The 59,195-nt window shown below is 43.6% G+C and overlaps 1 protein-coding gene across 2 annotated transcripts; it reads left to right on the plus strand.

The window, feature by feature from the left end:
- The first annotated feature begins 30,281 nt into the window (after nt 1-30,281).
- On the plus strand, nt 30,282-56,648 carry NDP (norrin cystine knot growth factor NDP). 2 transcript variants are annotated; one of them, XM_074858489.1, is made up of 4 exons: nt 30,282-30,328; nt 31,192-31,333; nt 42,748-43,094; nt 51,296-56,648. In XM_074858489.1, exons 3-4 carry the CDS (start codon nt 42,921-42,923, stop codon nt 51,521-51,523), a joined length of 402 nt encoding a protein of 133 aa, XP_074714590.1. In that variant the 5' UTR covers nt 30,282-30,328; nt 31,192-31,333; nt 42,748-42,920; the 3' UTR covers nt 51,524-56,648. The 2 variants fall into 2 exon arrangements, with proteins under 2 accessions (XP_074714590.1, XP_074714591.1); XM_074858490.1 differs by lacking the exons at nt 30,282-30,328; nt 31,192-31,333 and adding an exon at nt 32,113-32,407.
- The last annotated feature ends 2,547 nt before the right edge of the window (nt 56,649-59,195 follow it).

Raw genomic sequence — 59,195 nt, forward strand, 5'->3', positions numbered from 1 at the left:
CAGCCAGAAACTATGATGTTACCTGCTTCTAATTAGTACAAGTGATTCACTAATGACACGCAACTGTTAGGAAATTATCATGAACTCTCAGTCTTACAGCAAAACTCTAGTTTTTCATCCTTTTAGGGTAATATTGTACTGAAAAAGAGAAAGATGACATTGGTCTCTGCTACCTCTTTGGGGGAAGACTTTTCTCTGAAGCTTCAACTCTACATCCCATGCAGCTACATGAGTCGTGAATCTGTTAGGACTGCCTGGCATGAATAAGTTTGTAGATCCCAAGTGAGCAAGTTCTTGAATGTTTTAATCAACTAGCATTTTTAATGGTGGGAAATATTCCATCTCTCAGTGGGCTCTTACCTAAAATACATTATGCAAGACTTTTACAGACTTTTACCTTCCAATCCTGAGGTTATGCAGAAAGCTATTGAAAATGCATAATACATGTTATTGTACATAATAATGTTTTATGTGCAGCACATATTCTAAGTTATTTGCTCTGCAAAGACCTGTGGTAAAACATATGTTGACCTTCATAATATTTCCTTTTTTTTTTTTTTTTTTCATTTACAATATAGATGGTTGTTGAAGAGCCAGCACTTTTCTATCTGTGTCAGCCTTGTATTTGAGAGCCAATATGGGAACAGAAGACTCATATAATGGGGAATGAATATATCTGTCAACTTCATATTTCTTTCTGGCATATTAATGCACATCACAGGGTGAGATCCTCAGTTGCTGAATATTGGGCCCCTGTGTTTCCTCTGTATAGCATACTGTGAAGTCCCATGGTTGTAATGCAACAACAAAGCAAACCCACTAAGCCTGAAGCAACCACAGTGTTTCATAACCCAGAACAGGAACACAGTGGTGTTGCCAGGACTGTCAAAGCAGCTGTGCAGACTCCTGACCCCCGGCGAGTTTGACGTTACACCTCAATCAATGGAGATAAGGACTTTGTGAGAGTCAGCATTTGTGTTTAGCTAGAATAATTGAGATGCTTGTCTGTTTTTTCTTTTGATTCCTATCGTCCATGGATACGTATGCTCAAGCTGGAGAGTATTCCTTTGACTAGGAAGCCCACAGTGCTTTTTGTTTCTTGGTATTGTCCCACAGGACTAGCTCCCTGGACACAGTGGAGGAGGATTTTTCAGAGGGTTATTCAAAATCTTTTCTTGGCTGGAGATTGTGTACAGCCCCAGGAAACAAACACAGAGGAGGGCATGGAAAAGCAGCAGACATTAAAAGCACTATCACATGCTTCTCTTCCATTCTCAGAAACCCTGGTAGTAGTATACTGTGCTTGTTCTCTATGAGGAAGAAGTGGTAGGGGGGAGTGCAGGGGGGGACCATCTTTCAGTTCACTGAGGCAATGACTTCTCTCTGCCCTTCTGCACGTAGGAATGGGAACCCTCCAAGGGAATCCAAAGGGATGCACAGTCCCAGAAGGATGTGCTATGGGTAAAATACAATGCTTTGCACAACTTAAGAAATGTAGCAGACATGCATTAAATCATGTCCATTGATGCAAAAGATATTTCTACCCTGGGTAAGATCATGGTTCTGCAGATTTACTACTCAGCCGTGGGGGGCTCATGGAAAGTCATGAGTATTCTGGTATGAGCTATGTTGCAGAGGTGGGGAAGGTTCACACCTGCCTCAGGCTGGACCAGCGTCAGAGGGCAGTGTAACTCTCTGACATGATCCAATTCTGGACTATATAGGACAGCTACTCAGACAATGGGCCTGGAAACAGCAGGTTGATGAAAAATCCAGAAACTGATTAATATAAAAAAAGAAATAATCTTTTTTCAGTTCCAGAGAAGTCTAGGCTCCTGAGGGAGCTCAATTCCTGTTATTTATTTATATTGCGTTGCTGCCTGCAGGTCCTACTGAAATGCCAGCAGTCCAGTGTAGCTGGCACATTGGTGGTAGAACCAGTTTCAGTGACCTTCTGACCAGCAGTTGAGCAGAGGGTACAGAAAACAGATGCAGAAGGTACCACTGCCAGAGACATTTGCTAGCAGGGTAAGCTCTTGCTGTTTCACTATAATATACTACAGTATAAAATTGCTCAAGGTACAAATTTGTCATGTCATATTCCAGTCTTCACCCTCGCTGAGGAAGACTCTGCCTGACAATGTGACATGTGAAGATTAATTTTTTCTCCCATGGGTACCACTGTGCAAAGTGAGGACCTGAGCCTATCACCAGGACTTTGACGGTCCACACAGCCCTGGTGGGCTTCCTACAGCACTGCAATGGCTATGCTGGAGATCTCTGGGGGCTAGGGCCTCTCACTACTCAGGGTGGCTGGAGCCTTGATTTCTTTATCAAAAACCTTCTTCCACAAGAAGAATAAGGGAAAGAAATGTATGGGTGAGGGAAGACTGAAGGACAGTATAAAAGCTGACAAGGTGTAGTGTGCAATTAAGAAAATCACCCAGCCAAAATGTGATATCATGCACTTTTTATCATGAGCAACAAAGCAAACTTCATGGTTTCTTTGCAATTTTTCAGAAAAGACCCAGGCAGAGAGGCATGTTATGCGAAGCACAGAGAAAGTAAGTGGGCTTTTGGTTTTCCAAAGGCAAGCAAGCATGATTTTGGCAACGGCAAGACACATGTGATCTCCTCCTCACCATCCTACCCCAAAATAAGTGGTACTTGCCAGAGACAACCCCAGCCAGTGATTCTGGGGGGAAGGTACCTCATCCTCACCTTCCAGACAAGCATCTGTTCATAGGAAGAGAGTCCTGAACAGCAGCAGTAACCCCACACTCAACATTTCTTAGCTGACTGATTCACTCTTTTTATGGAGCTAACCCATCCGCAGATGTCCTTTGCTCCACAGCCAGAAAGGATTTGCAGTTGTCTTCTTTTTTTTTTTGCAGTAGAGTACGCTTACTCCATGCTGGCGCAGTGCCCCTAACTTGCTGTGTGGCAGACAGTCAGCTAGGTCCTGTCCTTCCCACCCTGTGTGCCCAAAGCCCATCATGGCACCTTCTGGGGCTCAGCATTGCCTAAGAAAGTCATACGTTGAAATGTAAGGCACAGGACTCTGTCCTCTTTGCTCCTTTCACCAGCAATGTCAGCTCAGAGCAGGGGTTTCATGGAAGCTGGTAGCTCTGGTGGGTTTGGATCTTGGTCAAGAAGAGGGTGGGACTGTGAAGCTGTAGACAGGGAGGGCAGGTGGGTGGCTGGAGAGATCAGTGGGACCATTCCCGGCTCTGAAGCAAGCCCAAGTGTATCCACATCGGCCCTGGCAGCTTGGTCATTTCCAAGCATTTTGGACCAGCTTCTCACTTCTGTGCCTGAAGTGTGTCAGAGATCCCCAGTGTAGCCACCCCATGCCAGCAAGTCCATGAATTTCAGCATTTAATATTGTTCTGAGTATTATTTACAGTGGAACGCTTTTTCTAGCCTAAATGAATTATTCCTTCATCTTTTCCTCATAAATCATGCATTTCAGTCCCTTGCAGCTTCTCTGGCTCCTCTTTCCTATCGGCTCCCATCCGCCTGCATCCTCTGCAGAGCCTGGTGCCAAGGTCTGGGTGCAGGGCTGCTGCTCAGGGCTCCTCAATGCAGAGCAGAGCAGAGTAATTGTTTACAGCGCTTGCTGGCATGTCCCAGAATGACATTTGCCTTTTTTCCAACAGTATCACATTGTCAATTTATGCTCACTCCCTACTTTGCTCTGATCCCCAGACCATTTTGTACAGCTGCCCAGTCCATCTCACCAGCTTGTCCTTCTGGGCACCCAAGTTTTCCTTCCTGAATGCCGCCCTCCACATCCATCTCGCTGAGTTTCACCCTGATGATTTCAGATCCATTTTATTTTATTTTATCCAGACTGCTTTGAATTCCAGTTTTGTCTGTGAAAGTGCTTCTCCAGCCTCACACTGCTGAAAATCTTATTGAAGCCAAGATATACCACATCTACAGCATACCCCTACCCACCAGCCTTGTGACCCTGACAGAGAAGGAAGTTTGGTTGGTTTCAGATAATTTGCTCTTCACAAATCAATATTGGCTCTTTCCCTTCCCCTTGTTATCCTCTGAGAGTAACAGACTGATCATCTAATAATTTGGCTTAGTATTTTTCAGGGTGTCAAACTTGGGCTGACTGCTCTATCATTCCCCAGGTGGTCTTTTTCTTCCTTTCTAAAGCCAGGTACCATGCTTTGCCCTCAGTTAGTGAAACCCACATCTCAAAATTCATTCAGACCTGGCTTATTGGAAGCACTCTCCCTGGGATTGCCAGGAGTGCCAGTAGTACACAATGAGTACATGGCCAGTCCAGTCCCATAGGTAGATCTACGCACGCTTACTGGCCAGCTTTCAATGATCCACGTGTTCCCAAAAAACAGTTTGCTGCTTTCTAATACACACCAAAAATTGTGCCATAAGAAGAAAGGCTGATGTAAATAAGTCAAGTCAAAATCTGCTGTGTAATTCTGGGAGCTGAATTTGTCCCATGAGAGGTAGGTCTCCGTACACAGGTCTGTGAGTAACACCCGAGGTGACCAACAGAACAGCTGTTTTTTGCTGTATTTTGGAAAGTGTCACAGGGAGTTAGGTCCTCCAAAATAATAATAAAAAAAGGCACAACATCCTTGCATTCACCTCTCCTAGAATGTCTTCTGGTGGAGTTCTCCCCTGTTCCCTTGAGATTTACTGCTGTATTTTCTGAATTTGGGAATGATGTAATTTCCTTGATCTTAGCCTGGTCCCCCAGCCACCTAATCCTGTGCTACTTGCACCTACCCACATGACTTAAATCCCTGTGCAATACATTTTACAGATGCCTTCTTTAAAGATAAACATATGTTATAATAATAGTAAAATAACACATTACTCTCACAGGCCTTCACACTTGTTAACACTCATCTGGATCTATGCAACCTCATTTTTATGTCTATAATTTCATTTCCATAAATTTTAAATCCATACCTAGACTGTGGGATTTAATCACAGGTAACTAATGCCTTTCTTTATGAATCTTACTGTTGGTGCGCTTAACTGTAGTGCAGAGTACAAAGTGCAAGAGAAAATTTCTTTCCTGGGGACCATATGTTAAAAGAATAAAGCTCTGACTTAATGCCGTAGCCTTGCAGAGTAGCACAGTCAACAAAGTACTATTAGATCATGGGATAAATATCGACAAGTTCCAGAGTATTGTTTAATCCCATTGCTATAGTAATTTGAAATTTTGTTCTATCAACTACTTAAAAAGGGGGATGAAATGACACGTTGCTATTTAATTATTCCCAAATTTGCTTCATTGGCATCACTCAAATCAGAGTCATCTGCTTTTAGAAGAAAAGTAGAGCATGGGCATCTCTAGGTCAAGTTACTCTGCATAGGCTTCCACCCTGGAAATTATTTTTTCATATTAATGGAGAAGCACAGTCTTTTCCCTGCTCACTCAGCCAATGCTTTAAGGTTCACAGCTCTCAACCAGATGACACTGCCTATTCTGGAGACATATAAGTTTATAATTTCACATGAAGGATAAGTGTTTTAATGGGCAGTTGCAGAAGGGCACAGGGTCATGTAGCGAGCTTTCCTGACTGGTGAACACTGAGACTCTTAAACACAGTGCAGGAAGGCATGTGTCATCCATAACGTATGGACTACTCCTGAGCAGACTTTCTGCAGTGTGAAAAGATGGTGTGAGTGCATCAGGGAACAGCAGAGATGAAGGTCAGGAACCTGGGCAAGCCTGAGGGGACTATGTTCATTGTAGGATGCAACAAGGGATCAAGCATTGACTCATGTCCCTTAGCAGGACCCAACAAACTGACCAGTAATTATTTTTCCTTGTTTCTTGTGCATTTCCTTCCATACCCTTAATAAACCTTCTGAGACTGCATCAGTACCCTTCTGCATGCACAAGTTGCTACAAAGTGTGTGTAACTTGATAAAAAGTTTCTTTTGCATTTTTTCTGAAGTAGGCAATATTTTTTTGCCCCTCTGCTTTTTACTGTTACCTTTATAACCAGTCAGAGGTGTCCTGCTAGGATTTTACAGTTAGTCTTTCTTAATAAAAAAGCTGTCGTTTTAGCATTTTGTAATACTAAGGTTCTGAAGGGAAAGTGCTTTTCAGTCTGTGGTGCACACATTGTGCTGGTCTGTAAGGCGGCAGACGGGTGGTCTGTGGATGGATAAAAGAAGTAAGAAAATCAAAGCACGCCCATACACATCTGAGAAACAAACAAACTGGGGGGGGGGGGGGGGGAAACAGACTTAAAAATTAACATTTGAAGTTTAGCATCAGTTGCATTTGGCTGCAGAGGAAAAGCAAATTGGCAGCACTACACAAGCTGGCTTTTGAATTTTTTTTCAGTATGATGCATAGCTTTTGGAATAAGGAATGTTAAAAAGCACTGTTGGGCAGTATTGCCCGCACTGTTGCATAAGAGTTATGGAGACTGCAACACCACCATGTGAAATCTGGTAAGTGCCTTTGTCCAAATGTCTGGGGATAGTACAATTGCTGTTGTGTCTTTGATTTGGCACCATACTGCAAATTTTTAAATAGATGGCTGTCTGCTATGAAGTTACTGTGTAAAGGCCTTTGATGGCAAAGACTGAGAAAAGTGAGCTTCATCAGCTCATTCAAGCCAGGATTTGTCACTCTGGTGAGTTTTGGTACCTGCCTGGGCACGCTCGCTGTTCCTGTAACTCTCTGCAAGAACAACCCTGGAAGGGTTAAATCTTTCCATCGCCAGTGACCAACTCATACCCCTGGGTCCAGCCTTTCTCTGAGGAGCAGCATTTCCCCCTTCTCAGTGCTCAGAAACCAGGCAGCTGGCACCCTGCCCATGGCTTGTTTGTCAGAAATTGGCATCCTTTCTTTTCCGAGTGTGTGGCCAAAGAGAAGCAGTGTGCCTGGCCCAGCCTGGCAATGTTCTGCAATGTCCCGGGGCTGAAAATATTTCTCACGGCTCTGGTGACATGTTGCTGGTGTGGTGACATCTCTCAAGATCCACTGGATGACATCCCTTTTTTTTTTATTTTATTTTATTTTATTTTTTCCCACCTTGCAGCCCTTGCAAGTACAAATCTTCTACTCACAGCACATTAAGTAAGCTTTTTTGCAAGGAGGGGTTGTGTCCTGATCTTGACATACATCACCCAGAAATGAAGACATCCTGGTGGAGGGAGTGCAAGGAAAGGGGAGCAAACACTCTGCTCTGACCCTGAGGACTGCTCGCCCTCTGCAACTGCCACAAGCTCCTCCAAGGGCTGCCCACCTTGCTGAATTTCATGCAAGGCAGGTAAAGAGAAATTTGAACAGGCTTATTTGCACCTGCAACTCATTTGGAAAGTACCATACTGCAGGTGCAGCTGAAAGGTTCAGGACCAGTTTTGTTAATAATCTACCCTGAAGCACGGTTGCTTGGGCTGCTGGCAAGATTACTAGCTGAGTGATGGGGCCAACAAATGCTTTTGCACACTCGCTAGGTCTCATATTTGCAAAGCTCCCCACATAGCTCTCATCTGGATCCTGACACACAGAGTTTATAAATATTCAAAAGGTGACAGTTATTTTTGCATGAGTAAGTTGTCTGGGCAGTAATGAACTGTAGATGCTACTCCAGCCTGGAAACTGAGGTAGTTTGCGTCTCCCTGCCTCCTTTTTCCATGGGAAACAATGGCAGACAATTTCATTCATCACCTACAACGTCCTCCCCCAGTCACTGTCAAACACCTCCTATGCAAAAAGCGTCTGGGGAGCTTTCTCACAGCTACACACTGTGATGTGCAAATTTGTCTACTTGCCTGCGTGATGCAGCCACCCTGAAGCTTTCAGTGACTGCAGAGGAGCTGCCTCTGAACCCTTCTCAGAAATGCCCAAGGTACGCAATGTATCCATAGCCATTTTTAAGAACTGCCTGTGATTTTTACAATAATGTGCACTTTTTGGGCCAAACTCTTTGTTGGCATAAACCAAGAGAGTGTCAAGGACCCAGTTAACCAAAACCACTTGTGGGGGTGGAAGGACCTGTACCACTGAGGACAGTTATGAGCTTGCTTTTGCCCAGCAAAAGTTGGACAAAATTTAATTCTACTTTGTTCTACTGGATGCTGCTGTACCCTTCAAGCTTAAAGAGTGTCTTTGCTCCTGGTTGTAAGGAGAAATCTGTTGCAGGTATCACCACCTGCTCAGGGTTTTCTGCTGACAAGACTGAAGAGGAAGATTGCTCATTTTAGACCCACAAGCCCCACGTGCTTCCCTTGCAGCATGCCAAAATGGGCTGGCAAGGAAGCCATGTTGCAGGTCCCCATCCCCCCAGGTGTGAGAGCTGGTCTCTTCCCTTAGGACCAACAGTAGTTTTCTTATATGAAGAAGTCCAGGAAATGTCATGGCTGCAAGTTTTGGGTGGAGGAAGAGGAAGAATATGGTCCACTAAAAATCAGCACTCTTGGGCTCACTAAAGATCACAGTTGAACTCTGGGGCAACACCTTTCTGTAGGTGCACTGGCAGCATCAGAGAGAATTAGCGAAAAATTTGGACCAGTTTCTGAAGTGGTAGCTTGGAAATGAAGCAAAAATGACTTGGAAAAGCAATATTTAATGAAGCTCTGCTATTATGACTGAGAGAAAATATGCTCAAAGAAAGTATGAATGAAATGGCTAAGAGGACAATTCACTTAAGTCCCACGGGAAAAATATTTGGTCACCCTTAGCTCACTAGCAGACCCAAGGAAGTCTTGCAGGAGTTATTATTCTTCAGATATGACCTTCTTTTTTTTAGCATTACTTCTTTGCAATGCAAGGATGGTGTCTGAAGTTCCTCTGCAGGGAACTGTAACTCTATATATGGTATCTGTGAGTCTAGGGAGGGTATGCAAGCAGGCAGACGTTGCCATCCTCTGAAGAAAAGGTTCTTGAAAGGTGACCCTGTAAAACTGAGATGCTCTCTAATAACTAGGAGCAGTTGGCAGGTCTAAGCACTGGACAGGACTAGAGGTGGATATGCATATGCAAACATGAAAAAAGATACGAAACCAGATAACATTTATTTTACTTAATCCTTGGTAGAGGCACATTCCTGAAAGTAATTAGAGCACTGCTTCTCGTGTGCATTTCAGGGAAGCTGTTCTGCAGCCAAGACCGTGCCAAGAGGGCACACAGCCTCGGCCGCCTGAGGTTGCCATGCTCCTGGTGCAAGCTCGGGGCCATGGCTGGCTCACTGAGCGGGCAGGGCTCAGCGCTGCATGAGAAGCATTGACACGGGGATGGGCACGGTGGGAAGACCAACCACCACCGTGGGTGCCACGAGGCACAGTCAGTGCAGCCAAGCCCCTGGAGAAGGGCAGAGCTTCCCTATGAACCAAGAGGTGGGAGCAGGGACTTTGCCCCAGCTCTCTGAGTCACAGTTTGCTTTCCATCCCGAATTTTTTTCGACAAGATGTCTAGCCACTTCTATCTGACTTATGCGTATTTTCCATTTCTCATTCAGTGCAGGCCTGTGGGTATGAGAAGCACCTAAGGTCTGTCCCCTGTGGCCCAATGAACCAGATCTGTGGCACACACATGGCACGTTCTTCCCAGAGCAGCCCTGGATATTCTGTTGCGGGGTGAAGGGCTCAAGTGCATGCATTGTTAGTGCAATAACATGTGATTCACCAGGCTTATGGTCAGACGTGATATCTTTCATTAGACTAGCTGATATTTGAAAAAAACCAGGGAAATTGGTGGACACACAGCTCTTTCCTCAGGACTGAAAAAGCAGCATCATCATCCTCCAGACAAAACACAGGTTAGAGACAATAACTCTTTGTTCAACTCAGTTGTGCTAGCTGACCAGTCAACTTGAGAGAAAGAGGGCAGTTACAGCCTGTGGGGTCAAGATAGGGTTTGAACAAGGGGAAGGTGATAACAAGTTTATTCCTTCAGAGCAAAGCAGGGGGAAACAGGCCAGCAGGCGGCCCATGTGGATGAGCATCATTCAGAAGGAAGGAAGATCAAAGTGTGCCTTAAATACTTTGTTGAGTCCATAACTGTTTTTTTTTTACTCCAGTAGAGTTAAGCATTTTCCTTTTCAGGGCTGTCTTTTGGAGCTGTATCAGAAGCCACGCTTCAGGATGACCCTCTGAGAGGTTAGAGGGAAGGAATGTTTAGTGAAAAATATTCTCTATATGGTAAGTGGATGCTATGGTCCTTTATTAATTGTCTAGCAGAGTTCACTCCAACACATATGTGTTGTCCAGCTGCATAGTTTCCACAAGTCCTGCAGTGCATGGGTGTAGTATGTGTCACGTTTCATGGTGAGCATGTGAAGGCTCCCTGGATTGCAGTGGGGCTGCTCGGAGGGCAGTCATGTCAATGGCTGCGGAGACGGGCTTACAGATTTTTCCCCTGCTTGTTGCTGTTCATTTGTCAAGGGTAGGTTCAGTTTGTTTTGCTTCTGATTATGAGTTTGTTGAGAGGGGGGGTTATTTAAAAGTTAGGAAGTTAGATGCTGGGGTAAATTTCTTTCAAAACATATGGTCTTCTAATGCTGGTTGTGGCTGCTTGCTGATTTTCCATGTGGATCCCATTAGGGTTTAGTATGTGAAAACCGAGGGGTAGAGTCAGTTGGTTGGTTCAGGTTTCTGCATTGAAGTAAGTTTCTGGTTCCTCATTCACTGTAAGGTTAAGAGTAGTTTCTCTGATAAGCAAAACCCAGTCTTACACCAATGAAGTAGGTGCCATCATTGCTTGCCTCCAAGTGACTAGTGGTCCTTGAGAGTCTGCTCTAAGGCACAGTAATGTAATATGTTTTGAATGGTTGCAAGCTCAGTGGAGGTACATGTGTTGATCTGCAGGCATGCTTGTGCATGGAAGATTTAGTGTGAGACTTCTCTAATGATAGTGCCCATGAAGCTGGTAGAGCTGTAAGAATATTTCAGAGACAGCTTGATGGCATTGCTGATTACTGAATTTGCGATGGGAACTGAAAACAAAGTACAAGCTTCCAATCCAGATGGTGAACATGTGATTTCTCAATGTTGGTTAAAGCATAGGCTTGGTGACATAGTTATTTAAAAAGAAAAATCTTCTGTGAAGTTATTATAAAGAAGTTGGTGTATTTGGGGGTAAACTGGGTGCTTATGACTTGAATTTATTGAAAAAAATAATTGGTGGTGTCAGGGATGAAGAGGATGAGTTTGGTGGTGTGTTTGGGTTGGAAATCTGTGACTACATTTTATTTTATAGGTTCTTAAGAGAGGCTGCAATGCTCTCACTGTGGATATTGTTGTGCAGGCGGTGCTTGGCTGTGGTAGCATGAATGGTGCTAATTTGGGGTGCTTTATTTTACCCAGCCCATGGAAAAAATCCTCAGCTTTCTATGTAAGGAGGGGCTGAGGATCATTTCTCTGCCTTGTGATAATTCTTTGGGAAAGTTGGAAGCAGTTGATCTGCCAAAGTTGGGGTTTTTTTGTGTGTTGTTGGCTCAGGAGAGCAAAAGCACTGAATTCAGAATTGTTGCCTCGGTGCAACCTTTGTGCGCTGCAGGGCTTCCCAAACTCTGCAGCCAGGCAGCTGACCACCCTCCGCCAGCGGCCAGGCTGCCAGCTGCCAGCGCTACGTGTGCACGCATGCAAAGAGCTCCCTGTGTTCTGCCTGCTGCCTGACCTCCCACATCTCCCCCTCTTTTTTGCTCAAATCCTCCCACGGAGGAAGAAGTTGCTGCACAGCTGAGGAGTTGCACAGTCAGGGAGCTGGGATGAATATACTGGGATTTTCAGTCATGTTGTCCTGACTTGGGAAGCTGTTTGTCCTCCTTCAGTATTCCAGGCAGCCAGCCTGAAAAGAAGTCATCCTGTGCTACAGGCCAGTCGTGCTCACAAAGGTCTCTTTGTTGCATTGTTCCTCTCCAACAAAACTCCTCTGCCAAAGCCCGGGTGTACTTGGCTCTGAAAGTGCCAGGCTGATAGTGCAAGGGGTGAATTCCTGCTTGTTCCTCCTGTCCTGCCTTCTGCATCCTTCTGCCCCATAGTTTTCCTCTCTCTCCTGCTAGAACGGGCGAGAGAATGCAGGCAAGATGTGGTGGTGCATCCTCCTCGCAGCCCATGTTTTTCACTGGTTTCACATTATCAGGTGGGCAAAAGTCCTGCTGTCCAGACAGGTTTGGATAGGTCTGCCTGGTGTCAGACTCAGCATCAGGTCTCTGAGCAGATGATGTTGAACGGGCCTGGCTGCTCAGCCTGTGGGGAGCTGAAGTGCTAAACTCCTCATCATACAGGAGGGTTTTTAGCACCTGTGTGGAGTACTCATTGGCATCTGTACAAACTACACTGCCAGGCACCTGGGAGCATTTGACAGCTTTTTAGTCTAATGCACCCATTTCTGCCTCCTGGGGCATGACACATAGTCAGGACAAGGGACTCTGCAATCCCAGCGCAGTCAAAGGCCTTACCTCGAGTTTTTGTTGCTGGAGGTTTCACCTGAATTGCTGTGCAATATTGCAATATTGTTAACGCTCACTGTTTTTTCTAGTCAACTTGCCATGTACTCTTGTGTGTATTCACTACTGCACTTTTCACTACCTTAGAGGAAAATCAGGATAGTTTTCCAGCCAGTATTTCTGTTCAAGTTGACTTGTATTTCGTAACAGGAGGCTTAATAGGGAGGTAACAGAGGTAGGGAACAGTAAAGACTCTCTCCCTTTCCTCCTCTCTGGCTCTGCATCTCAGTCCTGAAAGGTCCCTCTAAGGCATCCATCTACTCCTGGCAAACACAAGTCAAACACCTGTGAGCCAGATGTAAACAGCTGCATGGTAGGTGTCATTTGTGATCCAGCCTTAATACAAACCATGCTTAGGAATGGTTACAAATGGCTCCATAAAAAAGACACAACGCATAGCACAGGTAAGTAGCACCTCTTTTCTTATTTCATCTTTCCTTTAATCTTATTTGCTTTTATATCTGTGGTATGGAGGACACTCTTGTGTGTCGGGATGAATAGCAGTTGAATTTCATTAATCTGGCCTCAGCGTATTAAATTGCTTAAGTAAATGCTTAAGCCATGTGCTCAGTCTAAGCATTTATTTAACTGCTTACCCGAATAGGGATACTTCAGTGCCATTACTTACCTTCAATAACCCTAGTGGCTAGCCTGGCAGGCTGGCTAGTTGTGTCTTTGATATTTAACTTGGTGCATGTAAAATTACCTAATCTGAGAGTTTCTGATAGCAAACCCCTTTAAATACTGCAATCCTTAGGCAGCACAGACTTTGCAAGGGCATTGCCTTACAGCAAAGTACCTTCTGAAGACCCCTGGGTAAGGGTAATGTGTGTTTTGCGTTTGAGACATCAGTGTTACAGGCTGCAGTTGCATTTGTTCACCCTTCCAGCACTATTTGCTTCCCACTACATTTTCCATTTTTGAATACTTTGGATCGATATCAGAATCCCTTTTTTTTTGTTTATTTTCATTTTAAACTCGCAATTTCTTGCCTTGTCCAAAGGCCACTGTTAGCAACTGTAGGGAATGCACTGTTTTCCAATAGTCTGTGTGCCTTTGCTGACAACTTCAACAAATATATTGGATTTCAATCTGAATCGTGATATTTTATAATCTCACATTTTGTAATCTCACATTCCAGGCAGTTATAGTTTGATTCTCCTGTCACTGCAGCTATTTGTATTTTTAGCAGGCTGCTGAATAGTTCATGCTGTGTCAGATCACGCTGGTTTCTCTGTAGTAGTTGCATTATAAGCCCCCAAGGAAACATATTCTGTAAAACAGGTTTGGCTCACACTGGATGTTAAATCAAGGTTATAAAAAAGCTTGCACTTTCTTTTCTTCATTTTCTTTCTTTCCATTCCTCCCCTTCCTTCCTTCTCCTTCTTTCCTTCTCTTTCTTCCTTTCTTTCTGCCTTCTTCCTTGCTTCCTCCCTGCATCACTACCTCCCTCCCGTTCCTCCCTCCATCTATGTCTGTCATGTATCTGTTTTCATTTGCCATATAGAGTGGGAATCCTCAAGAAAAAGAAAGCCTTGAGATTTGTCTCACCTACCATCAAACAAAGTTGCTGAAATGAACTTTTAGCCACAAGAAGCAAGATCAAAAGGTAAATGATAAATAAAGGCAATGTCAATACGCTGCTTTTGCAAGCCAATCACAGATACATTTCAGAAACCTTTAGAAAGTGGAGTGCCTTTAAGTAGACTTTTAGTGTTTTTCTAATCACACCTCAACAAAGCACTACTGTGGACTTGATACTTACAGTCAATTGCTTCATGTTTACTCTATAAAACAAACAGCATCCGTTAACTGGTATCCTTAATTGTATCCCTACTAAAATTTTAGGGGGCAAATGAAATACAATCTAGAGATAACAAGCACATGTGTATCAGGCAAGTTTGCACATGCATGCAGACCTATAGCAACAGCTCAATATAGAAGGGAAGCAGGGCTGGAGATTATGTCTATGCTCCCTTAAATCAGGAGATTAATTAATAGCAGTGGTCTCCTGTATGGGCGCATATGCCCTGCCATCTCCACAATGCTGTTTCCATGGTATCACTTTGGCGACAAGTCCTGAAGAACTGGGGAGAGACTGGAGTCGAGTGTCTGCTGGTACTATCGCACGTAAACATGATTTACTTAATCTTCAAATGTCAAAAGAAAATGTAGAAATGTTGGGCTCGGCTGGCAATACCAGTTGTAGGTTGGACACTTGAAAGTTAGAAATTCAGTAAATACAAGCCTTTTTTTCTTTGTTTGCTCTTACTATCTCCCTGCCCTTTTCCCACCAAACACTTCACTCTACAATCCAGCAATAAGTTGGATCATTTTTGTTCCCGTTCCAGAAAGTTCGAACAACAAATTTCAAACTTTTAGAAAGCAAGAAATGGAGCAAAGGGAATACACCATCTTGGAATTTTTTTCTTGAGAGCAAATTTGCAGAAGAGTATTTGAACAACTTAATTTATAAGGGCATAACAGAAAATGGAAGATGACATTTAAACATGTTTAGTGTCTGGGCAAATTCTTAACATGAAAAAATTACTTTGGCTTTCTTTGAAATCCTTGCATTAAGTCTGGGGTTCACTATTGAGGGGAGGAAAAAAATGAGAAAAAAGCAATAGATAGGTTGGTTTTCCCCATCAAAAAAGGGACTGAAACATAGTCTTCATTTGGAAAGCAAACAAAGAAAAAAGTAGACTTTGCAGTGTTGAGTAACCCTTGCTAACAGTTACTGGCACTGTACTTGAATCTAAATGAGAGCTGTACATCGCATTGATCTGTGTGTACAGCCTCTGCAGTTACGCTGGAAAGAAGGAAAAAAAAAAAAAAGTTATGTCATCTCTGTATTTGATCTAAAGGCTCTAGCTTGTTTTGGGGAAAAGAGTGATATGGTAGTAGACCAAATTAAAAAAATATCACGCAATGATTCCCAAAAACTTCCAACCCTGCACCTACCTTTCCAGACCTATATATATAAATAACCTGCTGTTGCAAAATGGCAAGACCACATAGCCCCCGTGAGGCAGTCACTTTCTGCTCCCTGGCATTTGGTGCCTGGCAGCTGGCTGGGCAGTGCAGGCATCCCATGGACACGTTGGGAGGTGGCATAAGCCCTTTTCTCACCTCCCTTCCTGGGCTGTAGGTCAAGTGCCCTCCTGAGAAAGCCCCTTGCTGCCTAAGAGAAGTCAGAGCTGCTCCAACCACCTTATTGTGTTTTCCTTTCTCACACATGGTTTCAGTTCCCAGATGCCAAAATAGTCCCATTGCTTTGTGGGTGGCAGTGCACCACTGCCTGTCCCTGGGGAGGGCACTGGGCACAAAGGCTGGAACTGGGAGTTAAGTTTTGGGGGAGCAATGCTCCCAACTGACCCTGCCAAACTCCCTCTTCTTCATACAGGTGAAGCCTGATGTCAGACCGTACTTCAGCCAGACCTTCCCGCATGAGGGCTGAAGGGAGGCATTGTTCATTCCCCATCTTTGAGTGAGTTGAAGACAAGAACGAAAACTTTCAAATGAGATTCACAAGCCCCTGCTGTGTCTTACCTTTGAGATGGTGCCAAGTAGGGATTTATTGTTTATCAGGGATCTTCACCCCCCTAATCCCATATATATAGCCAAACAATTTGAGGGACACAGCAGGGATGACAAGGGAATACCCCAAGTCATTGAAATTATTATGTCTTTGGTCTGTGCCTGAAAAACACTGCCCTACAGAAGTACTATGTTTATAAAGGAGTGAAAGTGCAGAATCCTGATGCTCTGAGTACCATGAGGGTTGTACCTGGACCAACACAGCACAGTGGCTGCAAAGTGATGCTGGGACTGGCCCCATCCCTGCCACCACAGCCCCAAAACCCAAGCCCATTTCATGGGCTTTCTCTGACATCAGCTACCTTTTTTTTTCTCTGCCCCTTTTTTAAGATGGCCCCTGCCCATCTAGAAACTGCTAATGAACAGCAGGATTTTGGTTTGCTTTTGGCACCCACCACCAGTTGGATGGCAGCTCTGGAGGTATCAGAGGGACTTGGACATGGTGATATGTGTTAGCGAGCACTAGAGCTTGTCTCTCCAGATGATGCTCCTTCCTGTTCCTGTGCATCTGGGAGGGTCGTGAGGTATTGCTGCTGATGGAGTTCTACCAGCTGAAAACCTGCAAATAATTTAGCTGTTGACTAGTGGGTTTAGTTCTTATTTTTATATTTCTGGTCCTTTGCACACATCAGAATTACTAGACAGGTTTATCAGATCTTCTGGATCTTTGTATTTTTGATTTGGTATCATTATGTTGACTTTTTAATTATAGAAAATCTTTTAATTTAAGGACATATAAATGAAGTCACTGCACAGCTCCTCGGAGGAGTTGTTTATTTGGAAGAGAAACTATCTTATTAGCTCTCTGTCATAAATTAGACATATTTGTGTCTGCCACAAAAGTTACAAATGTTTTTGCTTCTTATTCTCTTCTGTGATGCTTCTATGTCAGATGGTAATGTACATAAATTAAATTTTATATAGTCTTTCAAACTTCATAGCAGGTGGTGCTTTGTCTTACTATACCATAGATGGAATACTTTGGGATCAAAGCATGTCTCCCTGCACAGGAGGATGCCAACAAACTCCCTCCTTCATGACAGGTGATAAATGATTTCAGCACTTTAGCAAGGTGGCTGCTTTCACCTGGAAAATCAGAATTGGCAATGGTAATTAAAGAAACTGCTTATTGTATAGAGACATCAATGCTTGAGTGTTACAAGCAGTCTGAGACTGCTGTGCTGAACAAAGATGTTCTTCAATCCATTACAAACTGGATAGATAGAGCTGGCCTCTTGAGCTTTGTAGACTAGGCCATTAAAATAAATGGATTTGATTTACTACAGAGAATCTGAATTGTAATTTTGCTATTATAAAGCTCCAAAGAGATAACTTCTGTTTTCTAACAGCATCATTTTCTCCAGAAAAGTACAGCATAAATGCAAATTAAATGTTCTGTGAAAATGTAACAATCTCACAAAAAACCCACAACCCAAATCCCCAGACAAACAAAATCAACAAACCATGATATTGCTTTTCTTTATCAGAAGGCTTGATTTTAATAATTTTGAGAAGTTCTGTTCTGAAGAAGCAAAACCATTTCATTTGGACTTCATAAATTGATTCACTTAATTCAGTACATTATCATGCCATGCCGTGTCACATATCTTACTACACCAATCATAGAACCCTAAGCATGGCTGTGCTGCACCAGGCAGAGGTCCACCCAGCCAGCACCCTGTCTCCAACAGTGGCCAGCAGTGGACACTGGTGGTGAGGAGCAGCCAAGCTTGTGGGGAGGACTGTTCCTGGGAGCAGTCTTGTGGTTTGGAGCCCTCCATAGCTGGGGTGGTGTCCAACTTGCCCTGCTCTGGTGGTAAAGCCCTCCTGCCCAAGGGCTCTGGCACTACAGCACTTTCTAAGTGGATTGTCACCATGACTTTTCATTCCTGTGGGAGATATGGAAGGTGCAACTTGCCCCCAGTGTCAACAGAGTAGAGACTTGGATGAAGAAAGGAGGATGGGTATTTCTCCTGCCATGTTATCTAACTGTGCTTTAAGCAGCTTTAGAAGACATAGTACCAAAAATGCAGATGTCTTGTCTACACTACAGCTCCTAGTCCTCCAGATAGTTGAATGGGCTTGACCTACTTCCAGTGTGGCCTTACAGCATCAACTGACGTCTCAGATACACCAGAAGGGTGAGTTTGCATGACTATTTGCAGATGACAAATCCAGGGTTGGGCAGCCTGGGCACACACAGGGAGTGCAGCAGTGGTAGCAGAGGCTGAGGTGCACTTACCCCATGTGCAGGTCACAGTGCCTTCATTGCATTAACACTCTGCTCTGTGGCTGCTGAATTGATATTAAATTGTGTTGTACAGTGTTCAGTATCACTAAAACGATCAGTCTTGCTGGTTATGAGTGTATCTCTCTTTTGATAACTAATTTTGAAGGCCAGAACAACAACAAAAGAACAAAATGGCAACAGTTCCTACAGACTGACCATCCCTTTTCTGTGTTGAACAACAGTACAATAAACTGCAAGTACCATGTCCCCAAACTCCAGAGGTTTTTTAGAAAGCCTAGAGCACAACCATGATTCCTTCCCACACTTACTATGAGAAATCAGCATCCTACAATAGTATGTTTTAAACATTGAAACAACACAACTTCACCATCCCATTTGTTGGATTTATTAGATCAATAAGTATCAAAAATACCAAATTAGATACTATCTCTGTGTAACTGGAAGGGTAAATTTAGTGCTGGTGTAAATTTAGGAGTCTCACTGACGGAATTAATGCAAGCCCTCATATTTTGCAAACTAGGGCTACAGCCTTGCCACTTTGCTTTCCAGAGTGGTTTTTTGAAATTGAAGGTGTGAGTTTAGCCGGACAAGACACTCCAGTTCCAAAGCATCTCTTACAGTCATTGCAAATGGATGCTACAGGCTGGTAGAATATTGCAACCCCAACCTAATCTTACAGAGATTGTAGCTACCCAGTGTCTCAATGCAGCCAAGGGAACTGTGAAGGCACAGTTGAGGAGAGGGTGAATAACCAGAGCCTTTACAATTTTTGGACCAGTTCTGATTAAGTCAGTCCACAGTGCAGACCTTTTGGCAGTCACAGCCAAGTCTGTGCAGCTCAGAAACCAGGGAACTTGACAAAGACCTGTGTAATTAATTTGTTCATTCATTCATTTATTTGTTCATACAGTGGCTGAGTTGTAAGTGATGGGCATAGCCCAGCAAGGAAATATGCAACTCAAAACCATAATTTCAGCTAGCTCTTAGAAGAGCATCTCAAGTTTCCTGTTTCTTTCCTACCAGGTTAAACAATAAACATAACAAGGAGGAATCAACAACACAAGTTAATGCTATATAGGCAATGTTCTAATTAGCGGTACTCGCTGAGCCGAGTGAAGATGCTGGCTTTACCTGAGATGTCTGCACCAGTGCTGTTAGGAAGCAGCAAACCCACTGGCTGTCCTGAGCTCTAGAGCTCAGACCCAGCCTGCTGCGATGGGAGAAACTGGGTAGGAGCTTACAAGGATGACTGGGTGCGTTTCCAAACCCATACCTCCGGGTCTGACTTGTCCCCATGAGGTTGTGCCCTTGTCAGATATTCTTACATCAGGTACAATGTCTGTGGCAAACCCAAAATCTTTCCACCTATTTTCCAAGGGTTTTCAGCTACTGTATCTGAGTTCCAGCTGCAAGTCCGTAGGCTCACAGCAACATCCATAAGTCCTATTTCCATCTCTGTGAGGTTTGTCTTGGCCGCAGTGTAAGGAACTGAAGGAAGAAATGCCTCAAACATTCATCGACACAGAAAACCTCAAGGACAAGCTGCGGCCTTTGGATTAGTCTAAGGAATGTCACCCAAGGAAGCAGGAGTGTATTGAAGGATGCACCCCCACTCCCTTGCAGTTGCATTGTCAAAATCCTTAGATAAACCTCAAAGGATGACTGGCTACATCGTGTAGCCATTTGTGACTCTATTGTGCAAGCCAGACACCATGCTTGCCTTGCCTAATGGCTTGCTAATGACTAATGGCCCTTTGCCATTGAAGTGGTAACAAAAATTGATAAGAGGTGATCATTTCTGGGATGATTGATAAGATCTCTGTGAACAGAGAAAAAAACAAAGCTGGGCAACGACCACCGACTCAGCTGGAACCCATGCTCCACCTTTTGCTCATCTCTCATGGAAATGAATTTGTGGAATACCTGCCCCTCCTCGTCTAGTATGCTAATCAGCTAATAAGATGAACTTAAAAGGGCAACAGAAACTTTGCTGTGTGTGCACCCACCACCCAGGATTACAGGACCTGAGACAAATCTGTATCCAGGGGTGGCGATCCGGATTTGACTCTCTTTCCCCCCCTCCCCCCTCCCCCCCCCCCACCCCCCCCCCCCCCCTCCCCCCCTCCCCCCCTCCCCCTCCCCCTCCCCTCCCCCTCCCCCTCCCCTCCACCTCCGCCTCCCTCCCCTCCCCTCCCCTCCCCTCCCCTCCCCTCCCCTCCCCTCCCCTCCCTCCCTTCCCTTCCCTTCCCTTCCCTTCCCTTCCCTTCCCTCCCTTCCCTTCCCTTCCCTTCCCTTCCCTTCCCTTCCCTTCCCTTCCCTTCCCTTCCCTTCCCTTCCCTTCCTTCCTTGTTCCCTTTCCTTTCCTTTCCTTTCCTTTCCTTTCCTTTCCTTTCCTTTCCTTTCCTTTCCTTTCCTTTCCTTTCCTTTCCTTTCCTTTCCTTTCCTTTCCTTTCCTTTCCTTTCCTTTCCTTTCCTTTCCTTTCCTTTCCTTTCCTTTCCTTTCCATTTGGTGGTGTTTCACCTTAATTTAACCTGAGGGGATCACAGAACCATTTCGATTCTCTGGGCTTCCAGTCTGGGTTGTGACAGGCAGCCAGCTAGGGTGGCCTAGAAGAGAGCCAAGGACCAGCAGAAAATGACACCTGAGGTTGCTATGTCACCCTCTTCTACTTAGCAACATGCCCAGACCCTTACTGCCCTTCCTGTGTCCTTCAACCTTCAAAGATTTCTTTGAGGACTGAAAATTTTCCCTTTAATGCTTACTAAATAGTGGGAAAACCTGGTCCCTTCATCTTGGCCAACAGCTTGAACTGTGGAGCGAGAGCGTGGACAGAGTCTTTGGCAATCACAGTCCATGCTCTATAAGATGGCATCCACGTTTGCCTTTTCCTTTGCTCTTGGGGCTGTGGACAGGCACCTTGTGCATGATGTACAAAATGTTGGTCTCCAGGCTGAGGACTCACTCATCCTCTGCTTGGAGCTGTCTGTGAGAAATTTAACTTTAAGCTTCCTCTCACAGTGGTGCAGGGTCAAAGATTCTTTAAAGGTCTCTTCCTCTTTCACAAAGTCTTTATTAAAATATACACACCATGAGCTCTGGCTAGAGCTGCCCACAAGCCTTGTCAGCTTGCTGGTGCTGCAGGTAGGTTCCCCATACAGGTCACCATCCCAAGGATACTTTGCATCCTTTTCTTGTCTGTTGGGATAGATGTATCTGTAATGATTTCAGCCCCACCAGAATCTGCCTGCAACCTCACTGTGCTCTTCCCCCTGCCAAGCATGGGATTTCTGTTGCACGGAGTTGGCAGTTGTTGCTAGCTTTGCTGCAGCCCTGGGAGGGTGGGCCATTTCTTGAGCTCAGGTCTGTAGATTTTCTTCCCTTTAGACAACAAGATTGTGTATGGAGACCAGGAGGCTTTATGCAGTCAAAAGGTGGATTTCTTGAGAGGCTTCTTTTCCTGAGAAACACCTCCATCTTGCCTCACCAGGCAGTGAGGCAGACATCTCTGAAATGAGGATGCCGAATGCACGCTGGTTCAGGACCAGCTCCTGCCCAAGAGCACTGCCTGGTGTGTCAGGTGCAGTGTGTGGTACCAACCATCTCCTAAAAGCCATACCTCTCTGGTAGGAGAGGAAAACATGCTCTATTAATGTACAGACTTAATTTTCCTTATTTGTTAAGGAAGCAACATTTCCTCCTGTGATGGATGTGGAGTCCCTCCAGGACTGAGTATCTCCCTGGACCACTGATTCCCAGAGCGGTGCGCTTGCAGCCCTCACCCTGAGCTGGGTTTGAAAGGCTCCAGCCACCCTCTGGGGCAGGGATGGGGAGGGTGAGTTGCTTTTGTGCTCTGTTCTGCAGTTTGCAGAGACCATCTCTACTCCCTGCAGTCCCTCAGCCTTTTCTGCTATTGTTTTGAGTCCAGTGCATTCACCCTGGGGGTGAGATCAAGGATGTGACATTTTAAAAATCCCTGACACTATTATGAACTCTCTCTTTCATTTGCACATGCCTTTATCTCCTTCAGTGGGGAATAGCCCTTCTGAGCCCTTTCTTTTCTTACCTTATGCCGCCTGTAGCTTTTCTTTCAGTGCTCGTAACCCTGTCAGACACCTTATCAGTTTGTGCAGCTCTGTCCAGCCGAAAATTGATTATTGCTATTTGCCTACAGGCTGGTTGTCCTTTTATCTTGTACCACAGCATTTTTCATGGCTCCTGTGAATAAGTCTCTTCCCTCTAATGGTGCTGTCACCATCCTGCTCACTCATGCTGTGCACCATAGGGTCATGTTGATTCTTTCTCAGACAATGTAATCTGTTGTGATTCTTGCATCTTTCCATAAATGCTGGGTGTAGCTGCAGCTTGCCAAGGCACGTGCATCGTATGTGGCCTTTTGGTGTCTCCCAGCGCAGTAGACTTAGCTTGCCCTTTCATCTTAGTGCTCTTTTCAGAGTGTCTGCCCATCCTTACATCAGCCTCAGTCTGTTCTGGTTGACTTCCTTCACCTGGCAAATCCTAATTCCTTTCTCCAGAGTTAATTCTGCTTCCTGCAGTAGACTCCAGGCTCTGCCCCAGGCAGCAACTGCAAGGGAAGCTCTTGCCAGGGTTCACTCCTGAAGCTGTAGCTTTGGTTCTGCCATGTGAGGGCAAACTTTCATTTTTGTACCTATTTGAAAACCTCCGATTTATCTTTTTAGCTTTTAGTTGAAGTACAGGACTCATACTTCTACAGTGGTTGTCCGGTAGAACTGAAGATTATTTGGAAACACCAAGGAATGGCTCTTTCTCCTGCCTCTCCTGCCTTTTGCTGGCAAACTCTCTTACCCTTGCTATGCTCACTCTCAGTACACCACAGTTTATACTCTTCTGATGTCCTCTCCAGCTCCAGCATGTTTCAGCTCTGTCAGGTCTTTTGACACCTCTGGTCTTACACAAAGGATGTTTTCTTAGTTTGTTTTGCTCCTGAGGCTGTCTGCTGCTGTCCTTGCTACCCAAGAAGTCCCTCTGTTGTCTTGCTCATCACAGCCCAAGCTGGGGCCAAGGAGGACTGTGAACCCCTTGGCTTTCTGTGACCTGTTACCCCTCTGTGCCCTGAGCATCTCCCTGCAGTCAGCAGGGCCCCAGGAACCTGAACAGCCGTGGAAAGTGGCTGGCTTTTCTTATGGGGTGCTTGGTTGCACACAGAATTGGGCTTGCAAAGCATCTCTCCTTGTAGAGAGGAATCCAAACCACTCCTTTCTAAAGATAGTAATGAGGCAGTGGTTTAAAGTACTTTTCTCAAGTTCAAAGGCACTTAAATTTGTAATTGTATGAGTCTTTACTCTCTTTCTGTACCTGAAGTCTGCCTCTGAGTTACACTTGCAGTTTGAGGCATATTCTAGATCAGAAATATGTTCCTACTTTTATTTGAAAAAAAAATAATAAAAAATTGCATAAGATGCCAAAACCTCACTCACATCAAAATCTGCAGCAAGTTCTATTTAATTCCTTATTCTAGGCTTATAATATGGTGGAATAATTTAGTTCATATGTTCATTTGGACTGAATAAACTGCAGTATTATAAGGAAGTTCAGTGAGCTTCACCTCTGCTGTGGAGACCAGAAGGCAAAGCATCCAGCTGTCAAGGACCGGGCAGTGGTGGTACCAAATTTGCGCCTAGTTCAAGGTCACAGGCTGCACCAAAAGCCACAGAGCATTACCAGCTCTCATTAGGTGAGGATCTGGCCCCTGGGCTGTCTCCTTCTACAGTCTGAATTGCAGCAAGCTGCCTTCTGCAATTTTGGCATCTTTCAGTATAGGCATATATTGCCTCTAAGCAGGGGTCCGCATGCAGCTGTGTGCGGACATGTCCTTGTAGCTCTGCTTCCACCAACTGCTGGGGCTGCAGGAGTTCATCTGAGTTCAAAGGGACTTGTGTGTGTGTAAAACTAGAGACTAGCATGGATTTTGGTGCAATTAGAAAGCTGCCCACAGGGAGTGCCAAAAAATAACTTGTTTCTGGCCCTGTTTGGTGGGTGGGAGTTTTGACTGGGGACGTTTGTGAAGCCAGGATTTCAGTGAAATGGCCAAAATGACCATATGTCTGAAGAGCTACCTGCAAAGAGTTATTAAAATGCACAGGTTTTGCAGCTGAGGGCACTGTCTGAGCATCTGACCATTCCACTGTAATGACTTTTGTCCTAATAATAACTTAAATGTTTTCCTAAACATTAACTTGAACTTGCTCAAGGGAATGGCCTTTCTTTGCTTATAATAATTTCACATGAAGTACAGCATGCACATTGGAGGGTAACTGGAGTTAATGTCAATTATGAATCACCAATTTCCTGCTCTAAATAGCATTTCTTCTCAGCAGCTTCACATACAAGCTGCCCTGCAGTTTTAACCCAAATTGTTTATCTGAGACTGACTTTCATTTAACGTTTCATTTTTAAATGTGAGATTTTGCACAGGGAGTGGCCACACGAACCTGGGTGGTAGACAGATTAATTGACTTTAATTTTTCAGAGTAAATAGCATAGAAAAATGTCTCCTCCACTTTGTTTATTGCATTTTTACTGCAAGAAAATCACATCATGTGGGTATTGGCAGGAGACTGCAACAAAATAAGGTTGCCATTATTAGTATCTGGCTGTATCTTGTCAGGTCAATTTTGCTGCTCTAAGTAAATTTATGGAAAGGTTTTTGTCTTTATGGAAATGTTCAAATCACAGTCTTAACCTGATATTATACTGAGGAAGGCAACAATGCCCTTCTCAATTAAGTGGATATATTCCTGCCACCTTAGTATTTTCTCTCTCTTGTGCAAACTGTCCTAGAAATGAAGCTACAGTTTGACCCTCAGCGATATGCAAACTACAAGGAAGCCCTCAGGATCTGACCCTTGCTGAGGGAAACCACTTTAAACTACATTTAAAAACATTAACCTGCAGTTTGTGCTCAGGCAAAACTGCCAGTTGAGCCACTAGATGCTGTTTAGGACTTTCTGACAAACTCTGACCTCTTGAGCAACATGGGGGACAGGAAACAGCAGAAATGCTATTGTTTGTGGCTTGGGATGGTGGGGTAGAGAGGCCAATTTTGGTGCCCAAGGTGCATCATACATCACCCCCATGTGGTGGTGGAGATGCAAATGCTGGCGAAGAAGGAGAAATTGCTAGAGACACCACATGTAAGCTGTATCCCAAGATCCCACATCAGAAACCTGGGGGCATGATTGTAACGCCTTCCCACAAGAAACTGGGGCTAACACAGCCTGCTTTTAGATGTGGTTTGAGGATCCTGTAGGACACATCATTACTGTTCTTTGATACTCGGATAAGCATTTGACAGACTACAAGTCTTCACAGAGAGTGTCTTTCTACCTCATTTGGATGGAAGAAACACATTACAAATTGCACACTGCATATCAAGTGTCATTATTCCACACTGACACAAAACTTTCCCTGCAACCTTGGCAAAAAAGCGAGATATTTAGTACTGACTTATGTACAACTATAGATATCTGGTATGTTATGTATCTCCCACATATGTTTATAAGATAATTTGAAACAACCTTAAAGGTGGAATTCATCTGCCCTGACCAAGACATCCAACAGCTGGATGACTGTATCTGAACTAGTCACTCTTGGCTCCCTTGGTTATTAATAGGGATAAATAGATACTGTCAAAAGGCAATTCCACCTCATGCTATCATCAGCAAATGAACAGCCCTTCAGGCGGTACCTATTTGTGGCTTCCATTGACAGCAAGAGGAGTCTAGCCGGGACTGAGATATGTGGCTTCAGGAAGGGCAGATAAATCCCACAAGTGTCTGCAGAACTGTTGATCCATATTGCTGAGATTCAGAGAGACACAGCAGCTTTCCTCTTTCTCCATTAGATATAAAGTAGCACCAGAAAGGTGCAGCCAGTGATGGGTGATGTGAATCATGGCGGCCACAGTCTCTTCTAGGAGAAAGAGACTCTACCTTCCAGAAGTCTGAGGGTAGAAAAAAGACTTCTTTACTCTGTGATTTTCTCATAAAATTGAGTTGCTTTTTTGTCTGTCTGTCCTGATGTTAGTCTCTCCCATTGGCTTTTCAACCAGCTGCCCAATTTCAATCAGTTTTAACAGCAAGGCAGAAGTCTCAGAGAAAACTAAGTTTCCAGATAATTTCTTGGAGATGTAAGGAGCTGTAGTGCTTAGGCAGGAGTGTTGCATCCTATTGCTGTCCTGCAGAAGGAAACTGAAGCACCCACAGTTTGGCAGTCTGAGGAGGCGAGGAGCCATGTGCTTGCTAGCCAGTGAGGGCACACTGCCCCTTGCTCAGGCAGCAGTCTCATAGGGACTTTAAAAGCAGTTGAAAATTTTGTGGGAGGGAGCAAAGTGCAAGGTGTGTCATTACACATCATCAAGAGATGCAGGATTTGGGGAGCTGAAGGTAACATAGAGGTAAAACCTGAGTGGGTAACCATGAGGGACGTAGGCTTAAAAATGTGTAGAAATCCAGACTTCTTCACTTACTCTATGCAGACTGTTTATCACATCTCTGTGGTGAGTGCAGGGGAGCCTGAGTGTGTCTAACAGCATGCAGCAACTTTCATTAGGAGGGCAGAGAAGCGACTTCGTGCACTCGGATCACTCATGCTAACCTTCCCCTGCTTGACTGTTGCCCACTTCTCTCCCACCAACACATTCAAGCCACTGTTCATCCAGGATCTCTCCTTGATATATTGTTTTCCTTCTCAGTCTCTTCAGCTTGTCTTTTTAAAGCACCAATGCTCCAACGTCATTTGTGTCTTGTAGGCAGCACACTGCAGGGAAGCCCTACCTGACCAACTGCTCCTTCTTGATGAAGGAGCCAGGGGGACACCAACTTCTATTCCTGCTGCAACCACATTTTCAAGTCAATCTAAAGTCTGAGTAAAATAAATAAGCAAATAGTTCAGACCCAATTTTCATAATCTTCTCCATTAGCAGCCTTATTTCCTAGATGAAAAGAGCCTTGTTGTAATAAAGGTGTATGTGTAAGTCACTGAATAAACATTTCCAGATACTGTATCTTAACAACACACATTCATGGATACATATAAACATTGAAAGAAGAGGCCCATTTAAGCTACAGAAGAATATATGTGGTTAGGTATTTAAATATCCTTGCAAAATGAATCTGAGATAATGCACAACAGGGAGAAAGAAGACATGAAAAACGTCGAGTGCCTAAACAGACCTGTGTGCCACCTGCTCCTGTATTGATGTATGTGGGTATATAATTTTATTTATTGTGAATATTATTTACCTAATACTTATTTTGATTATTAAAATGATAGAAAATACTTCCTGTAAGAAATCTGTGTACCTCTTCTCTGCGCATTATATAAGCATTACGTTGTTTGTTACTGTAGACTATCATTACAAGACTTTCAGTTCCATCTAGATTCCCAACTATGAAAAGAATACCAACAGCCAAGATCCAAATATAAAGCACCCTTTATCAGTCCAATAATGTAACAAAGCATCATCCTTCCTTGAAACCCATACCTATACATCCTACTCCCTCTAACTGCTTGCAGCAATAGTGCCAATGTTTATGTCTCTGTATGAGTATACACCTACACTTAAAAATTGTCCTTGCTTATATACTCTATTCATGGTCTTCCCAGACACAAGCAGCACAGATACCAACTAGTGACTGTTCTGACAGTGTGTTTGATGATACGGAGGTCTGTTACCCACCATCTCAGAATATAAAAATTGCCTGGGAAAGAAATGGCAGCATTGGAAATCCTTCAGGTGAAAACCAAAGATTGACTTTGCTGCAGAAGTCCGAATGCATTTCACAACATGCACATGATGGAGACGTGAAATCCTGCTCCTCTGAGGAAGCAACATGGTGCTTGATGATGCCAACAGGGCAAACAATTCAGTCCCACTGAATGGCAGGTAATGATAGTACAATGCTTTGCCAAGGACAAACATGAGTCTTGTAGGTCATACAGTGGTGTAATAAGGAATTCTGCAACTTAGTGTTGCAGGACTGCAATACATTTCATGGGGATGGAATCAGGGAGGTTGGTAGAACTCAATACAGAGGTATGGACCTCCATTTCTTCCAAATTACAGCCTGAGTCCTTGAGGGAGGGATTTATCTCACTTAGTTTTATCTATTTAAAATATGTATTTAGTCCAACTGAGTCAGCAGAATATCTTTGTTGTTCACAGAGAAAAACTGATCAGCCTGAACTGAAAGTAATTTGGGATGGAAACTCTTAATTTGCTGTTGGGAGAGCCTAAACTTAGTTTTCAGGCAACTACTGTTAAATGTTACTTAGTTTCCAGGCAACTACTGTTAAACTCTCTGAAGGGAACTCAGATCAGAATGGATGGGAGCAGGATACCTTAGATCTTCTGAAAATCTATCTGGGGTCATCTCAAATGTCTAATCATCTTTGTAAACTGCACTCTGAGCTCCCGTGCTTTCTGCTTTTATTTGTTTCTTTAAAATGACTGTTTTATGGGTGGGATTAAGTCACAGTGGTTGAGAGAAGCTGAAGATTTATGAACAGCTATGAAAAAGTTATGGGCCATAGTGTTCTTGAGGTGGGGGGAGGCTACATTGGATGCTTCTACTTTTGTGCTTGTGATCATGTGTAAGTTCATTCAGAATGCCACAAATGAGAGAGTCAATTTGTAAATCACCAGCCTGTGAGGTGAATTAACTGCCAATTGACTTCCACCTACTGCCAAACATGGTCTTGAAGCTGAAGATAAAAAAATTGAAAGGCACTTCTAATTTTTTGAAAAATTTTTAGTCCAATATCTGCAGATTTTCCTGTATTAGGAATTTGTAGCTGTGGTAGCAAACCACTGAGCACTACTTCTCAAAAATACTACTGTTTGAGGTATTATTGATAACCCTTGAGTATTTGAAATATGCTTAGCACTCAACAAACAATTAATACAGATATTGTCACCTGTAGATGCCACAAAGATAAGAAACCTAAGCTGCATCCATAAAAAACGTAAGCATCATTTTCAGTAAGGACCGTGAGTAGGATATCTACTGTCTCCTGAAGGATTTCATCCAGGAGCTACTTAGTCAGGCCTTTGTCTTGCACATGGCAGGTCCTTAGTGCAAGCAACTGGAGTATGTGAATCACTCTCTAGCTCACAGAAAAAGAGAGACAGCCTAGTAGGATAATGACCAAAGGACCAATAGCCTTAATTTTAAAAGAAGCTGTTGGCTAAATTAAAAAATATTGCTATGTGTAGTCTATCTGTCTAAGGTAAGCGTGTTGCTAGAGCATCAGTGACATTTCAGCCTGCAGTTACAGTGAGGCAAAGATGCTGGTGAGCTCTGTCATCATCCATCCTGGGTGACCGTGGTGGCATCTGTGGGGGAGGCTGAGAGCTGGTATGCATATGGTTGGTGAGAGAAACCCGGGGTTGACTTAAGAGGAAAAACAATGTAAACACTGAATATGAGGGGAAAAATGTGCAGCAAAACTCACATGCTGAGAATCTCGGTCCTAAGTGGATCATTTGTTTATCTCACCAGCCAAACCTGGCTCTGTGGCAAAGCAAGCCAAAGAATGTCTCCTTTATTGTTTCCATGATGCTTACTCATCTACAAGCCATTCCACTTTTAGATTATTCTATTTTTAAGGCATAATTTCCATCTGTTCTTTGATCTTATACCACATAAGACATTTAGCTAATAACATCATCCATCAAATACCAACTTTCCTTTAGAGTTCAAATACAATCGACACAGGACCCCGTCCATCTGCTGGCCAGTGCCTCTGAACAGATCCAGCTTGTGAATGGCCAGCTATGTCGCCTATTTTTTAATTAACCAGCTAAGGTCCGTACTTCCCGTAATGCTGCAGGATGACTAGGGGGCACTCCAAAGGGAAGTGAAACATGCTCCTCTGTGGAAGCGGAGGAGAGGGTTTGGTGCATCCAGAGCTGTGATGTGCTTGTTGTAAGTGGGGTTTTCCAGTGGATGGAGTCTGTCTTCAGCGCCTCAGGTAATTATATTTTTTTTTTGCATAAAAGCACAATATTTATATAAAAGGTTTGAAGGATAAGTGTTTTCAAACTTGGTGCTCTTTAGAGCAAGGTGGGTAAAGCAAAAAGACAATGCTTTTGTGAAGAAACTTCTGAGTTTGATTGAAAGAAACTTCAGAATTTCAAGGCAGGTTATCTGAAGCATCGGAATTGCAGATTTGCAGACAAGTATTTATAGAGAAAATTATTGCCTGCTTACCCAACTGGAGAGCCAGGGAATGTCAGATGATTTAGGTGACCAATTGTAGTGAAGCAGCACAGCTTGAATTAAGGATATCTGAGATCAATCACAATTAAAAAAAAAATCTAAGAAAAACCTGTCAGAAAAAAGGAGATTAATGAGTAATCCAGGGAAAAGGTAGTTTTTCTATGGATATTTTCCAAGTGCAGATATCAGATTTTTTTGAATTGTTACTTTCAGATTCTTCACTTAGCTCTGTTACCTTGCCTCTCAGTGGTTTGCTTTATCTTGCACACAGTGCATTTGTTTAGGAAGGAATTTGATTCAGGATTTATATTCCACTGGTTTACATATGCCACAGTGTACATATCTCCAGATCCGAAACAATAACAACAAAAAAAGCGCCTACATTTCCTTCTATTTCCTGGCTTGCCAATAATAAGAAGTCCCTGCAGAGGGGAGCTTGGCTGGTGGTGTTTTGTGATTTCTCAGATAACAAGAGCTTCACATTTCTGTGGAATTCCCATTTGCCAGTGAGCTGCTGCTGCCGCTGCCCTGATTGATATATGACTGCAATGGCACTTTTCCATTTGACATTCCCTCTCTCTCCCTCTCCCTCTCCCTCTCTCTCTTAAACAACAGCCCTAACTTTTGTGTGTTGCAAATATAAAAGGCAAGCCATGTGACAGAGGGACAGAAGAACAAAAGCATTTGGAAGTAACAGGACCTCTTTTTAGCTCTCCGAAGAGTTTGAGGAGAGGAAGGAGCAGTGAATTTTCCAAAGGTAAGCACACAAATAAGAGATTCCTCCAGATTTTGAGTATTACATGGACTTAAACTGAGTGTTTAATCTCTTTATCTGACAAACACATGTTCTCCTTGTACCATTTTTTAAATTAAAATGTGTTGATGTGGAATCGACACAGCTCTAGTACCTGTGCCTCCTTCTTATCCTTGTATCTTTAACTATATCTCCTGCCTGAAGGGTGCCTGTATGCAGTCAAACAGGTAGCCCAGTGTGCTTCTGAGCAACTTGGTTAAACATCTATTCTTGTGAGCATGTCGGGCTCATGTCTGCAGCTCTGCGTTGGTCCTAGCTGCATGGCTTTGGAGTTAATGGACGTGCTGGACTCTGCCCTGAATTCATCGAGAGAATGCCGGTATCGCCAGCACCCTCTTTGTCCCATTACAATAGGGCTTTATGAACACAGGCAAGCCTGCTAGTTTAAAGCTGGACTGTTTACTTTTATCACTACTTATGCATGCTGTTCTCTTGCCAGTCATCTGCCAGAGTGCTTAGAATAATTTGAAACAACAGGCAATATTTATTTCTAGCTTTGTGTGTCATGCTTCGCAGGAGCACTCTTAATTTGCACATTATTATTTATCCAAACTTCTGGGAAGATTTACTATGGACTGGACAGCACTGGGTATGGGTTAGGACAGATTTAATATACACTCTTGATTGGCTGAAACCTATGAGGAAAGCCACGGTGTTTGCCTTTACTGTAACGCCGAGGGGTATATTTAGTAGGTAGCCGACCCCACCAGTGCGACATGCAATGCAGCATGGCTGTGCGGTCGGTAGCTGACACGGGAGGATGCTGCAGGACCCCAGACCGCCTGCTGAAGGAGAGAGGGACGCTCTCCTCGTTTGCTGGCAGATCATTTTGCTGTGTATCAGCGTCAGAGGCACAAGCATAACTGTTCTCTGTGTCTTTGGGACAAAAGAAGAGTTTCACTGTTATGAGCCCAGTGATAAAGTGTCAGTGTAGTGCAACTGCGAGGTGCGGGAACGGACACTGCCCTGAGAGAGCCTGGCTGATGAATAAAGCCCCGTCTCCCTCCTGGGATTCAGGTAAGTGAATTCATCCTATAAAAGTTCAAATGAATGGGTCCAGTAGCAAAAACCAGAGTAACAAAGATGAACCATGTGAAGACCGATCTCAGTACTGCGTTAGCTGACTGCTGTAGTGTCAGTAAAGCAGGCTCACACAGAGTGTGTGTTGGGGGTAATTTCCTTGTGGTAAATCTGAATTTGCAAGACGGTGTGTGTGGACTGACTCTTGTGGGACTGTCAGGCAGATTTCTTATCCTACCCCTCAAGTTCATTTAAATTTCTCCCATAGCCTCCCCATAACACATCTTATTTGTTTCTGCCTGGGACATATGGCACAACAAGTAACTTGTTAAGGTTTCTGCAGCTCTTTAAAGATGAAAAAAATGTTTCCTATATGCTAAATGTTATTAACAGTTCCTAAAGCTTTGTAACTGTCCCAGTGGCTGAAAGGTGAGAACTCTGCATGTTGGAAAAGGACAGGCAAATGATTATTTAAAATCAGCAGTGGGGACAAATTCACTTCAAATCAGTTCCTTACTGCAAAGCTATTTTCTAATAGAAGCAACACAGCTTCTACTAGGTGGGGTCAATAAATGCAGATATAATAATCACAGTGCTGTTATTTGTCCCTCCTCAAAAGAACATATGCATTTTAGGATGTCTAATTTTTTTTTCTTTTCTTTTGAATTACTAATGATGAATTACTTTTGTGTGGGTTATGGGACCTTGCTCATATTGGTAAGCAGTTATACACATGAATAATTCCCTCAACCTGAATAGAACTATTTGGTGAGTAATTACTTACTGGCTTGAATCAAGGGTTCCCAATGTGACTTATATATACACTGACATGCTCTTGCTGGAATAATGAAATCGTATTTGTAATACTGGTATTATGGGAAGATGCTTTAAGATTTTTCAGTTAAAAGCAAATGTGGAAGGAATAGCTGCTTCAAGCTTACAAAATTAAATTAAATTTAATTTAATGAAGAGGTATAATTAGGGGCTCAGTTACAAGCTCAGATCTCTACCTGAAGGTGTCCCATGTAGGCTTCCTGGGTTTGTGCAGCTCCTGGTTTTGAGCAGATGCATGCATGCTGATGATTCCCCGTGCAGAGCAGGATACTTATTACAGACAGTGTTGTGTACAGTTTGCAGTAGCAATACCCCAGGTAGCTACCTATGCATGGCTGATCTCCGCAAAAGCCATCTGCTCCACCACAACAGTCCCTCATGTGCCATCGAGGCTTGTGATAGCATCTGTATGTTCTTGCTTGCTTGAGTTGCCAGGATTGCAATCTCTTTTGCCCAAGTGGGAGGGAAGCAAGCCACCTCCTTGGGGGCTAGAATTGATTCCTTTGGTGACTCATTTGACAGAGAGTTCTCGAGAGTCCCCTTCATTTCCCATTCTCCCTGGGGCTGACTGTGTCCCTTTCCTGGCTTGTCTGCTCTCACATGCACTAGGAAGTGCTCAAGGTTGTTCTTGGACCTTGAAGGGAGTTGGCTATCTATGGTGCAAAGCTTGCATGAAGCCACTGAGACATTTGTTTTTGTAACAAGTCTGGTGGATTATTTGTTTAACTGAAAGAAGAAAAAAAAGCACCTTTTTTTTTTTTTTTTCCTCCAAATACTACCATTGTAATTACAATATAAATATTAGATAGTTGAATTACAAATACTACAAATTCTTCAGCCTCTAATGTCTTGCTGAGTATGAGGAGATACTTTATGACTTTTAGTAAAGTTTTGCTACATGAGACAGTACCACAGTACCCTGTTATTTGAGCAATCCACCTCTTGAGCGTGGCTGGAAGCGGCCACATCAAAGAAAGACATAGAGACCCCGTGGCAGGCAGCCACAGGGTAACTTGCTGTGGTGAAGGATTTTTCCCTAACCCCATCCACTGAACTCTCAGAGTCCTGAGAGTTTATAACCCTTCCAAAAACTCTTTAAAAATAAAACCCTTGTGACAGTAACCCTCCCATACATAACAGGTCCTTTTGCTCAGCCCAGCTAAACTTTTGCCCTCTGTGATATCTTGTTCCACCGGATCATTGCCGGTTGTGTAAACATGTGTTTCTTTTCATCAGTGTTAAATGTGCAGCCTCTCAGCTCCCCTGCCCTTCTCCACGTCCTGGTATGTCAGGAGGATGGGGTGAGTAGCCATGCCCAGATCACCTTTTTTCTGCTGTCTTGCTTCCCGCTTGACAGCCCTTTTGCTGAAACTCAGCTCAATGACAGAAAAAAGTTTATTTGGGTTAGGTTAGCTCGGGTGCCTGAGTCTTCCTGGCCAAGAGCACCCCACTTTACCCATGCTTCTGTGCATGCATATGAAGAGATGCTGCAGTCTCTGCTGACTATGATCAGCTGTTATTTCCTTTTTATATGTGTCAGCGTGGAACATATTAAAATTTCTCAGTAGTGGTATGTTAGGAATCCCTCTGATGCCCCACCTCTAACTTAGCAGAACAATAAAAGCAAGGTTGTAGTAAGCCTTAGAGCAGCTGGCCGTCTATATATTCCTTCTTTTTTCACATAATCTAATTCAGACTATTATCCGGGTAGCAGTGGCACTACCACTTCCAGACACCATCAGTCCTTGTCCTGTTTGCTGGAATTTTGTGGTGTGGCATGGAGATCCTTTCTACCAAAGACGAGCGTAGCCTTTCTTCTGGTGTCAGGGTATCGGGCTGCTGGTGCCATGGAGATACTGGTCCTCAGAATTCCACCACATCACTATTTTTCAGCTTCTCTTTGTTATTTTTCTATTTGCATCAATCATTGTTACGGCTTACGCTTGTCACATTTACATGCTTATTATTACTGAGCTGCAAACTGTGTCAGTCTGGCAGTGTGGAGGCAGCACAGGTTATGTTGCCCTTTAAGACATGTGAGTTGAGGATCTGAGTTAATGCCTCAGCTCTGGTTTGGCAAAGGTTAAGCATACCATGGCAGTGACAATCGCATTACTGTCATAGCAGCACGGCTCAAAGAGAGTGGGACCCTGTTCCCCTTGTTAGAAGACATAAAATTGTTACCATGAGCCAAATATTTAGGTTCCCTGATTATCAGAGGCCAAGGTATATGGATGGTGGTCTGAATTTTGCCTGTGTATAAAAGAAGAGAGGATTTTGCCCCTGGGGTCAGAAAAGAGAGAACATCCCCTTCAATCATGTGCTACCCTCCAGCATGCATAGCAATCTCTGATGGTCCCAGTGGCAAGGATGTCCTTGCTTAGTATTAAAGAATAAGAAACCCATTCCTACTCCTGCATCTATTGATAACTACGGTCCTTTGAGTTCTCTGGAAAATATGTAAAAGACAGAGAACAAAACCAGCCCATCTTCTTGTAACACACTCCAACAGGTAGAGGACACATGCCCGAATGCCCTAGACCTCTCAGCAACTTGTAATTTGGCCAAAAGTAATTTTGCCTCATGTTGGGTCATAAAACTAAAGTAGAGGTAATTACTGAAGCAAATCCTACAGCTAATGCTTGGCTAGGAATACTTGCACTTTATCCAGCAGCCACCCTTGCTGGTTTGCCTCCTGAGAGGAATGGGCAGCCTTACTTAGACAGCTCAGCTCTGAGCCTGGTGCTTCATTGAGGAGTGATCCCATCTGGCACCCTCTGGATGAGCAAGTGGAAAACTGTAGTCTTTTCAATTCCTGTCCCAGACTCAAGACCATGACTACTCTGACATTCAGTGAGACACAAAAATAAAGGAAGAATCCAAGGCTGGCATCACCTCGCCATTAAATGGCTCTACTAGCTCATTAGAGAGAGATCCCATACATGCCCCTAATCAATCTATTTAAAGTTTTCTGGAAGCAGGAAATACAAGCACTCTTTTGTCCACCAGTAGTTATTCTTTGTGAGTGTATTAAAAACCTTTTCTCCATGTTGGCCTGTGCCTGTCTGCTGGCAGGGCACCAACTTGCAGTACCCACTAGAGTTTGTTATTTCAACCGCCTAGCAGGTTGAGAGGTGCTGTCAGCTCCCTCTCTCCTAACTACCTGAAGGACTGGAAGTATTCTTGGAAACTTCAAAAGAAGAGGCAAGCACAGTCAGCTCAAGTGCTGTTCAGCTTAATTTGTTCCACCTCATGCACCAGGTTCCCACTGCGTGAACACTTAGAGGGGCCTTACACGAGCCGCCCCATCGAAGCCGGGGGGCCAGTCCCATGCATGCTCATCCCATGCATGCTGATGCTTCCAGGGGTGCTTGCAGCAGTGCGTTCTTCCACTATATTTGCTGCAATTACTATGTTGTTTCTTATGCTTTGAATGCCATGGTCTTCCTATTTTTTCATTCTGCTTACAGTCAGGCACTCATCTACTGAAATATTAAAAGACTTAGTGAAGCCTCACAGCAGACAATGATGTGCAGGAGTTTCAACTACCATCAGTGTGTTTGACATTTCTGACTGCTCAGAGGTAGTGTCCATTTTATCTTCTTGGTTTTTATGGGACAATGCTCTGCAGTTGCTGGCTGGCAGGCGGTAGGACAGTACAGCCTCAGGAGGACCAGAAGATGTGCTTCCCTCCTGTGGACACCCAGATGAAGAGGCTTTAGTCCCTTCATTTGAGCCTGGTTTCCTTTCTACTGCTTTTCTCCTTCCCTTCTCTTGCCCACCAGCTGCCACCAGCTCTGGCCAGGAGTGCATGTTATTCATGTAGCCTCTTCACAGGCGCATGCTGACCTGCATCCTGCTGTGTAATGGGTGGATGGAGCTCCCATAGGATGGGTGAGAACATTCCCTTTGGTGTCAAAGGGGACAAGCTTCAGCACAGCTGGATGTCAGCAGGGCAAACGCTCATTTGACACAATGAGGCCTCGGGGAAGCATTTCACTTATTTAGACCTGTAAGAATCTTACTCAAAATATTTAGTTTGGTATTTGCCTTGTCTCGGGAGGGGAAGAAACCTGTTCAAATGCTGCACAGAGGCATTTCACAAACAACTCAAGTTCCTTGTGTTCACCTGCTGCTTCCCGGATGCCACATGGCTGCTTGGTGACTTTGTCAGGTGTTTTGAAAGGTGTCTGCAGAGTGGAGTGAGGAGCATATATAGAAGGCCAGCTACTTCACTGCTGGAACAGAAATGGCCACAGTAAAATAACTAGATGAGAAGATGATTACATGTATTTACAGAGTAAAACACGCACTGGAGCTGATAAAGCTTCTGAGTTGATTCAACATTAAGCACTATCAGGCACAGCATCTTAGGTTGTCTCTCCTACTAGACAAACTGTTCTCTTAAATTGGCCAGACAGTCACTCCACAGCACACAGTGCTTCCCAAGTGATTCCCAGGCATGGTGCAGGCAGATGTGTGGGCTGGAAGCCATCTGAGTGTTGTGGAGGCTGGAGGAGGTCTGGGAACAGACCATGCCACATGGCAGGGTTTAACGTCCCAGCAGACATGTGGCCTTGGAGCAAGACTTGAGCTGTGGACATGCAGAACAATGCATGGCTTCAGGAGAGGGGTACCCCTTCACAAGGGTAGTCCTAGCCAAAGGGCAGTCCGGCTGCCACTGTCATCTGGGAGCTGTGGTTGAGCATGGGGCAGCTCTGTACACAGGGACTCCCAGCTGACTGCTCAGCTGAGGCCTTGGCAACTCATTGCAGGAGCAGAAACAACGGTACCCCAATTCTCTGAAAACACAGATTCGTTATTCAGAGATCTCGGTGGCGGATTGCTGTGGGCCGTGCTAGCGCTGTGGCCAGGTGGCCACAGTGGGGACACCGTAGCACTACCCCGTGCCCAGGAATGGGGGACTGGAGGTTGTCTCCAGCACAGATTGCTCCTCCTTTCCTTCCCATCCCCAGCCCCTTTCATGGCTTTTCTCGTGGCAGTGGAAGTTAACCCTGCAAAACAAATCCTGGTGTAACCTGACGGTGTAGTTTGCCTAACACGTTCTTTTCCACTCCAGTCCAGATCTTGGAGCGCAAAACCCCCAAATCCTCATCTTTCTGGCCTAAACTTTTCCAGGTTGGATAAAGTTCTTGAGAAATCCATTTTGGTCTCATAAAGATCTTTGTGGCTTTTTTGTCAGAACAGCAGTGGCGAATGACACATACACACACATATATGGTTAGTGACACTTTTTTAGGGCTGGAGTTTGGAGAAACTAAGTAGACTTGCAACTCTTCTGTTTACATAACAAATTCAGAATGAGGGAACCACATGGTAGGATCCAAGTAATTGTGTTTACTAAATATGCACTGCATGCAAGGCCAGGCTTAGTTATATATACACTGCTGCTCCAACGGGATTTTGGCGGCCTCTGAAACATAAAAGGCATTGAATGACTTGTATTGTACCCTCATCTTCAAGCAAGAGTCTCAAACACGAAAAATGCACAGCAAACAAAGGCCAAGCTGAACATACGTGCATACCTAATTCAGGAGGCTCAGAAGTGGGGAACAGCTAAGTAGAAGTACACCATGAATGAGCTTTTCCATTGCTCCTTTCCTACCTTCCAGGGTAAAAGTGGTGCAGATCCAATAGACCTTTGGAGAATTGCTCAGCTCTTTATTTTTTCCAAGATACATAGCAAAAAGGGAATTTCTGTTTACGTTCTCACAAAGTGACTGGCTAAATAATTCCAGATGATGGAATTTTCTTGTCCTTAAAGCAAAACAAAATCTTAACCTTCACCACTCTCTACATGATATTAGGACTATGATAAGAAATCTTTATTTCAGCATTCAAAAAGTAGTTAATAACAACATAAATTTGGAAAAATAACCCTAACTGATGCTATGTCCATGTGCAATACAGTCTTGCATTGTATGTTCATCATGTCTTTTTTTGGGATGTCTTCTATTTTTCCCGCAGTTTTTAGGTAACAGCTGTAGCTGTTTTAGGTAGCAGCTGTAACAGCTTTTAGCATGTTAGGTCTCTATGAATTCCTGAAAACTAGTTATATGGAAAAGGCACTATAAGCCTGTTGCTAACAACATGTAACGCCCATATCAGTGAATTCTGGAAAAATGGGAAGTAGTGATTCTCATCCATTGTTAGGTCAAATATTTTTGTAGCAAATTTTCAGCCTGAGAATATGAAGTCACCTTTGCATCTTTTTCTTTACAGGATGCTGTAAAGAGAGAGCATTTTAACTTCCTTTTTGTTAGCTTGGCAGATGAGCTGTTTACCACAGTTTTTCACACGAAAAAAAACTGAGGAAAAAACAGCTTAAATAAACCAAAAAAATTATATGTGAAGTTGTTGATTTTGATTTAAAAAAGTGTATTTTCCAAATGGAACAAAATGTCATCATAAGTACAGCTATAATGATTAATGATTGCAGGTATACTTGCTTCTGGCTTTGGACAGAAGGATAGACTGGAAGCTACATATGTCACCCCTGATATTATGTACTGTCTAGGATTTAATAATTTCAGACAGCATTTCAAAAGGAATATAATCTTTTTTTTTTTTAAAAAAAAAAAGTTAAAGTGAAATGCCATTGCACAGGAATGCAATGAGCAGGAAATGGAAAATGTCATGTCAGCATACTTCACCACGGTGATGTACCTGAGAGAAAACATTTAGACTTTCTTTACACAATCAAAAATCTACACACTAACTTCTATATGTTTCAATGTCCGTGTGAGACTTTTTTTCCATATATCTCAATTATATATGGCATATACTTGTGTATATGTCACATAAGTATGTCAGGAGATACTGGCATGTGCAAGTAGCCCAGTGTTGTTTGCAGTCCTGCTTCCAATACCTACACACTCATTTTGCCAGCATGTCTATCAACAACTCTACACAGTTTTTTCACAAAAGATGGGTTGCATTTACATCTGTGGTCTCTCTTTTTACTAACAAATATGTGATAACAGTGCTTTTTTCTTCTTTCAAAGTTTTGTTACCAAATCCCATTACATTTCTTTGCCAGGGAAGTATCAGGGCAATTTTAAAAGATTGTGAGTGTTAATACTTTTTGTATTGTGCTGCGCTTATCCTGAACAAGGTACAGACGTCTTCTTTTTCTCACACTTTTTTCCCTGCTTCTTTCCAGCTTTCTCAGAGTGTTTTCATGAGGCAGACTCTATGTCATCCAATTATTTCCTGAAGAAAACTAGAGAGATAAGCCTTTGAAAACTGAGCCAGGATTTCAAATTTCTCTCACTGTATTAAATCATACTGATCAAAAACATAGAAAGATATAGAAGCACAGAATTAACAGTGGGACAGAGAGAGTGGGAAGTGGGGATCCCTGGATGTAATATTACATGACATGAAACCATCTAATATCAAGTAAATTTTTGGACAGAGAGGGAATTACTGGGTGTGTAATACTGATTAACTATGTTGGAGAGAGACCTTGCCAAACAGCGTGTTCTGGTCAGCATCTTTATAAAGAAGAATAGGAATGTAGGTAAAAGGTTAAATATAAAAAAAAAAAATAAATAAGCACATCACCCCTCCTGTTAGCTAATCCTTGGGCATCATCTGCATGAACCCGAGTAGTACAGTTCAGTTCTGGGAAGGAGTCTGTCCCAGCTCCCTTGACGGAGAGATTTCTCTCTTACCCTGCTAAAATGTTTGGAGGGATATTTATTGACATGAATGAGGTTGTGCATAAATGTATCCAAGATCCTAAGTGTTTAGTGTTGTTTAAGCTCTTTATACTGCAAAGACACAGTATTTTTTTAAAGCCACATCCACTGAAAAACATTTGCTTGAGGAAAATATACAAGGTCATAGGTCAGGCTCTGGGAAAAAAAATTGTCTGTTAAATCTACAGTCATATCATTTTTCCTTTCCTCCTTAGGCACATAGACAATAGTTTGGAACTCAAAACCAGCTTTAAAACATGTTTAATACACAGAGCATCCCTAATTACATTTCTTCCCAGCATGAGACTTTGTATGTCACTTCAGCCCGACAAGTCCCGACTCCCAGCTTGGATGAACTCTGGAAGTGTTTCTCACTGTTATGTACTCCTCTCACAAAAGTGTTTGAGCAAGGGATAAAGCAACACACAAATCATCAAGCACTCTGGTGGGGAGGCCTTGTAATTTCAGGCTGTTTGGGAGATGAGTATCAGTTGGTTTAGAGTACTGCCAGCAAACCAGAAAACAGTTTTGAAAGAGGCTTGTATAAAGCATTAAAGGCACACATCAGCTCTTTAAATAGGCAAGAGGCTCTGGGGGAGCATTTCTATGTGACCAGGGAACTGTTTTATCATAAGTTGCTTTAGAAAGTCCTTGCACTTTTAACTTTACTTATGACTATCCTTTGCTTCATCAGGTTGTGTTTAGATGGATAATTCACAGCTCTTTCAAGCTATAGCTATTTGCAGTAAAAGCAAAATTAAATCACCTATTTGAGACAACAGGCTTTGTGGGAAGAATCAAGGGGCTGTGATGAAGCAGCTGAGGGAGATGCCCTCCTTTCCCTGCTGGCACAGCACTCCGGGCAGTGTTTCAGGGGCTGTCCTACGCCTGTAATTTGGGGGATCTCCTGGTCTCCAACATGCACCAGAAATCTAGATGCCTGGGTGGATATCCACATGACTCCACCTGCATATAATTTTTTCCCAATTGATAGCTAAGATGTACTTGAATATTATGAAATATAATGTATTTTTCAGATGCTGTTCTTTAATTAATGGGGAAGAGACTGACACTGAGCAAGTGCAGCCTGATGAGTAAGCATGCCTACTCGTGTGTGTGTGAGTTTGGCACTCAGGAGGGCAGCCAAAGATCTGGGTGGTCGTCCCTGTAGTGTAGGTCGGTGCTCAGCAAGCTTCCTGGGGAACTGCTTTGCTCATGTCTGGGCTTGGACCCTCAGCATCCCTCCATCCTGGGTGCGCCCATCCTTGTCCCTGCAGCACAGCAGCTGCAGGAAACCGACATGCAGCTCTTAGAGCCAGGGGTCAGTTTGCCTCCAGCCTTTCCATGTGCTACATAGGACAGAAATTCCCATCTGTAATGCAGAAGGCAGCCTAGCTTTACCCCACTTTGACACTTTGAGTGGATACACAGTCCTTTCAATTTGCAGAAATCTCTGATGTGTTACGAATCACCAGTTTTGAGGGGAAAACCATTAAGGACATCACCAAGTGAAAAAGATTGGCATTGCACCACTTGTGATGTTAAAAGTCGAAAGGTTCTCCCCAGTAAAATGATAGAGCCATGCTTAAAGTAACAAGGCCTTGACATCTTCTTCCTAATGCCATATAACTCTACCTACTGTGGGAATGATGCTCACTCAGAGTGTATATTTTGGCTAGCAAAAATCCTGTGTACCTTAATATTATTTATGTCTGTTTTTCTCCAGAGGTCTTTTTGGTTAGGGCTGTGATTTATGTTGTTTTTATTCCAACTACGCAGGAGATTCTTTGACGGATTACAATCTCAGCAAACTCCAACTCGAGAAGAAGAATGACAGCTAAGAGACTTAAACCAGACTTTTCACCATCCTGGAAAGGAACTGGCTGCCAGTATTTGGAGGTTTTTTAATACTCTACCTCCCTCTGCTGTTATCAGCGAGAAGTCCCTCGACAATGGGAAATCATGTACTTGCGGCTTCAATTTCTATGCTCTCGCTCCTAGCAATGATGGGAGACGCGGACAGTAAAACAGACAGTTCCTTCATGATTGACTCCGACCCCAGCCGCTGTATGAGGCATCACTACGTTGACTCCATCAGCCATCCCCTCTACAAGTGTAGCTCAAAGGTAAGGACTTCCCTCACCCACTCACAGCAGGGTGCTGCATCGTCAGAGTTGTTAAAATGAGCCATTTTGGGTGTGTACATCAGAACTGGGATTGGAGAGAAAGGCTCTTGATTCTCTTCTTTTCAAAAGGAGCAACACACCATGATGGTAAAGCTAACATGCAGTAAATGGTAAGATTGTTGGAGTATGTTGGGGTCTCAGCCACCAGTGCCAAGAAGATGGGCTAGTTTGGAAGTTTAGATCATCCTAGTCACCCACTCCTTCAAGGGAGTCTTTAGTCGAGTATGTAAACATAGAACTTTCAGGGTGAAGTACTGAGATAAAGAATAAATCTGTAAAATAGTAATGAAAAAAGAATGTGAAAAACATTGCTAATTCTTTTTCCCCATTTAGTTTCAAGGCCTTTGTTTTCATGCAGAATGACAATTGGATGTTTACTGTAGGGCTTAGGAGCAGAAGGAAATACAAGATTGTCTTTCATTGGAGATTTCAAGTCTGAAAAATTTTGTGTCAAAATGGTTTAGCATAGCCTGCGCATGTAGCCTACAGCCATTTATTTCATTGCATGGAGAAAAAGAATGGTGAGAAACAATGGGAAAATCTTTGCTGGTCTCTTTCGTCTTGTCCTAATTCATTCCAGCTGAGTTAACCCAGTGTGTATTCAGTTGTACAGTCTCCGCCTGGACCACCCCTCTGTCCCACAGAAAGTGGCTTTGCCTTATGCACCCATATTCCTGGATTAACAAAAGGGAACAACTGCCAGCACCAATGCTTTTGCCAGCCGTGCATTGGGCAAGAGAGCAATGGGAAATGGGTACATGATGGTGTTTAGGACAAGAGGGCTGTCTGCAGTGTTGCCTGATGGCAAACCCCATCAGAAGTGATCCTGGAAGCATTTCTGAGGAGAGAGGATCCACACAGTTCAGCTGGATGCAGAGCTGACTGCAGAGACCCTTGGACGCCTTTGTGTGCAGAACGAGTAATTTGCTTCCTGTGATCAGCGTGGGGGTGAAGTAATACCACAGGTAGTAGCAGGCCATAAAATTTAAAATAAAGCATAGAGAGACACATCAACAGAAAATAAGACCTGCTTGGTGCTCTGTGCTTCCCCTGTGCACCAGGATGGCTGCTGCCCTGGCTGTGCACCTTCCATGGGGCTTGCTCTGTGCCTGCTTGCCAGAGAGGGGCTTATGGCCTTGAAATGGGGCACAGGGGAAAGCGCCACTCTGGACTGCCTTACACCGGTGTCTCTGCAATGCTGTCTGCCTGGCTTTGCATAACCATGCCTGATCCACAGCAGTGGGAGATCAGAGACTTGTGCCCTACTGCTTCTGAATTCAAACAGTAAAATCATGCATTACTTGTGATTCAGGAGAGATCTTTTGGCTTGTTTTTAGCCTAGACTAGATCTTCTTACCATCTGGGAAACATCCAGCATTAACATACAGAACTGTAGAGATGCATCTGTTTGTGCAATATTGTTTTTACTGCAGTTGACTCCAGTGAGAGGCAAAGGTGAAAAGTGTAGGTATGTGGGTGGTCTGGGTGGATTTTACTTACTGGTATGTGTGTGCTAGCAGCCCTCCCCTCCTAAGGCACTTTAGATCACCTAATAGACGTGAGAAGCCATAGCTACAGTGATGGTTTGGTCCAGGAGGGTGATGCTCCACCCAGCTGGCCCTCACTTTTGGCTCCCTGCTCTGCCAGAGAGCAGGAGGAGTTGTGGTATGTAACATAGGCAAGATGGTAGTAGCCCCCAGAGGCCCTTTGGTCTCCAGCTTTGAGCAAGATTCCCCCTCTGCCCCTCTACAGCCAGAACAGCAAATGAGTAACAAGTGGCAGCTTCCCTAGGGCAGTGAGAAATACAGAGTATAACTGACCTAGGCACACTGCCTCAGAAGTAAGAGGATAAACACAACAGGTCCAAATCCATCCTGGAACATGAAGGATGGGGAAGGAAGGAAGGAAGGAAGGAAGGAAGGAAGGAAGGAAGGAAGGAAGGAAGGAAGGAAGGAAGGAAGGAAGGAAGGAAGGAAGGAAGGAAGGAAGGAAGGAAGGAAGGAAGGAAGGAAGGAAGGAAGGAAGGAAGGAAGGAAGGAAGGAAGGAAGGAAGGAAGGAAGGAAGGAAGGAAGGAAGGAAGGAAACCCATCAACAACTACATTTCTTAGCATCCCTAATGACAGAGAAAAGTAATCAGGCCTTTAGGACTGGAACTGATGGAAATGAGAAGACAGAATGCATTGTAATGAAAACCATATTATTTCAAAATTGAGCTCTGAGAAAAAAGCTGTTGACATAAACATTTGTAACTCTGACTGCAAAAATGTCAGTGACTTTTTTTAAATCAAGCCTTTAATGGAAATCATGTTTGAAAATATCACATCTCTTGGCTTCCTAAATTCCACAACGGTTTCAAGAACAGTTGTTTAACAATACTGCAAGTTGTATGGACTTTGTCATGAAGAGGAGAATGAAAACAGTTTCCATTCAAAGCAAAATAATTTTGACATTTCCTAGAAAACTTCTCTCTGCTTGTTAAATCAAGTTGGGTTTTTTTTAAGGTTTCAGGGATCTGAATCATCCTGGTAGACATATGGCTTCTGTTCTGGATCTGGCATATAAACATAGACCAATATTAGACTTGCTAATGAAAATTAAATGCAATGTCTGTTCCTATATATATTTTGTGATAAAATATAAACAAGTCAAAAAAAGGAAGGTTCTGCAGGAGTAGCTGTGTTAATTGTTAATTCTTGTTTCCACTGAATTTCCATTATGAAGCTTGGACTGACAATTGATGTCAAGCAGAGACTTTGCCCTTTTTTGGCGCGATGTATTGGTTCCACTGAGCCATCCTTTTTCACTCTGTATGTTTTCCCTTTTAGTGCAGCATAGAATTACAGAAGTTAAAAATGGCTTCAGAAATTGCAAGACATATTATGTTTGCTGTCTGTCTTGGTTAAAAGAGGATTATGTCCACCATGCTTCTCTGTGGAGGCTGCCAATTGTACCCACATGGGAAGTAATTTTGTTACATTTGGAAACATCCACCTGATGTAACTTAATCATTGAAATCCGTCTTGCTTGTGACCTCAGGCAGATGTTGAAAACAGGTTTCCAAAACCTTCAGAAATATAGTCCATTATAGTAAATGAATGTATAAAAGAGGCAAAAAAAAAAAAAAGGGATGGAGAAAGGTTCCTGAAAAACAGTGTTTTCCTTTGACTTCAAGGAAATGTTTCTATCAGCTCATGAGGTATTTCCTTTCTTGACCATATTGGATTCTCCCTGACCTCTGTGACAGAGACCCACTGGTCTTCATCAATGTGCTGGATTGCCTTGCCACTGCAACCAGAACCTCCTAAATTACAGTATTGGCTGTCACAAGTGCTTCCTCCAGATGTGCCAGAACTGTGCTACCACTGACAGTCTTGCATGAAAGAATCCAGCCCAGAGAGACATGGACCAGATGAAGAAAAACTTATCAAATGTTTGAAGACATTTACTCATGAGATAGCTCAGGAGATTTTCAGTAATGCCTGCTTGCAGCCAGGCCACGGATACTGTGTGAAAGTCTGTTCTCGTGCATCTCAGTACACCTGCTTTTGGGCCTCAGCTTGTTGCTGAAAAGTGCGGAAAAGAGGACTATAAACACCATTAATAACAAACCAGTTCACAACTTCTGAATTTCCGAATATGGCTTGAATATTCCGAGTCAAACATTGCCTCAGATTCAGGTTGCTCTCTTTCATGGCCTTCCAGATACCTATGACACTGCTGATTTTAAGTAAGAAAACTTATTCTTCCCTAGCTGCTCATATATGTGAGAACCCTGTGGTTCCCTCGTTGTAGCACGCTGTGCTTCCGGATCCAGCATTGCAAGGTGACACGCACAAGTTCACATGTGTGGGGGACGAGGGGAGCCAAGAGGCATGCATATCAGGTTATAAAATACCCACACGTTTTTACTATATATACACCCACTGTATTACTGTGCTATGCCATCATAGCATTACTAATTATTTAGGCGATAATCTCTATTGCGCTATAGTATACAATGCAGTAAGCAGCTGGTGCAATTGATTAAATGGCAAAGCAAAGCTTTTAAAGTACATGCTATTTCCAGCTCATTTGCACACCTGCCAAAATCCACTGGTGCTGTTCTGGATTTATGAAGTGGAGGAGGTTAAATTTTGCTGAGGACTTCAGGTTGGCCCAGAAGTTTAGAAAGCTATCAAAATGGGAAATCTGAAAATTTTTTATCCTGCAAGTTTGATTTGATACCCATGGTCCTGTGCCATTTGTAAAAATTTACACTGTCATCCAGGGCATAAAACCAACACTGTGTACTTTTACGTGGTACAAATACTGACCATACTCTTATGAAAAACTAAGTAGCCAACAAAATTTGAGATTAAAATTAGAGTCTCGATGGACTAAAACATGTTTTTAAAGACAAGGCTTGCTAAGCACTTATAAATGCAGTTGCACATTGAAGAAATATTGACTGGTTTTGCATTAGAAAGCTTGCTGTTTGTAAGAAATGTATTGAGACACAGATATTGACACATCAGATAATTCTACCCTGTAATTACACTGCTGCAACCCTTCTGTAGCCCTTAATCCTGATCCCTGAGGGTCTGTGGTTTTTTTCTGGCATTCCTGAAAGTATCTGCAGATACAGGAGCAGATGTGTGCCATAAAAAGTCCTTAGATAACAGTACCAGAAGTGACTAACTCTTCCAGCTCCAGAAGCATCAACCATTAGAAATTACCTCCACCATACAGAAACACGTGCTGTCATATCTGGGCTGAAATCACAGAATCATAGAAATGTTGGTTGGAAGGGACTCTGGAGGTTCTCTGAACCTCCCAAAAAGCAACCTGTGGCCGTTGCACATCCCCCTTTGGCACTCCTGAGGACAGTTTGGCTCCACTGTCTTTGCAACTTTCAAGTGGTTGCCAGCTGCCACTGGATTGCTCTTCCCCCTCCTCTGACCAAACGCTTGGGAATAGCCTGTAACAGAGACTGCACACAGTCTGGTGAACTGGTCAAAGTGGGAGACATAACGAGAGCTGTCAAGATGCTGAGAAGGGAACTAACTGTTTTAAATGTCCCAATCTTGTGTCTTTCCTTTGCAATACAAGCAGGATTAGATACCTGTATAGCTCTTCACCAGCTGCCTGCCTGTCATTATGGGAAGTGAGTTTTGTTTACCAAGGGGGAAAAAGTGGATCTTTATCTGACAGTAATGGGGTGCTAGCACTGTAATTATTGTCTCTTTCTCTGTTCTCATATACACTGAAGACACTGTTATTAAGGAGCTTGACATAGCTGATTCGTCTAAAGCCGGAGCGTGGCTCAACAATACACTGAAATTTCCTTCCCTCCATATTACTACTGACAGCTGAAGTGAATTTGCTTATGAATATGCAGCATCACAGGAAGGGGACCATAAATTTATGCTACAAATCATGAAGGATGGCAAATTTGTTAGAGAGCAACAAGAAACCATCTCTTAATTAAACCAAGAAACAAGATGGTACCAACCCCAGATAATCAGCTCATGAAGACACCTTCCTTGTGATCTCTGTGTTGACTGGAAGTGTAGTTGTTAATATATTAATACATTTCCAAGCAAGCCACTTAGCATTCAAGTACTCTTGGAAGAGTAATTTTTAAGCACTGTACAATGGATAATCAGCACCTTTCCTGTGGACACAGACAGTGCTGGTATTTCCTACTTGATACCAGGAATATTCTCTCTCTCTTTCTCTCTTAGCTTTCCTCATGACTCTGACTAAAGAGAAAATTAAACCTGCTTGTAAGACTTGGAGATTTGCAGCCAGTTGAGCATGTGTAGTGAAAGAAGCTCAAAAATGTTTAACATAAAATATTTGCTGTCACATCTGTAGTTATCCTTTTAGATTTCTGGAAGAAACATGAGCTATGTGCAGCATGGTTAAAATGTAAGTTTATTCCTTGGTTATAGGATATACTTACAACTGTTTTACTGCCTAATTGCTCACCTCTGTCACATTTTGACCTTGTTTGGATGATACAATAAATTATTTTTTAAATCTGTGTTGGTTAAGAAGAATTAGCTGATATAGACTTAATATTTCATTCCCCATGAAGGTATAAGAGTTTGTTGAAACTTGTTCAACATTTGTCCCCTCTCAAAGAGTTTCAGTCAAGAGCTCGGTGTCCAACCGGAGAGCAGTGACAAGTGGTGTTCCTCAGGGTTTGGTATTGGGACTGGCACTGTTTAACATCTTTGCTGGTAACATGGACAGTGGGACTGAGTGCACCCTCAGCAAGTTTGCCAGTGACACCAAGCTGTGTGGTGCAGTCAACACACTGGAGGGAAGGGATGTGCCATCCAGAGGGACCTTGACAAGCTTGAGAGGTGGGCCTGTGTGAACCTCATGGAGTTCAACAAGGCCAAGTGCAAGGTCCTGCACATGTGTTGGGACAATCCCAAGCACAAATACAGGCTGGGAGATGAGCAGATTGAGAGCAGCCCTGTGGAGAAAGACTTGGGGATATTAGTGGATGGAAAACTGACCATGAGCCAGCAATGTGTGCTCGCAGCCCAGAAAGTCAACCATATCCTGGGCTGCATCAAGAGAAGTGTGGCCAGCAGGTCGAGGGACGTGATTCTCCCCCTCTACTCTGCTCTCGTGAGACCCCACCTGCAGTGCTCTGTCCAGCTCTGGGGCCCCCAACATAAGAAAGACATGGACCTGCTTGAGTGGGTCCAGAGGAGGCCACGAAGATGATCAGGGGGCTGGAGCACCTCCCCTGTGAGGACAGACTGAGAGAGTTGGGGTTGTTCAGCCTGGAAAAGAGAAGGCTCTAGGGACAACTGATAGCGGCCTTCCAGTACTTAAAGGGGGCCTACAGGAAAGATGAGGAGGGACTCTTTAGCAGGGAGTGTAGTGATAGGACGAGAGGTAACGGTTTTAAACTGAAAGAGGGTAGATTTAGATTACATATAAGGAAGAAGTTCTTTACTGTGAGGGTGGTGAGACACTAGAACAGGTTGCCCAGAGAAGCTGTGGCTGCCCCCTCCCTGACAGTGTTCAAGGCCAGGTTGGACGGGGCTTTGTGCAACCTGGTGTAGTGGAAGGTGTCCCTGCCCATGGCAGGGGGGTTAGGACTAGATGATCTTTAAGGTTCCTTCTAATCCAAACATTTCTATGATTCTATGACTTACCTGTTATCTAGGTGGCAACAGCTTTTTCTAACCACATAATTCCCCGAGCTTTAGAAGATCCTTTCCATGTTTTATACAGAGCTTAGGAGACTCTATCCATCTCCTCTGCTCAACAAGAGGTTGTTGGGAAGGGGAGTAGGTGACTCCCCATGGGCTTTCCTTCTTTAGTGCCTCCTGTTGTGCAAGTTACCTTGTTCTGGTCACAGCTCAGTCAGTGAACTCAGGAGGAGAAGAACCATGGAGCCTTCACTGCTTTTGGAAAATCTCACTAGTGAATCCTCATGTTTGGCAACGTGTTCATCTTGTTTACATTTTCACTGCCTTGTGTTTTATACAGATACAACTGATGCAATTATATATATACACACACATATAATTTCAAATACATATTGAAGATGATCTTTGTAAAAGGAGGGAGCTAGAAGCTTACTTCTTTAGAAGCAATAAACTGAGTATTTTCTTTATATTTCTACTTCATATGTTTATATATCTAAGCATTTGAGATATTCATGGGCTCTGAGGACCAGTTCTGCTGATCACTAGTATATATACTCAAAACACTGGAAAATATCCAACTGAAATATCAGTCTGGCTTATGATTTAAGAGTTTAGCTGCCACAAATCTGGGGTTAGCAAGTCACAGTTGCAGTCACTGTGCCTGGAAAGCAGGGCTAGCTGTGATTGTTTGGAGCTCTGAGGTCAGCTTTCAGAAAACCAGTCCCCGTAGTCCTTATTGGTATTGGTACCGGGGACGCCAGGTGGAGCCTTGCTTTTCCTCCTGTTCATGTTACCTCCTCCGCTTCTCAGACACAGTTCAGGGGCAATACACTGTGTGGGGCTCAGTGTCCTCGCCAAGGTGGGCAGATGCAGTAAGTGAAGAAAGACCAGCCAGACTGGAAAGAGGTACCCATCTGCCATTGTTAGTTGCGTGCTGACAGCCATGGGGACACGTTTCCTAACCCGTCTCTTTTGCTTCACAGATGGTGCTGCTGGCTCGTTGTGAAGGGCGCTGCAGCCAGACATCGCGCTCGGAGCCGATGGTTTCTTTCAGCACCGTCCTGAAGCAGCCTTTCCGCTCCACCTGCCACTGCTGCCGGCCCCAGACCTCCAAGCTGAAGGCCATGCGATTGCGATGTTCGGGGGGCATGCGGCTCACTGCCACCTACCGCTACATCCTCTCCTGCCACTGCGAGGAGTGCAACTCCTAGAGGCATACCTGCTGCAGCAGAGAGGGGACTGGGATGCTGCTGTTGGGGAAGGCTCACAAGAATTAATCCAAGGTGAGGCTGACGCTCCCAGTGCACGATTGCAGCGAGGACAGGACTAACCAGGCTGGATTGGATCTGAGAGCTAAAGTGTAAAATATCCTGGGGCCCTGGATGGTGCTGGTACCGAAGTGTGGGCTGTGACAAAGGCGAAAGCATGAGGACTTGTTTTTAAGAAGTCTTTCTTTTTTTCTGAAAGGATATTTTTGTGAGTTTCTTCTTTTTCAGGCTCAGCTCTGACTACAGAGGTGCTTTTACTTTAGGCCAAGGGCAGCAGGGGAAAAGAGAGGAAGGTCAGTCGGATGACAGCACTGCGCTCTGGAAGTTGGTGTTCAGACAAAGGATGGGCATCAGTTCCCACATACCAACTCTTAACCTATCAATTTATTCTCAGTCTCTTAATTATATTGGCCTTCAAAACAAACTGTGTTGTTGGCAAGGGTTATCTGTTACTGATCTAGCAGCCAAGCTAGGATAACTTTAACTGTGGTTTAGCAGAAATTACAAATAAATCATTGAAAAGTGAACTGGATATGAAATGTCGTGCTGGGATTACCCAGCCCTAACTGGCTGAAATGATTATTTGCAGCATGCGGCATCAGAGTTCAGTGGCTGAATGACTCTTGAGAAGTGAAAGGTCACGAGACTCATTGTTCCCCTCTAAAAGCCTGGAAATGTGACACATCACATCTGTCACAAAAGCCATTATTCAAATGCTAAAAACTAATCAGAGATTAAAATGACACATACTAAATGGAGTCTTTTCTTAACTTGGTTAGACCTGTTGGTATACAGAGCCAGAGCCACCAAAATAATGACAAAATAATAACCTAGGACTGATTTTCATCTACAGCTCTTAGGCCATTCAGTGAGTACCATTTTGCCTTTTAAAGACAGAAATTCCAAACACAGGGGAATCACACTAATATGTCCATAGGAAGTTTAAGGCAGAGTCTGAGTCTGCATGTTCTCCACTTGACCACAAAGGCTGTGTTTTGATTTACATAATGATCTGCTACCTGGGGTCCTGGTTGACTCACCATCCCACTTGGCAGTGGCTTGGGGAATGACTCAGCTCTTGGCTGGTCCATAGGCCCATGAGCCCTTTGTGCACACACAAGGATGCAGGAGGCTGTGGTGGGGTTGGCGCAAGCCCAGACCTCACATGTAGGTGAAGTTGTCTCACAACCAGGGCATCAGAGCTGCAGGGCCCCGCAGAACAGGGGTAGCCAGCGCTTCTCTGTAAGAAGCAAGTGAGGCCAGGAGCTGCTTTCCCCTGTAGGACCATTGCAAAAAGAAATGCCTCAAGGAGCTGAATGAATTGCAGTGGGTGAAAGGATCTCAAAATAGCAAAGGATGCCAAGTTTTGGAATGGTATTTGGTATTTCCAGAGAAATTCCATCCCTCCCCCATTAACATGAGGTTTTAGGAAGGTTCAGTCATAGTCTCTTGTGACTGCAAGGAAACAACATAACAGTTCCTAGCTCATATTACAGTTCTCCTTAAATGGCAGTATATCCAGTCAGTCAGCAATATGTCTGTGATGTTCACATAAACCCAGCTAAGCCAATTTTTTGATAGAAGTCATGAAGATGTTGAGAGCATTTTTGCTGTGTGAGGATTCAGAGTCAGTGCACTTGCTACACTTCAGTAGCACACGCGTGTGTAGTCCCACAGTTATTCTCTGGGACAGGCTGGAGTGGCTCCCCTGCACAGTAATGCCTGGCAAGGCCCCATGGTAAGGAGGGGAAGTCCTCTCCAAGCCCAGTGTTTGGTCCATCTGTGCAGAGTCATCCAGTCTGTCTGCAGCAAATGCCATATGCAGCAGCTCCAGGATGGACACTGACATTGCAGGTGATACCCAAGGTCTGCCAGGGAGAGCAGTCATCTTGTGTTCTAAACATGAGTTACTGTGGCTGCTTGGGCAAAGCCAAAATCCTTTGCCACTGCCTCCTCATGGTGAATATGTATGGGATGTGAAGGCAGTCAGGTGACAGATACTGGCCTTGCAAGCCAAATTCTGGAGCAGGATGGCAGTCAGTAGTGGAAAGCGATGGGGGACAGGTACACCCTCAGACACCAGTTAGAGAGGTTTGTGATAACATGGGAAGGACTGTCTCTGTCTTCTGGAAATGACTTGAAGATGGCCAGTTTTCAACAACACAGAGCTGTGGGCAAACAAAAAGGTGAATCAAACTGTTAGAAGCTGAGGGGCTCAGATTAAAATGTCAAAGCTGGGTGTGATGAGCCCCAGTGAGCTCATTAGACACCATGCATTGTTTCAGCACTGTCAGTCATTCTTTTCACATCTGATGCATGGTCTGAACATCAAAGGGTGAGCGAAGGGAGCATGAGCCAGGCATTATCACCAGACTATACGAAAGATCATATGTACCTCCCTTTTCCACTCTCTTTCAACTTCCAGCATCTAAAAATCCCATTATCCAAAAAAGCACCACCCTCTACTGTTAATTATATATATATAGAAAATTCCAATCCTTACCCGAAACATCAGCAATACCTTTGATAACCAAATAACTATACTGCAAAATATGCATGACCTCTAAGCGCGGGCATAGAGACTGCTGCACACAAACAATGCTATGCAGTTATCTAAGGAATGGGGAATGTTTGAAGGGTAACTGCTATATTCAGCATCACCTCCCCTCGGGTCGTGCTGCCACTGGCCTCCTTTGCTGGTGCAAAATGGGATGCCAGAGGGCTGTGACTCGAAATTCAGGTGACGATTTGCAGTGCTCCTGCATGGCTGCAGGTGGCTTTGCTGGCTGGACAGGACGTGGCAGAGCAGCCTGGCCTCAAGCGCGGTCCTCTGGTAAGGAGAGAGGAGGGGTTTGAGCAGAGACCATGCCTGAGCCGATTTTAGAAAAAAAGAGAATATTTATAGTGAGAGAAGTGCTTGGCTGGTATTTATTCCCACATCCCCTCGCTATCACAGTGCCAGAGCTATAATTGCTCAAATCGGTTTCACAGAAGAATGTTTCAACAAAAGCTTTTTTTCCCACTCTCACACCCCACATTCCTTCCACTTCTTGGTTCCTCTAATGAAATCATCGCCTTGTGACCGCAAAGGCTGTTGGCAGACATAAATGTTGAGGTGAATTCAACATTATCTAATTTAACTGTTGAGTCAGATAAACACATGGAAGGAATATAACAGAAATTATGAATGACAAGACAAAACATACTTGTAAATAGCTAGAACTGGATATTAAACAATGAATCAAACTTTCAAATTCTCCTTTTGGCTTTGTCAGGCAATCTCATATTAATATTTAAGAAAAGGAGGAGCTATTCTTCAAAACCAAATGCTCCAAAGTCAGTTATAAATCCATATTTTGATACTTTTTATTAGTATTTTAGGCAGCTAAGTGCTGAAGGAAGCACACAAGTGCTACCCATGTTAAAATTCAGGAGGTGTATTGAAGCAAAAGAAAATGAGGTTTCAGGTAAAAACTACAGGATATGGGTCATCATGAGAAAGAGTCTAAATAGTACTTAGAGATGAAATGGCTTCCTGATTTCTTACCCTGGCACCACTCTGGATATCTAAGCTCCGTTTTTCAAGTCAGACTACTATGTAAGTGCTTCTTAAATTGAACAACAGGGAGGCCAAAGTCTAGTTGTCCAAATAATGTTGTGGGGCTTTCTCTTTGCTAAAGCATTCTCTGACTGGGGCTCAAATGAAAAGGATTTGTCCTTTTTTCCTCTCATTGCAACCCACCCTTCAGGCATCGTCTTACCTCACAGAAAGGCTGGTTCAGCTGTGATCATCCTGCGGTTTGTTCAAGATGAGATGTGATAAAGACTTTCCACTGTCACCACCCTATGCCCTCTTTTCTTTTGATTAAGTTTCTGAGTCCAGCTTGGTTGCTTTTGAAAGCCACCCATCCCAGCAGTTGTGGTGTTATGATTCAGCTGGATTGACTGTACTCATGGAGACCAGAGGGAAACACTAGATCTTTGCTGGTACCCTTTGCTTGTAAGAAAAGCCTTATAATGTCACTGCGTTTTGTGCCTATCAGAAATAATCTGTGATTTGCCAAAATAAAAGAGCCCATGAGCTAGCAAATTTTAATTATTCTGCTCCCAGCTTCAGTGGGTCCGTTAAGTGCTTACAACTGCATAGATACAAAACCAGTTTGCTGGTTCAAGCTTTGTATGAATCATTAAACAGAAGAACTCACTACTTTCTTGGAGACGTCCTCACTGACTTTCCTTTTACCTCACCTTGCTCTCTGAGCTTGGAGAACTTCTACCAGATAAGAGATCCTGAGCCTGGCTCTCTGCTGGTGGCCTTTATGATGGCTTTTGTAAGATACTGTCACAGTGCTCATGGCAATAACAGACAGGCAAAGTTTGCTGACATCCATGGTACACCAAAGTCTGTGCTGGGCCTTCACATCCTTAGTTGAGACCTGTTCACCAAGTCCTTGCAAATCTAACATAAAGCCCTGAAGCTCCAGCAGGACTGTGTAGCTTGCAGCCAGAATATTTTTGTGAAAGTCGAGAGAGATAAAAGAAGAGATGTTACTGTCTCATAGGAGTAATCCAGTGCTCTGCTGCTGTGTGTGTCTAACTTCAGTTTTTAGGACCTGATGTGAGACAAGAGATACCCCTGAGCTCCCTTTCGTGGGTGGGTGGTTTTTCAGTGCCTAGTCCTACATGTTTAAAGACAGTGTCTGTAACAGGATTAAACCCTCTAGGAAATGCAGTTCTGCTTAGAAAGGAATTTTTCCTCTGACTTGGGCCATAAGTATTTTTGAAAAATCCAAATGCCATTGAAAAGGTCGGTGTAAGGGGTGATGGGGGAAGGTGTGTCTTACTTTCTTTGACTCTGTAGTTGTTTAAAATACAAGTGCTTCAGAAGAAGAAAACAAGATTATATACAGGGTAAAAGTGACTGACAGCCTTCTAGATAGGTTGCATTGTAGCTAACAGTATTGATACAGATACTCTTACAAAAGTGCAGCAGGCTGAGTTGCAAAGTAGCAGCCCAGCTAAGTTTGCTGTGTTGCACATACACAAATAAACTGGCTGGAAACCCAAATAGTGAGTCTATCCCTTTTATTTCACAAGCAAGGGGTCACAATCTTCATTTACGGTTCAAAAGAGAGAGGACAGGTAATCACTAGTCTGCAAACTATGTTAGTAAGCAGGCTAATGCACTGAAAATGGTTCTTTGTGGTTCTATGATATGAGGAAGGTGCTTTATGTACATCAAGATACAAAAGATCAGAGTTCACTAATGAGAATAAGTAATCTTGTTTGGCCTGCACCAAGAATGCATATTTCAAAATGTTTTGGTTTGCCCTTTTGGTTTTTTTTTTGTTTTGTTTTGTTTTGTTGTGGTTTTTTTTTTTTTTTTAATAGACCATTTGGGAGTGGTCTAGGAATCAAAAACATGTATGAAAAGGCAAAAGGCCATCTATCATTTGTCTGAGTCAGAATTAATACTTCCTTTGGATGCTAATCAACAGCACATCCCATGGAAATGAAACACTAAAACCAGTTAATCACATTCCCAAGTAATCTACATATATTAATCTGATCTTTTTTTTCTAGGAAGAATTAAAGAGCAAATCCTGAGTTAGAGCTGTTCTCATTCGGATGCACAATTGCTATTCCAAGCTCTACATGGATCTCAAGACTTCATAATTTTCCATTCATTTGAGGATTTTCAGACACAAAAACTAATGGAGGTTAGCACTGATGTTGTGTAGTGCAGGCAATCCCTGTATAAAAAAGAGGATTAATCTGAGGAGCAGCAGTAAGTGGTATGCTAGGATTCACCTCCCCCAGCTCCCTACACTATACACGACAAATTTTGTCTTGTTCGTCTAGTTCTGCCTCCAAAATGACTGATACTCCAGTCCTCTTCCCTGAAAGCATCAATCCCCAGCTCTGTAACAGACGGGGGTCAAACCCCCTGTTTGAGTGGAGGAGAATCTGGAAGCAGTCTCCACTGTCTTGGGTGAGCATGTTTTCCCATAGGAGCTGTGCAAAAGTGAGGTGGTGAAATCACCAAAGCAGTTGTCACTAAATGCAGTGCAGTCTGAGTGAGCTAAGCACACTCTCAGCATTGGCAGAAAAATGAAGCTTTGGACTTAAGCTTTCTGTATGCCAAATGATTTTACGCAGATCCAAGTTTCCAGGTAGTCCCTGTAGGAAAGGCAGAGATAACCTCTGCTGTTCAGAGACTTCTGTCTGAAACTCTGAGGCTAAAAATGTCCCAGGTAGGTATCTGAGCATATTAGAAATTAGATTTGCAGAATTCACACAAATAGTATTAAAATACATTGAAAATATTCAAGTACTGAACTGACACACTTACTGCCTGCTTTGCTTTTTGAAAATGACATAAATATGCTTTTGCAGAAGTCAAACATTCGCAAGAGCAATCAGCCCATAGCTTTGTTAGGGAGGAGTTTGGTACTATTAGAAGGAATAACTCTTGATCTTTTTGCTATATCCCTGTGTATATATATATACGTGCATATATGCACAAACCAAGGCTCTATTTCACAGGCATCTTTCTTCAGCCTCACAGCCTTCTACCACTCCCTGACAACCTGATAGCTGCAGAGGAGCAAAGACCTCTCCTAGACCCTCTCCACTGCTCTTAGAAAGCAGCTATGTTTCACCACTGTTTGCAAGATGGACAAAATTTAGCAAGCAGGTGGTCTGAATCACTCATCATTCTCCCGAAGTGAGACATCACGGTAGGTGCCCAAATCCACCTAAGTCCCTCAGCTGACTGCTCAAATACCGCTCTCGGTGGTCATATCAGGGGTCACTTGTTGGAGCCAAATAAATATTCCAGACATTAAGTTCTGTTGCTCCTTGTATAAAAAGGGATCAGGGTGATCCCATATGAAGCTCCATGTCTACAGTCACTCTTTTCATCTGTGCTTTTTACTGTTCTCTTATTTTTTAAATTGCAGATCTTCCCAACTCTTGTTTTGATCCCTTTGGAGTATTGACAAAGAGATTATTGGCACTTTAACAAAATTGTTGTATGGTATTTAGAAATTGTGCCATTTCTCATCTCTGGATTTATATTTAAAAATGTAGTTCTTTTCCACAGACTGTAACTGTGGGAAGAATACATCAGAAGATGCAATGCAGCAGAGGATGCTTGGGGGAACTAAGACACAATATTCTACACTCAGATGAAATGACAGTAAGGGATTTTCTTTAGCTAAAGAGATCTCATAATTAATACTTAATTGAATAAACACTAATTGAATTCTGAGTGGGTTTTTCAAAGTTGGTCAGTATTAACTCCACTTGGATTCACACAGAAGGAGAGCAATCAATAACTTCAGTGAGAACAAATCCTGGCCAGCACTGCAAAGCATCCTGCCTCAGGGTGATGGGGGAGGCAAGGAGGGAAGAGACTGGGGAAGGATCCAGTTCTGCGATGCACCTGCTCAGGATATTGGCAGTCCTCAGCATCAGATGTTCATAAGTCAGCTGCCCTTAACTGAAGAAAATTCAGACTTATGCTCATTTAAGTTTCCTCCATCCCTTTTGGCTGCCCTGCTCCTCTTTACCACCCTGCACCTCTAACATGTGGAAAGAATCGTGCTGCTGG

Source organism: Strix uralensis, chromosome 2 (assembly GCF_047716275.1).
Source record: "Strix uralensis isolate ZFMK-TIS-50842 chromosome 2, bStrUra1, whole genome shotgun sequence".
Taxonomy (NCBI): Eukaryota; Metazoa; Chordata; class Aves; order Strigiformes; family Strigidae; genus Strix; species Strix uralensis.

Coding starts and splice junctions, on each gene's coding strand:
- NDP (XM_074858489.1), top strand. CDS start 42,921: ATGGGAAATCATGTACTTGCGGCTTCAATTTCTATGCTCTCGCTCCTA. Junction 43,095..51,295: donor TCTACAAGTGTAGCTCAAAG/GTAAGGACTTCC, acceptor TTTGCTTCACAG/ATGGTGCTGCTGGCTCGTTG.